The sequence below is a fragment of the Rhamphochromis sp. 'chilingali' genome (assembly GCF_963969265.1).
Source record: "Rhamphochromis sp. 'chilingali' genome assembly, chromosome: 15".
Taxonomy (NCBI): Eukaryota; Metazoa; Chordata; class Actinopteri; order Cichliformes; family Cichlidae; genus Rhamphochromis; species Rhamphochromis sp. 'chilingali'.
In genome coordinates this window covers 34800571-34872659 of record NC_137942.1, presented here as the reverse complement: position 1 = coordinate 34872659, position 72089 = coordinate 34800571, and the positions used below count along the sequence as shown (strand labels likewise).

At 42.1% G+C, this 72089-nt stretch overlaps 3 protein-coding genes, 1 long non-coding RNA gene and 1 pseudogene across 9 annotated transcripts in view; 2 read left to right on the top strand and 3 right to left on the bottom strand.

Moving 5' to 3' along the window:
* Positions 1-7060, top strand: part of LOC308410900 (cadherin-1-like) — a 13106-nt pseudogene extending 6046 nt beyond the window's left edge. The window contains exons 7-14 of the transcript XR_013974706.1: positions 1022-1163; positions 2365-2537; positions 3170-3298; positions 3660-3845; positions 4046-4296; positions 5319-5540; positions 5645-5775; positions 5901-7060. The product of XR_013974706.1 is annotated as a cadherin-1-like (transcript). The remainder of the gene's footprint in view (positions 1-1021; positions 1164-2364; positions 2538-3169; positions 3299-3659; positions 3846-4045; positions 4297-5318; positions 5541-5644; positions 5776-5900) is intronic.
* LOC308410888 (uncharacterized protein) overlaps positions 1-7493 on the bottom strand; it is a 176358-nt gene extending 168865 nt beyond the window's left edge. Inside the window, exon 1 of the mRNA XM_080904549.1 lies at positions 7049-7493. The gene's annotated coding sequence lies outside the window, so the exon portion shown is untranslated. The remainder of the gene's footprint in view (positions 1-7048) is intronic.
* A 14781-nt stretch (positions 7494-22274) lies between these two features.
* LOC308410903 (uncharacterized protein) lies at positions 22275-38546 on the top strand. 4 transcript variants are annotated; one of them, XM_080904574.1, is made up of 5 exons: positions 31699-31907; positions 31999-32064; positions 32346-32451; positions 36071-37087; positions 37413-38546. In XM_080904574.1, the coding sequence occupies exons 3-5, from the start codon at positions 32434-32436 to the stop codon at positions 38103-38105; spliced, it is 1728 nt and encodes a 575-aa protein (XP_080760700.1). In that variant the 5' UTR covers positions 31699-31907; positions 31999-32064; positions 32346-32433; the 3' UTR covers positions 38106-38546. The 4 variants fall into 4 exon arrangements, with proteins under 4 accessions (XP_080760699.1, XP_080760700.1, XP_080760702.1 ...); XM_080904573.1 differs by lacking the exons at positions 31699-31907; positions 31999-32064 and adding an exon at positions 22275-22433; XM_080904575.1 differs by lacking the exons at positions 31699-31907; positions 31999-32064 and adding an exon at positions 32082-32193.
* Positions 33664-36134, bottom strand: LOC308410927. Its single transcript, XR_013974307.1, has 2 exons — positions 36042-36134; positions 33664-34369 (listed from the first exon to the last, which is right to left on the bottom strand). It is a non-coding gene; the product is annotated as an uncharacterized lncRNA (long non-coding RNA).
* Positions 38547-50943: 12397 nt separating the features above from the next.
* On the bottom strand, positions 50944-64543 carry LOC308410901 (uncharacterized protein). Of its 2 annotated transcripts, none has more exons than XM_080904570.1 (4): positions 64339-64543; positions 59420-59525; positions 54612-55796; positions 50944-54283 (listed from the first exon to the last, which is right to left on the bottom strand). In XM_080904570.1, the coding sequence occupies exons 2-4, from the start codon at positions 59435-59437 to the stop codon at positions 53600-53602; spliced, it is 1887 nt and encodes a 628-aa protein (XP_080760696.1). In that variant the 5' UTR covers positions 59438-59525; positions 64339-64543; the 3' UTR covers positions 50944-53599. The 2 variants fall into 2 exon arrangements, with proteins under 2 accessions (XP_080760696.1, XP_080760695.1); XM_080904569.1 differs by having other exon boundaries at positions 50944-54286; positions 64339-64536.
* Positions 64544-72089: the final 7546 nt, after the last annotated feature.

Below are 72089 nucleotides of genomic sequence, written 5' to 3'. Positions count from 1 at the left end.
GACTGGATTGCTGCCATTCAAAGAGCAAATATAACGTCCCAGAACACTCCAGCTCACAGGTTAGTCTGCTCCAAGCATTCCCACAAAGGTCAGTCTGCTGTTGTAGTTAATGCGTCATTTTTCTTAACATAATTGGTGATATAGGTTACAAGCAAGTCTGGCGCTGAACAGAAATTGTCGCGCTATGCTCCTGTGTTTATTGTGCATAAATAGTGAATTGTCCTGACACAATATTGTGTTTCGCTTCTGTTATTATGGTACATTGACAAAAACATGTACTTTTATTCACAGGATAAAACAGTTGTTTTGTATCACTAATTGTCCAGTACGATTACAGCATACAGTATTATTGTCACTGCTACATTTCTGTGATGCTACCAGAAATTATTTCCACTACTAATTAATTACAGTTTAGCTCAAAGGTCCTATTATTAAACGGTTAACGAATGTGTATGTATGACGACGATTTGTGAGACTGGTAAACTTATGATACGTACGATGGTCTTTACTTTCTACACGGTGCATTTCAAGGTCCTGCACCCATCCGTCGGTAAACTGTACCTGGGCTTGTTGCAGTGACCTGAAGTTACTAAACTTCATGAGTGTATGCACTCACTCCAAGAACCGTATAATTATAAATCTGAGCGTGGTGAAAGTTGGGCAGCACGCTGACGTCTTTTGTCCCTCTGTGTGCTCGTAAGGGTCTGACCCTTTCACTGGTTTGATTTTTTTATCTTTTCTTTGACTTTTCATCAAGTCTGTCTTTGTACGGACCGGCGTTGTTCTCCTTCGTTTTGTACATACCTTTTTGGAGGGCAAAGAAAAAGCAAGAATTTATTGGAACCGAAGAATGAACGTTTTGCGGTGCTGCAAATGCTTGCATTTGATGCGGTACTTGGATTGTTTTGCCACGAGTTCCCGGCATGCAATGCGCGAAAGTCACGTGGTCTGTCAATCTCTATTGGAAAAGTGTGTGTCTGTGTGGGGGCGAATCTAAACTTAAAATCTTCTGTCTGTGTAGTTTGAAGCACATGCTGTGGATGACGGAGCAGGACAAGCTGAGGATCCTATGGAGATTAAAGTCAATGTGATCGACCAGAACGACAACAAACCTTATTTTACGACAGACTACAAAGAAAATGTTGCTGAGGCCACGGCCATCGGTATGTATAGAAACCTTATTGCCTCTGGACTTGGGTAGTTTTCTTTGCTTTTGTTCGTGTTTCTAATACTTATCCACTATCCATCCATCCATCCATCTTCATCCGCTTTATCCGGGGCCGGGTCGCGGGGGCAGCAGCCTAAGCAAAGAGGCCCAGACCTCCCTCTCCCCAGCCACCTCCTCTAGCTTATCCGGGGGAATACCAAGGCGTTCCCAGGCCAGCCGAGAGATATAATCTCTCCAGCGTGTCCTGGGTCTGCCCTGGGGCCTCCTCCCGGTGGGACATGCCTGGAACACCTCACCCAGGAGGCGCCCAGGGGGCATCCTTGTCAGATGCCCGAACCACCTCAGCTGGCTCCTTTCGATGTGGAGCAGCAGCTGCTCTACTCTGAGCCCCTCCCGGATGGCCGAACTTCTCACCCTATCTCTAAGGGAGAGGCCAGCCACCCTTTGGAGGAAGCTCATTTCTGCCGCTTGTATCCGCGATCTCGTTCTTTCGGTCACTACCCACAGCTCGTGGCCATAGGTGAGGGTAGGGACGTAGATCGACCGGTAAATTGAGAGCTTCGCTTTTACACTCAGCTCCCTCTTCACCACGACGGACCGGTGCAGCGTCCGCATTACTGCAGCTGCAGCCCCAATCCGTCTGTCGATCTCCGGCTCCCTTCTCCCATCACTCGCGAACAAGACCCCGAGATACTTGAACTCCTCCACTTGGGGCAGGAACTCATCCCCGACCCGGAGTGGGCACTCCACCCTTTTCCGGCTGAGAACCATGGCCTCAGATTTGGAGGTGCTGATCCTCATTCCCGCTGCTTCACACTCGGCTGCGAACCGTTCCAGTGCGAGCTGGAGGCCCTCACCCGATGAAGCCAACAGAACCACATCATCTGCAAAAATCAGAGATGAGATTCTGAGGCCACCAAAGCGAAAGCCCTCCGCCACTTGGCTGCGCCTAGAAATTCTGTCCATAAAAATTATGGACAGAACCGGAGACAAAGGGCTTATCCACTATATTTAATGAATTTCAAGATGCCCAGAGATTTAAAGAAAATCAGAATGACACCTAAAGCACCAGAGAAGGATTTGGGTTGGAAGGAAATTAGCAGACGTTTGCATTAAGTCAATTTTATTTAGTAAATCTTGTAATTGAAGCAGTGTGAAGACCTTCAGGAACTTCTTTTTTATTTCCTCCACTCCAGGGACGGAGGTGGTTAAGGTTGAGGCCAAAGATGACGATGAGCCAGGGACTGACAACTCAGAGCTCCGCTATCGTATTCTGAATCAGGACCCACCGCTGCCCACTGACAACATGTTTGAAATCAACCCAGTTACTGGAAGCATCAGAGTCACTGGTAGCGGATTAGACAGAGAGGTAAGACCTGTTAAACACATTTAAAACACAAGTGTCCTTTTACACCGAAGGGCTGAAAAAAACATTTTATAATGAATCCGGATCAGCAGTCTGCCTGTCACTGCTAGAAATCAATCACAAAGAGGGTGCTGCAAAAAAACATGGTGGGGTTTTTTTTTTTTTGTTTGTTTGTTTTAGTTTTTTTTGACAGTAAAACTAGACACAGCCTCTGAAGTATAGTTAGTTTCTGTCTACATTTCTGGTTTGTGTCATACCTCTGGACAAACTATTTATACTTGGCGAATAGTTTGTCAGACTAGTCTGTGTCTTCCATGCAGACTACAGGAGATCAGAGCTGTTTCTGGTGCAGCATCATGAACTTCTTTGAAACACAAAGAAGTCACAGAGCAACAACAAACAGCCTCGTGCCAAATGGTCAAGAAATACTTTATTCTAACAGTTTGACCAAGGCTCTCAACAGCATCATGTTTGTCATAAGCGAAATATTAAATGAGTTTAGCTTCAGCTTCTCAGCAGAATTGGCCTTCATAGATGAAGAGCTTTAGTCCGTCTGAAGGCTGTGTTACAGTCTGTAAAACCGATGTCATTGTTTCTTCCTTCCTGTTGATGAGCTGATGTCTGTATCTTACCAGAAATATCCACAGTACACTCTGACAGTACAAGCAGCAGATCTGGCGGGAGAAGGGTTAAGTGGACAAACCAAAGTCATCCTCACGGTGACGGACAGCAATGACAACGCTCCAGTCTTCACTCAGAAATCTGTAAGTACGAAGTAACTGGAAACTTCCTGTTTAACTGCTGCTTTTTCACATGGTTAAAGCAGAACATTCATCCTGTATCTAACTGCATTATTAATGTTGCACTCACACATACTGTGACACAGCAAAAACCCAGGCTTTGACAGCACATGGGAAATGTACAAATGCAGTTAAAAACAATATTTTACCACATGCATAGCAAATTAAATTTATGGACTCCACAGTTGTAGACTTGCATTAAGTAATGAACCTAATATAATGACACAGACTACAAACTGAGGCCATTATTCTCCATTCCTAGTTAGGAGTCTTTAGATCTGTTTTCACTGCCATGATTTCTGACCCATCCTTTATTTTCTCACAGTATACTGCAACAGTTGATGAAAACAAAAAGGATGTTGTGGTGGTTAGGATGATAGTAACAGATGAGGATGAACCACAAACTCCAGCCTGGAACGCTAAGTTCAAGATCGTCAGTGGTGATCCTGATGGACTTTTCACAGTAAAAACGGGAACTAACAAACAGGAAGGAATCCTTTCTACTGCAAAGGTAGGAAGAAAATCAGGAATTCATTCATAATATTGGGAGATATTTATCATCTATGAATGTTTGTGTCATTTGATGGCAGCATTTTTGTGATTTCTTGTATCCTCACAAAAATCTGTGCCAACACCCTCATGTTGTGTGTGGGTTTTTTTGTTTGTTTTTTTTTGTTTTGTTTTCCTTCCTCCTCCCTTCCTTCCAACCAGGAGCTGGACTTCGAGAGGGCCAGCAAGCACACTCTGTTGGTTTCAGTGGAGAATGAGATTCCTTTTGCTCCTGGTGTTTCTGTGGTCACTTCTACCGCCACAGTGGTGGTGAATGTGAGAGATGTGAATGAAGCTCCAATATTTGATCCAAAGGAGATTCTTGTGGTAAAACCAGAGGACCTTGCTGTGGATGAAGTCGTGGTGCAGTACACTGCTTCAGACCCAGACACTGCACGCAAGCAGACAGTCTCGTAAGTCGGGGGGTGGGGGAGAGACTTTCTACTGCTAAAGAAAATGTATCATTGACCTCATAAGTGCTGCAAATATTAAATTTCCTTATAGATAAATGTCTTAGATAAATGTTTTAGATTCCTTGTTCTGTTTGATGGTCAAAATTGATTCACTGTCCTCATGTGTGGCAGATATAATTACAGAATACTGTCTATAGCGATAAAACACTGAATAGCTGTATACCATAATAGAATATTAGGCTTATAAAAGACCCAAATACAGTTAATTAGTTAATTTGTATCATTAAGGTCTTAAAGCATTTTTTTAACTCCTTAGTTGTAAAAGGCTCATTGGGTATTGTCACCACCCTGCTGGACAGGCGCTGTGGACACCAAAGTTTGTGAATCCGATAACCCAAGAATGAGGCAACTTAAGACATTCAAATTCCTACCATAGCTGCATCTACTAGGAGGCTGATGGATGGTACTATTGGCCACCAGTATTTTTAAATGATGTGAGAACCCTGTAACAGTTAATGTGTTTAATTCTTGCACCGTGTATTTAGCCTGAGGAGAAAGCGGAGGATGTTCAAAATCAAATACAGTGGAACCCCCGACTTACGAATACCCCGTTTCACGGAAAAATTCAAGTTACGAAGGCACTGAACGGCAATATTTTTGCCCATGTTATGGCAAAATGCCTGAGTAACGAAATCCACTGGCTCTGATTGGCTGAGCCCACACACAATGCCTTCCGATTCATGTGACAACCCCTTGGCTTCCATACTTGCGCTTCGCTGTTCCACTTGAACGACGTATTGTTGCTCTGGTTAGCAATTAGCCTATAGCCTATCGTTCAGCATCGCCTCAGTCAAAACGCGCGATGGGTGCATCGACTTACGAAAATTTTCGACTTTCGAAAGACCCTCGGGAACGAATTGATTTCGTAAGTCGGGGTTCCACTGTATCACATTGTGAAACATGCTAATTCTAATCATTCTGCCTGGATAGTATTACTATCGTTCTGTGACTGTCTTGTACAGGTACAAAATATTGATTGACCCAGCAGGCTGGCTGAACGTGGACAAGGACACAGGTCTTATTAAAGTGTACACGTCCATGGACAGAGAGGGTATCTTCGTCACAAACTACAGATACACTGCAACCATTGGTGCCTATGATAATGGTAGGTCCAGGACGCTATGGTGCAGCTCCCAGCAACCTGCCCCTTATCCTTGGAATACTTGGAGCCATCCTGCTGCTCGGTGAGTCACACATCTGTAGTCTCAGGACGGTGCATCTCTTTCCTTTCCCGGCTAAGTAGGATTTGGTTGGTTACTGTGTGCTAAACGTTGTGCTCGGTGTTCAGCGCTGTTGCTGCTAGTGCTGCTGGTTACAAAACAGAGGAAAAGGGAGAAAAAGGAGCCACTCCTGCTGGATGATGGTGTCAGAGACAACGTCTATTACTATGATGAAGAAGGAGGTGGCGAGGATGATCAGGTAAATGGTCACTCATTACACATTAATCAAAGCTGCGCACACACAAGTCTCAGGAACAGAAAACCTGAGGTTTTCTTTTTGAGATGAAATGTTTACAAAGGCTGATCAAATTTGTTCCATTTCAGTGATTTGACCCAGGAGAAGACAACGGGCCTAATGCAGTGAGTGGATGAAGAGAGTGGATTGCAGAAGGACAGCAAAAAAAAATTTTTAAACATCTGTTTGACCTTCAGCCTGAAGACTAATACCTTGTTACTTATTCTGTTGAATAAGTGCTGGAGCCACAGTGAACACTTCTGTGTAGGTTACTGGGCGACACCTGAGACACTCTGAGAAATGTTGCTTTACTCTATAGCATTTGTACTTATGGTCTCCATTTGTTTAAAAAGTAAAATTTGAAATGATTAGGATGAAATCCAGGTAGCTTGCATGCACCTCATCAGCCTTTGACAGTGTGCTCAATGAGTTATGGATACTTTTAAATTGTTTCCTGTGGATCTGTTCATGTCTTTTATTACAATGATTTGTCAAAAACGAAATCTCTGAGATACTTTGTGAAATTAGCTTTGTTCTTTATAAAATTGTATTAAGCCAACAGTGGATTTGTGTGGTCTCTAATTTCAGTTTAGTACTAACTGCATTAAAACATGCAGTGCAATAAACAGCAGTGACAAAAAGCTCCAAATTCTTTAATTTCATTGTCACTTCACTGCAGGTGATTGCAGAGAAAGACTGACCCACACAAGTTCCTTTCATTTCGTTCCAATCTGAAGTCTGTTCAGCTTCATATGATTTTGGACATGACTTTGCTGTCTTTGGACACATGAGATGTTTGCAATGTAAATAAAATTGTACATGCACAGTAGGCCACTTCCTCTTGTTCAACAATGGAGGCACATTCTAGACAGATGTGTGAAGTGTAGTAAATGTACCGTTGGTAGCTATACTCTGGGTTTTGTCCAACCTAAATGCTTTCACACTTGCTGCAGTAAAGTGAGTGTGTTAAAGGATTCTACACGTTTTTTTTGAACATAAGTTGGAGCTGGACTAATGTCCAAGCACTTTCTCAGGAATCACAGACTTGCAGGTGTGTGGAATTGGGCTTCTGATAATTGCCGACCACAGAAAATGTGATAGTTTTATGGTTATAATAATACTACGTAATTGATTTTGGTTACACTTTATATTGTAACCAAGGCCTAATTACTGCTCCCAAAGTATATTTAGCTTACTTTGTTTTTGTTTTTTATTTTTAACAACAGTAGCACAAGACGAGGGCCCTGTTTCAGGAAGCCGGTTTGGAAAACTCAGAGTGAAAAACGACACTCACGGTTGAGTAACCCCGAACTGTCCAACTCGGAATATTCGGTTTCAGAAAGGCTGATAACAATTAGTTCAGTCAACGTGGAGTTGCTTTAACCCCAAGTGAAGCGCGCGGACGAGGATACATAAAGCCCTGATAAGCGGAGCACAGATTAAGCGAGTCACCATGGAGATGGAGGGAAAGAAGGCGCGGTCAATGTATTTCACAGCGCTTGAGGCCGAAATTCTGATGGCAGCATATGCCGATAACATGCAAATTCCGCGGAAAAAAGTAACACAGCCTCAGCTGCAAAAGCATGCATGGCAAAACATAGCCGACAGAGTCAATGCGTGAGTGTTAATTTAAACATTGATCGAGGGATTTCCACCCATTTAACACGTTATTTTATCATATGTTATTTTATTTGTTATTTCATACATTTTATTTTGTGATGTGATGTGAGCGCAGGTGCAACCCAACAGGCCCCAAACGTTCCTGGCAGCAAGTAAAAATGAAATATAAAAATATAGTCCAAACAGGTAAGGTGTAATTGTATTATGAGCCATAGTGCTTGGTCTGTTTGTCCGATGTAAATCAATTGCAGTTAGAGGCTACATTAATTTTCTTTCTGTGAGCACTTATTGAAATTATCTGAGCACATTACAAGTACATATTTGCTTACTCTGTATGCTCAAATGTGACCCGTTATAGCCAACAGAAAAAAAGCGGAGGCCCGAAAAACAGGTGGGGGTCCTCCACCACCACCACTCACAGAGCCTGAGCAGTTGGCCCTCAGCCAAAACAGTGGGCGCCCTGTGGCCGAAGGCATCTCTGCGGGGACATCCTCTGAGTCAATAACCCCGCAAGACACAAGTGCCTACATAAGGGGTAAATTCAAAATAATACATGATGTGCATACATCCTTTCTTCACAGTCACCTTTGCAGTGCGACACATTCATTTGATAAACTCTTTACCATAATGAATTATTTTGTAGTGAAGTTATTTTCCGACTGATTTTGCCTTCCCTCAGTCTTGGTTGTCTTTGAGAGCATAATGACAATGAAGTGTAAGGTGATTGGTATGTTTGTTAATTGCCATTTGGTCCCTTGTAAGTTATAAGTGACCTGTATAAACCTCATATTCTATCAGTTGATGGTGATGGTGTACTGCATCTGGTGCAGCCTCCTGTTGAGCCAGACCAACATGCAGTTGTGAGTAATACTCCACAGATTATATGAGTTTACAGTAGAACAGCAATGTTGTTTATTTCTTTACTGCAGGAAAATAATGAAGAAACATTGACAGCTGTTACAGAGGAGGAAGCAACAGAGACACTTTATGAGGTTTACATCTTTTAATACTTTGTGTACAGGAAATACAGGCGACCAATAAAGCCAGTTGAACAAAAAATCTGTTTATTCTTCTTTCAACATGTTGAGGTGATGGGTCAAAAGAAATGATTGTGACATATGGTGTCTCTGACTGCGCTTCCATCTTGTATGTCCGTGGGAGGGTCAGGATGTTCATGGTTTGGATCACTGCTGATGTTTGGTTCAGAAGGACAGTGTTCTCCTCTAATTGTGGCAATGTTGTGAAGAATCACACATGCCACAATAATGTCACATGCCCTTTCTGGGGTGACCCTGAGTCTTTGCAGGCACTGGAACCGGGCCTTAAGCATTCCAATAGTCATTTCAATTCTGGCTCTTGTCCTACAATTAGCCAGATTATATCGCTGCTGTGGGCCCGGTTCAGGGTCAGGGTAAGGGGTAAGCAAATAGGGTAAACATGGATACCCCCTATCACCAAGCAAGTAGCCAGTGAACTCTCCTAAGACAGAAGGATACACTTCAGTTCAAATGTCCCTGAAGCAATTGGTCTTTATATATTTTAAAGTATTCTCAACTCACCATGTCCAAATTTTGTGCTCAGTGTACATTCACGGAATATTTGTGAGTCATGGACAGAGCCTGGCCACTTGGCTTCCACATTTGTGATAATGTTGGCAGCATCATATATGATCTTCACAGTGCAGAGAACACAAATTAGCATCCATTACTATAATGAAATAATTTGTTAGTTTGAAATGCTACAGGGAACTATGTACCTGTACATTAATGCTGTGGAAAGACTTCCTGTTCACATAGTCTCCTTCATTTACTGAAGGAGCAATGATTGGAATGTGAGTACCATCTATACAGCCAATCACGCCTGGGAACCCTGAAAATAAATGTGCAATTTAAGTAGTAGTCCAAGTATCACCACATCATACATTAAGTTTTGTTCATCCTGATACCTGCAATTTTGTGGCATCCCTCTTTGATGAATCTTGTGGGTCTATGACCGGGGAACACCACAGACGAGTACAGGAGACGTTTCAGTGCAACTGTAACATTCCTGACTGCCCGACAGACGGTAGCCTTGGAAACGTGCTCAGCGTCACCAATATTATACAGAAAGCTCCCGTTTGCAAGAAACCGAAGTGCAATACAAATAATATGCAATGAACTGAGAGCATGTCCGCGATGTGTCACATGAGCAATATTAGGCCTGAGGATGTTATTCAAATAAATTATAGATTGTGCTGAGAAACGGTAACGTTCGCACAGAAAATCATCAGGAAATGATAAAATGTCCAAACGCGCTCTGATCACACTCTCCCGGCGGAGAGCTCTGCGGAGAATTTGGGCTTCAGCATCTACTGGCTCTTCAAGGAAGTGGCACGCCATGTCTGACACTTCCTACTGTCAGGTTTCCGACAAAGGGGCGGAGACAGTCAGGGTTAGTTGTAGTAAACCTGCTAGGGGGCAGGTTAGCTTCACGGAGTGTGTCGTCATAGTGACTCACTCAGGCTGCAGCTGAACTCGCTTTGTGAAACCGAAAACCCAGAGTTTTCGTTAACTCAGGGTATACTTACTCAGAGTTTGCACTAAACCGGCTTCCTGAAACAGGGCCGAGGACATACAAGGGTAACAGGAAAAGCTATAAACAGCTTGTCCTGGATGGGAGAAAAATAGAATTGAAATCTCAACTGTGATGAGCCTGATATGTTCATCTACACAGATGCAAACGTGGATGCAATTTTGCTCACATACCTATACTAATATATGTATATTCATGCATAGTGTCATCTATATATGCACGTACCCATGCACTCATACAGAAATACTGATACACATAAATAGATCTGTGTGTAATTACAGACTTTAATTAGATGATGTAATTAGGTGCCAGTATTAATAATAGAAGAAGACATTTGCTGGAAGGATCTGAAAAGATAAATAACAACCCCGAGAAGTTGAAAGGGAAGCTTGAGGTGGCAGTGTTCAAATCGACAATATTAGTCTGAGTAAAGTGGTTGGTGATTTCCAAAGTTTGACACCATCTTTATTGTCCTTAGACTGAGGTCTGCCAGCTCTATTTTTACTAGAACTAATGGATGTTTTTATTACTTTACTTGCATTAAAAAAATTTCTATTATTAATAAAACTGTTACCGCAGTTGTACCAAATATATTGACTGCACTGTTTCCTTCTCAAGCACACCATCATACCTACAGTAGAATGGTTGACAAAGAAAAGAATGAAAGAACTGCAGTGGTAACGCCTGGTCAAGGTCCAGACCTCTCATTGAAGGAGTAGTAACAGATCTAACAGTTTATGATAATAATAGTAATAACTGGATGATTGTTTACAAGTGCCGCAGCCTCTGCACTGATAAGGGTAACCCCCCCCAAATGCCAACATTTGCACTATACAACCTTACTGTCACGGTTCTGGGTCCGTTGGACCCAGTATTTTGAGTTTATTATGTTTTGGTTTATTTTTGCATTATGGATTGTTTTCTGATGTTCTGGGCCCTGTTTCAGGAAGCCGGTTTAGTGCAAACTCTGAGTAAGTATACCCTGAGTTAACGAAAACTCTGGGTTTTTGGTTTCACAAAGCGAGTTTAGATTAATTCTGAGTGAGTTACTATGACGACACACTCCGTGAAGCTAACCTGCCCCCTAGCAGGTTTACTTCAACTAACCCTGACGTTCTCCGCCTCTTTGTCGGAAACCTGACTGTAGGAAGTGTCAGACATGGCGTGCCCCTTCCTTGAAGAGCCAGTAGATGTTGAAGCCCAAATTCTCCGCAGAGCTCTCCGCCAGGAGAGAGTGATTAGAGTGCGTTTGGACATTTTATCATTTCTTGATGATTTCCTGTGTGAACGTTACCGTTTTTCAGCACAATCTATAATTTATTTGAAGAACATCCTCAGGCCTAATATTGCTCATGTGACACATCGCGGACATCCTCTCAGTTCTGTGCATATTATTTGTATTGCACTTCGGTTTTTTGCAAACGGGAGCTTTCTGTATAATATTGGTGACGCTGAGCACGTTTCCAAGGCTACCGTCTGTCGGGCAGTCAGGAATGTTACAGTTGCACTGAAACGTCTCCTGCACTCGTTTGTGGTGTTCCCCGGTCATAGACCCACAAGATTTATCAAAGAGGGATGCCACAAAATTGCAGGTATCAGGATGAACAAAACTTAATTCATGATGTGGTGATACTTGGACTACTACTTAAATTTTACATTTATTCTCACGGTTCCCAGGCGTGATTGGCTGTATAGATGGCACTCACATTCCAATCATTGCTCCTTCAGTAAATGAAGGAGACTATGTGAACAGGAAGTCTTTCCACAGCATTAATGTGCAGGTACATAGTTCCCTGTAGCATTTCAAACTAACAGATTATTTCATTATAGTAATGGATGCTAATTTGTGTTCTCTGCACTGTGAAGATCATATATGATGCTGCCAACATTATCACAAATGTGGAAGCCAAGTGGCCAGGCTCTGTGAGTGGTGGTGGTGGAGGACCCCCACCTGTTTTTCGGGCCTCCGCTTTTTTTCTGTTGGCTATAACGGGTCACATTTGAGCATACAGAGTAAGCAAATATGTACTTGTAATGTGCTCAGATAATTTCAATAAGTGCTTACAGAGGGGAAATTAATGTAGCCTCTAACTGCAATTGATTTACATCGGACAAACAGACCAAGCACTATGGCTCATAATACAATTACACCTTACCTGTTTGGACTATATTTTTATATTTCATTTTTACTTGCTGCCAGGAACGTTTGGGGCCTGTTGGGTTGCACTTGTGCTCTGTTGAAATCACCCAATTCTTTGAATCTTTGGGCTGAAGGAAGGACAATACTCGGTGTATAAATGCTCAATCAACAATCATTTATTTCCATACAATTCAACAGTCAGAGCATTACAACGTCCGGACGGGAGAGATGCCTGCAGAGGTTCGACAGCATGTCTCAAAATGGTGACGGGTTGCTCAGCTTTTTATAGTCTCTAGTGGCCCCCAGCTAGTCGTAAAAGCCAAAACATCACATTCTTTCTCTGTTACAGCGCCTAAGTTATGACCTCGGCAGTTGTTTCTCTGCTTTCTGTAAGGTGGGGGTGTGGAATGTGGTCTGTCTATCTCCCCTGTCTTTAGACTAGAGATGGACCGATCCGATATTACGTATCGGTATGGGTCCGATACTGACCTAAATTACTGGATCGGATATCGGAGAAAAATAAAAAATGTAATCCGATCCATTAAATATCACGAAAGCACCTCACAAAACTTGCAACACGCCGTAACTCACCTCAGAACGTTAGCACGTCGGAGCAGTATGCATCACGTGATAGAGCGGCTGTGGCATGCGGGACCTGTCGGTGGTCTGGATAGCATTTGGAGCTTCGCTAGCAACCTGGCATTTCATCTCCGACAAAGTTATCCCGAGAGAAGTAAAGCAAGTGTGTAAGTCCATCTCTGAATGTTTGTAAAGCATTCCTGCGTTAAGCTTAACGAGCGACTGCCTCTCGCTCTCCGGCTGCTACTTCAATCGTGAAACTGCTTAATGATCAGCTGATCAGCTTTTCTGTCGCGAGTCCGTCTCTCTGGTTTGTTTTTGGCCCACTTTGCACCAGAAAGAGGAAACCAGCGGCTGAACAACAGCAGCACGTTTAAGCTTGATCAGCTGTTGTTAGAATTTATTTATTATTAGTTTCTACTCGAGGATCTTTTTCTACGTAGCTGACGCTGGTAACTGTGCAGGGGCGGATCTAGCAAAGTTTAGCCAGGGGGGCCGATACGGCATGAACAGGGAAAAGGGGGCACAAAGACATACTTTTCTTTCTTATTCTCATTTAAAATGTCGAGCTTTTAATAAATAATTATCCGAATCTTACACCCAAAGTTTTAATTTGATGTAAAATGAATAGAAGTCAATTACTGTATATAGTGACTATTAAGTCTAATATATATACCCTAGTAAGCTATAGTACTTTTTCCTTTGGGATGGTACCATCTGTGCAGTCTGCAGTTCTGTTGAAGAAAGATGTTGAATCTATTTAATATTTCTTGAAAAATAATTGATTTCTGTGCATTTTTTTTCACACTGCATCAAATTAAGGTTGATTACGTCGATTAAGCATCATGAGGTGGAGCGTGAGGGGTGGTTCCCTATTTTTTATTTATTTATTTTTGTTGTTGCTGGGAGTTGGAACCCTATTAGTTAGGTTGCTTAATATTTATGCTAAGTACTCTTTAAAATACCAGAATAGGGAGGATGGTGTAGGTTTAAGTTTATTAGATTGATCAGTATTGCTGAACTATGAAATATTTTTTTTGCATACAGGTATAACAGAATAGCTTTAGTGTAGTTGTTGTTTTAAACTTGAGTATGAACTTATACAAAATGCAGCAAGATATTTAAAAAACAGTTTTGTTGATTAAAAAACACTATATCGGATTCATATCGGTATCGGCAGATATCCAAATTTATGATATCGGTATCGGACATAAAAAAGTGGTATCGTGCCATCTCTAGTACAAATAATGCACAGAGTCTCCTGCTTACAACCTTCTCTTCATGATTCAACAATTAAGCATGTCAAGAAAACAGTGTAACACATTCCCAGCAGATCAAGGATACAGAGTGATGCACATTTATCTAATGAACTAATATGTGAATATGTTCTTTTAACTCAAAAGTATAACGAGAACTAAACTACATACAGCTCACACACTCTATATTAAAGGGTATAATGTGATCTACAGCAGTATTCTAATTCAACTACTTTGATTACATATATAAGGTAACATATAATAACAGAATAATCTAACAGCTCACATCATCACAAAATAAAATGTATAAAATAAAAAATAAAATATAATAAAATAACGTGTTAAATGGGTGGAAATCCCTAGATCAATGTTTAAATTAACACTCACGCATTGACTCTGTCGGCTATGTTTTGCCATGCATGCTCCCTTTTTTTTGCAGCTGAGGCTGTGTTACTTTTTTTCTGCAAAATTTGCATGTTATCGGCATATGCTGCCATCAGAATTTCAGCGTCAAGCGCTGTAAGATGCATTGACCGCGCCTTCTTTCCCTCCGTCTCCATGGTGACTCGCTTAATCTGTGCTCCACTAATCAGGGCTTTATGTATCCTCGTGCGCGCGCCTAACTTGGGGTTAAAGCAACTCCGCGTTGATTGAACTAATTGTTATCAGCCTTTCTGAAACCGAATATTCCGAGTTGGACAGTTCGGGGTTACTCAACCGTGAGTATCGTTTTTCACTCTGAGTTTTCTGAACCGGCTTCCTGAAATAGGGCCCAGGGGCCCGTTCTTCGTACGTCGCTTACTACATCCAAGATCAAATGACACATCCAAGATCAAATCATCGCGCTAACCATGAGCTCGCTAATCCGGTTCCCCGAACACACCTGCTGTTGACGATTACTACAGCTGGACGCAGGAATGTGACATCACTGGGTGTCGTAAAAGGGGCTACGCATCGATAGTAGAAACATTGATCGGCAACCCGCTGATTGGTCGGCGAAAATGTCCAAGGGGCGTGCTCGGTATTTTCCGGCAGCAGAGCAAGAACTCATGAGTGAGGGATTTCAGGAGTTTCAGAGTTTAATTAAAACGCAAGAGAACACTGCAAAGGCTGCAGAAGCAAGGAGAGAGGGCTGGCAGAAAGTTGCTGACAAATCAAACTCATAGGTAATTTAATAATAATAATAATAATGGATTGGATTTATATAGCGCTTTCCAAGGCACCCAAAGCGCTTTACGATACCACTATTCATTCACTCCCACATTCACACACTGGTGGAGGCAGCTACGGTTGTAGCCAGGCTGCCATATCGCGCCATCGGCCCCTCTGGCCAACACCAGTAGGCAGTAGGGTAGATCTATCATATGACACTATATTGTCCAATATCATATGGCATTATATTATATTATAATATGTTATATTATATCCCCTTTCACATTAGAGCCACAACAGGACCCACAAGAACATGGGAACAAGTAAAAGTGGAATACAGGAGTATTCTACAGAATGGTAATATTTATCACTTAGATTGCTTTGCGTCTCTTGGCAAGGTAATACTGGCCTGTAATACTCTGTTAGTTTGTTCATAACAGCAACCAAGAAAAGGGCAGAGGAAAAAAAGACAGGTGGTGGTCCTGCACCCCCTCGTCAACAAGTTGGTTAAGTAAATAATACCCTCACGGGAATATCGATATCTCTCTATGAGCACACTGTCGCGCTGAGCTAAAGGATCCTGTCTGTCCCGCAATATACGCTGAATTCTGAGGACTCTCCTTATCAATCTTGCACCTTCCGCAATGGGTTGGTCGCGTATACGGACAGGATATGACTGCGACAGGCTTCCCAAATCCACCTTCGCTTTTATAGCCGTGGTCTCTCATCTTGATTACACGAAGTAATTTACAATTACTACTCTGAAATATGAATTACATCTGTAATAATCACATACATGTAATAGAATGTTAATAGTACATTTCCCTTTTTTAGGAAATGACCTGTATGTATCTGTGTGACATCAATAAAAGGATCAAGTGCTGCATTATCTTTAGTTACATTGATAATATTTATTTATGGTGAAACAGTGGAAAAATATCGCTGTTGCTTTCGTATAAATGAAGCGGACATACCTGCGTGGCCGCGATCTAATCCTGTTTACATAAAGTAAACCTGCTCCCGAGCAGGTTTACGCTTACGGCTCTGTTGCTATGACAGCAAGTCCCGGATGAGCTTCGAGGAACCGACTGATCCAGGATCACGCGAAATCGTCAACAATCTAATCCGGCTAACCTACTTAGCGAGGTACGAAGAACGGGCCCCTGGTGCTTTGTTTATTATTATCATTATGGATCTGTTTCTGTTATTCATGGTGAGGGATCAGTTCTTAGGTTTTGGGTTCTCATGTGTATTGCAGTTTCTGTTCTGTGTCATGTCTGCATCTGGTTTAGTACTTCTTGTTTCCTGTCTTATTGTGAAAGTCTTTGTCTTATGTTAGTGTGTGCAGCTTAGCTCCCCCGTCTCGTTAGCCCTGATCTCTCCCAGCTGTGTCTCCCTCCTGTGGCCCATTCCCTCATTACTACCCTGTGTATTTAAGCCCTGTGTTTTCCCATGCTAGGTGTCACGTCATACCATCAGATTATGCCTGTGTGTTTCGGTTCTCCATATTCCATGTTCACTTCATGTTTTTGTGGCAGGATGAATGTTATCCTTCGGTCCAACCCACTTTCGGCCTGGCCCATTGGGGGGCGCTGGTATAAATAGTGGCCATTTGAGTGTCTCTGCGTCGCTTGCCTGTGGTCTCCTTTTTGGTCACCTGACTTCCCCTCGGTGTGGTGGAGATCATTTGCGGGTTATTCTTCTGAGGCCTCCATCGCGGCTGGTCGTAGCTATAGAGGCCTCCTCTGAGCTATTCTGCTTACGTTCTGTGACCCGGCTTACTTGGTACGTAATCAACTTTTGTTACGCTCTCTGCCTTCTATTGTTCTTTTATAGTAATTATTTATTATGTTTCGCAGGAAGTGTGGGCCTTAGTTTTGCGCCAAGCTACACGAACTGAAGTGCTGCTGTTTTGCCTTGCTGTGCTTTTACCGTCTGTTCCCGTTGTGAGATTTCTTTCCCTGCTGCTGTCAGCTTTTACAGTGGACGTCGGCGTGGACAACGGCCATATGCATGCCGGTTATCGGAGTCAGCTGGCGTGCATATTGATTGACTGTTAACTTGTCGTCGTGTGACGGCAAGTTGGAGCAGTACGGCGATTCCGTTTGCTCCAGATTTGAGTTTTATTCAGATTGTATGTTTTATTGCTTTTTGATTTGTAGTTTGGATTTTCTGTTACACCACTGGTGGGAGGCCCTTTTTCTAGCTGTAGATCACCAGTGTGGTCCTGCAGTTGGGTTATCCCCCGGTGCTACACATTAGTTTGTTGTAATATATTAACATTTTCTTTGTTTCTTTTATTCAGATGCGGAGTGCCGACGTGGAGACTAGGGTGCCTTGGTGGTGGGATCCCTTGAGTGTACACACCTGCCTTGTCTAGTTTATTAGTGTGAGTGTGTGATAGTGTGTTGCACTTGTGTTTTGGTGTGTTTTCTTTCTTTAGTTGTGTGTGGCATCCCTGCCCCTCCACTGGTAAGCCTCAGCTCTGAATACCTTTTTAAGCATATTTGTATTTGAATATTTATGATTATGTTTTTATTCGGTGTTTTAAATAATTACCAATAAATTGTCAATTTGTTTATTATTGAACCTCGTCTCTGGATTGAGTATAGCGACCCTAAGTGCCTTTTTGGTGATTTAGTGTCATTTCCAGTATTCTCTGGGTGAAATTCCCAGGGTGGCGTTGTCGTTCTTTAAAACTGAAGAGTATTTACTTTATATCCCAACCTCGTCTCGCCACATTTTGCTTTCGTACCAGCAATAAAGCTGAGGTCTTTGAGTTTCAAGTTAGTGTCTGAGTCCTGCGTTTGGATCCTCCTCTCCGCCTGCCCGCACACAGAGCCCTGACAGAACGACGCGACCAGTAATGGATCTAGCGGACTCACTGTGGAAGCGCAGCTCCCGTTTTGACGGGACCCGGCTAGCGCTTGGAGGGCCTCCGTGCTGCCGTTCCTCGCTAGCAGCCTACCCTTCGGCCCACTCGTCTGTTTCCTCCCCGCGGACGCCCCGGTCTCGCAGAAAACGCTCCAGCCGGTCCCGGGAGGATTACTACGAGCCTAACAGCAATCAGCTTACACCTGCACAAGCTTTTTACAAGATGTTAGGGATGATTATCGTGCCACCTAACTCACCCAGCATTTCCACATCACAGCAGGAGCAGCCACAGCAGAGTCCTCCCTCGTCACATTCCGCCAGCGCCGCTCCCTCTTCAACAGGGAGGCAGCGAACACGCAGCCAGCACTCACAGCTCCAGCAGGAGCCTGGGATTCAGCTCAAACAACCGCCTAGGGTGAGTGACAGAGTCTCCCTTCATTCACCTTTTTTGTCAAGGGATAGACAGACAGTTTCCCCCAAAGCTGCGAACGCCAGCTTCATGAACACTACAGCTCGTGTTTTTCCGGTTCGGGAAAATAAAAGTTTTCGTTTTAAGAATGACTATTTTCCCATTGGTTCAGAAGACTGTGCGCCTGATGTTCTTTCAGATCCAGGAGTTAAGACTGTTTCGTCTGGAACTGTTGATTCTGGGGCTATGTTTATTCAGTCAGCTGCCCGTCCACTTTCAGCTCAGTTTTCTGATCAGCAGCTGTCTGTAGCTCAGTTTCCAGTGTCCCCTGCTCAGCATCCACCTGTAGCCCTGTCACCTACTCCACCGCTTTCATCTCAAATTCAGTCACCCGTAGCTTAGTCTTCACCCCCGCTACCCATAGCTCAGGCTCTACCACAATCAGACCTTCTCCGAACCTTGTTGCAGTCCATAGCCCAGTCAGTAGCGCAGTTAGTGGAGGAATCATTAGCTTTGTCATCTGCTAAGTCAGCCTCTCATCTTCACCCTCAGTCAGGGGTCCCTATTGCCTCTGGCCCTGCATCTGCTCTAGCTGGAGGGCCCGAGGAGCCCGTCCAGCCTCAAGTTTCGTCAGCTGGAGGTTCGGGAGAACCCAGCCAGCCTCATGTTTCGTCTGCCTCATGTTTCGTCTGCTGGGGGTTCGGGAGAACCCAGCCAGCCTCATGTTTCGTCTGCTGGGGGTTCGGGAGAACCCAGCCAGCCTCATGTTTCGTCTGCCTCATGTTTCGTCCGCTGGGGGTTTGGGAGATTCCAGCCAGCCTCATGTTTCGTCTGCCTCATGTTTCGTCCGCTGGGGGTTTGGGAGATTCCAGCCAGCGTCCTGCCTCGTCTGCTGGAGGGTCCGAGGAGCCCACCACGCCTCGTTAGCTGAGGGTCCTGGAGGACCCAGCCAGCACATCCTCACATCTGCTGACAGTCCGGGGAAGTCTGTTCAGCCGTCACCTGCTGACTCATCCCCCGCGACTTCTACATCACCGCCTGCAGCATTCATATCACCGCCTGCAGCATTCATATCACCGCCTGCAGCATTCATATCACCGCCTGCAGCATTCATATCACCGCCTGCAGCATTCATATCACCGCCTGCAGCCGTCAGGTTCCGCAGCCGTCCCTTCATCCACGCCTGGTCCAGCCTCCGTGTCTTCGTCTGGTCCGGCTTCAGCTCTGCCTTCGTCTTCGTCTGGTCGTGCCCCGCCTGGTCCTGTGGTTGCCACACCGCCGTCAGAGCCAGCTCGACCTGTTCCGCCTCGCCTCTGCCAGCCGTTTTCCAGGCCGCTAAGTTGGCATCATGGCCTTCGGGGACGGCCTCCGGAAGGAGTTCGTTGCCGCCGCTGGCAACGCAGCCGACCTCCGGACCTGCTCAGTGGCCGCCACTGCCTTCCAAGTGGTCGGTCTCCTGATTGGTTTTGCCTGCACCGCCGCCATTGCCGTGTGCACGGTCGGCCCCCAGAACTTTTCATGGACTCTTGTTGAGCTCTGGTTTCATTTTGTTTTTGATGTGCTTTTCTGCGTTTTTGGACTCTGGTGCTCCTTGTTTTTTGTTTGGTCTCTGTCCCTCCGTCCTGGGCCCCCTCCGCCCGCCCTGGCCTGGTGCTTTGTGCTTTTTTGTTTGGGGCTGTCGGGAGCCAGCCCTTAGAGGGGGGGTACTGTCACGGTTCTGGGTCCGTTGGACCCAGTATTTTGAGTTTATGTTTTGGTTTATTTTTGCATTATGGATTGTTTTCTGATGTTCTGGTGCTTTGTTTATTATTATCATTATGGATCTGTTTCTGTTATTCTTGGTGAGGGATCAGTTCTTAGGTTTTGGGTTCTCATGTGTATTGCGGTTTCTGTTCAGTGTCATGTCTGCATCTGGTTTAGTACTTGTTTCCTGTCTTATTGTGAAAGTCTTTGTCTTATGTTAGTGTGTGCAGCTTAGCTCCCCCGTCTCGTTAGCCCTGATCTCTCCCAGCTGTGTCTCCCTCCTGTGGCCCATTCCCTCATTACTACCCTGTGTATTTAAGCCCTGTGTTTTCCCATGCTAGGTGTCACGTCGTACCATCAGATTATGCCTGTGTGTTTCGGTTCTCCATATTCCATGTTCACTTCATGTTTTGCTTTCATACCAGCAATAAAGCTGAGGTCTTTGAGTTTCAAGTTAGTGTCTGAGTCCTGCGTTTGGATCCTCCTCTCCGCCTGCCCGCACACAGAGCCCTGACACTTACAGTCTCATTAAAAATAATCATCACTGGCTCATAGTAAAGCTAGTTTCCAGAAACATTACCAAATGTGGCCACAAGATGGGACTCGTTTACAGGACGGCTGGAGCAATAAAGCACAACAGTATGATTGAGGTTGTCTGCAGCATTTGTTTTGCTGAAAAAAACCCTGCAAGATAAAATTAATAAATGATGACAGTCAGCTGAATTTGCTGCCCCCTTGGTGGAGGACATCAGGATCAGCAGCTGCTGCTCCATCATAAACACCACAGAAGAAGAACAACACTGGATCAGATTATCTGGACGTGTTTGACAGGGACAGTGTTCATGTTCATGGACATCAGGACAAAAACAGACGATGGAAACCTGCCAGATTTGAGCTAAACTGCTCGTTTCCATGTGTAGTCGCTGGGAGGTCACATGACCAACAAAGACACACAAGCTGTGTCCCAAAACGTCGGCTGCATCCTCCGGAGGCCGCATTTGAAGGCCGATGACGTCACAGCCAGGCGACGAAGGCTGTCCCGATTCCTCGACTCCTTCAAATGCGTCCTTCATTCCCCTGAGTTTGAAGGATGGGTCGGGTGTGTCCTTCGTGGCCCACCATATCCCAGAATTCATAGCGCGGCCCAGCCAAATTTCAGCTGCCAACAATGGCGGCCACTACTAAGTTTTAAAATTTAACGAGGGAGTACTACTTACTTACAATGAATTCCTTACACTATATAATTTTCCCGTCAGTGTTGGGGAATTCTCAATGGTGCTTGGTGCCATACCCTCAGGGACTTTAATGTTATATAAAAACACTGACAGCTCAATATCTGCCTCAGTCACTCTCCCTGATCCAGCTGAGTCAGCAGTGGGAAAAATCTGCTTTTCACAGGAACTTGGTAACAGCAATAAGAGAATACGTAGTTTATTCCAAGAAGATATCGTCTCTCTCCCATATATAGAATATCTTACTGGAACCGACATGTTCCAGATATCACCTGGAAGACAGTCTGGATGATCCCATAAATATCTAGTTGTGAACAAGGTGAAGGAAATCTCATATAAAATTCTTCATAAATGTGACCCAGCCAGTCACTATATGGTAACATTTAAAAGAGACATAAATACTAATTGAACTTTCTGTGGGGATCATCCAGAAACTGTGGCACATGTCTTTTGGTTCCTCTACACAGAGATTCTGGAAGAATTTAGCAGTTTTGTTATTGTCCATATTTTAAGGGAGTTTTCTTTACGATGGGAAAATGTTTTATTCTGTTTCTTTAAGTTCCCCAGGAAGAATGATAAATGTTTTTTTATAAAATATTTGTTAATACTTTTAGCTATTTTATATCCATAAATGTAAGTTTATTAATAAAACACCATATTTCTGCCGTTTTATAAGGATATGAATTGTACATACAATCAATTTCAGACTCAACCAACAAAAAGCCTCTCAGAACAATATTTATATGTAGATTTTTTTCGCCTCATATCATAATTTTTTTACTCCTGGTTCTGTATGTTCATGTTCTGTTCTTTTGTAAACTTCATCTGTTTGTATGTTGTATACTCATTGTGTTTCAATAAAGTTCGATTTAAAAAAAGGTACGTTCTAAACGAAGCTTCAGACGTCACTGATCACGTGACTCTGGCCAAACGAATCAAGCCTCGACACGGTGCTTCTGAAGCAGCGCGTTGATCTTTCTGACACACGCACCGGAGCGTCAGCTTCAAGCGGACCATCACTACGTCTCACATCTAAAGGTGTCAAGGTAACTTTGAACTGAGTTCAGTCAATCTGGAGTTTTTCCAAGTTTTCTGTTGCTCTCTGTGAGAGAAGAGCGTTAAAGGCGGGGCTCTCCAGAGTCCAGCAAAACAGGAAACCACAGCTGGGTGTGTGTAAGTGTGCAAACCAATAGAATGCATCGTGGTGGGGGGGCATCACGGGCAAGAAAAAAATAAAAGAATCGGTCGTACCCATGCTTCCCCGACGTCATGCCAGCGCATATTGGGAAATTCGTAGGCACCGATCGGTTTTCTATCAGCCATTTGCTGGGAGTAAGGGCGCCCTCCGTTTGCGAGGTGCGCCTGCTGCTGGCGGCACAGGGAGGAGAGGGCGGGGCGGCGGGGAGTCTCTGGCTGGCTGGAGCGGCATCTAATAACCAACTCGCAAAACAAAATAAAAACAACAAACAGATATTATGATACAGACTTATAATCTGCACCCATGTTTTTTCTACATTCTATAAAGTGAGCGCGAGAGCCCTCGGTGCGCCTGCGCGCTGCTGAAGTCAAAGTAAACTTTATTGTCATCTCCGCTACAGACAGTCCAGCATATAGAGACGAGACGACGAGGCTGCAGTTACAGCGGTGCAAGTAAACAAACAACAAATATAAGAAGAGTAAGAAAATAAATCTACACTTTAGGACTCGGGGTAAAGGATCAATAACAATTTAAATTATAATTTACAGTTTGATGATTTAAAGTCTCACACAACCCGTCAAAAGGGGCGGGGCCGGCTGCTTCCAAGTAGAGCACATTTCATTTATAATGATGTAAATCCAAGCCCATCATGGATTCACGATCTGAATCCTGGGTTGTGTGAAATCCCAGAAATCAACCTTAGACAAAGTGAATCTGTGAACTTAGGTGTAGGTCTGTTAGGCAGGGCTGTGCAGAGAGGTTTAAAGGGGCGGGTGCTCAAAGTTAAAAAGGGGCACATTGAACCAGGCTGAATAACAACAACACACTTTCATCAAGAATCTAATATGGGCAACAAGGCAAAGCAAACGTAGCTGATGCTTTACCTGATGGGTACAATGTTGCTGTTGAGGGGTTGCTGTGGATAGTGCTGGAGGGCCCACCGAAAATGTGACGTCATTCATGGATAAAACCGCAAAGGATTCTGGGAACTTTTGGCAAGCGGTACTAGCGCATGCAGGGTGTCAATTGAACTCAGTTACACAGCGATAAAAAGAAACACAAAAAATGGCAAGAAGCTGCTGTATTATTAATTGCAATAGCCGGTGTTGTGCCAAAAAGTGATTGTCTGCCAAAAACTGATTTCCGGTATTTGCAAAGAAACTGATTGCTCGTATTTAAATTGCTATAAGTAACTTGTTGGGCTATAATATGTGAAACATATGTCAAATGCATCCCTCATGGATGACATAAAGTCATACTGAGCAACAAACAACATTAGTGTAACAAGGTAGAAGCCGCAATCAGTCTTTGGCAGTGACTTTTATATAACCTTTATTTATGCCGTAAAAAAAAATCTAATTAACATTAAAAATGTATTTTGTAAGAAGTAGTTGGACAGCAGAAATGGCTCAAATATTACAATTATTTTTCCACTACTAATTAATTACCGTTGAGCTCAAAGGTTATATTAATACACGGTTAACGAATGTGTATTTATGAAGACGATTTGTGAGACGAACAAAGGTAAACTTACCTTTGTTCGTACGATGGTCTTTCGGTGCATTTCAAGGTCCTGCACCCATCCGTCGGTAAACTGTACCTGGGCTTGTTGCAGTGACCTGAAGTTACTAAACTTCATGAGTGCATGCACTCACTCCAAGAACCGTATAATTATAAATCTGAGCGTGGTGAAAGTTGGGCAGCACGCTAACGTCTTTTGTCCCTCTGTGTGCTCGTAAGGGTCTGACCCTTTCACTCCTTTGATTTTTCCTCGTATCTTTTCTTTGTCTTTTCGTCGAGTCTGTCTTTGTACGGACCGGCATTGTTCTCCGTCGTTTTGTACATACCTTTTTTGTGCGGAAAAGAAAAAACAAGAAGGTATTGGAACCGGAGAATGAACGTTTTGCGGTGCTGCAATTGCAAATGCTTGTATTTGATGCGGTACTTGGATTGTTTTGCCAGGAGTTCCCGGCATGCAATGCGCAAAGTCACGTGGTCTGTCAATCGCTATAGGAAAAACCATAAAGCCTTTGCATGAAAACAACTGCTTTGATGTACACTGCCTTGTTGGGATATATGTATCAATCTGATAAAGTTAAACCTACACCATTCTCCCTATTCGGGATTTTAAACAGTACATAGCGGAAACAAAAAGACTGCTTGGTAGAGTTAACCTCCTGAACTATCTACAACACATGGTAGAAACCTGAAATTAAGACCAAGAACACTAGAGGTGAGACATGATCATTAATTAATATTAAAATTAATAAATGACAGATTTAGGGATATTTTCATAAAGTATTTATTTACCAAAACAATAGAAAACAGCATGGTAGCACAATATATTTTGTTAACACAGCAACCTTTAAATATGAAAGGAGACAGAGAAAGAAAGGTGAGAAAGAAGAATAAGAATAACACTTAATTGAGTTTTTGATGGCATTTTACACACAGTACTAATACAGTATCTAGAAAATATGGGAAAATACTGGCATCATATACAGTACTTACTTCTGAAGAAATTATATGGGACCCTGAAAAACAGGACACAAGTGAAAGGTCAAAGAACTGTGAATGGACTTGCTCAGATGATCACAGTACTGGCATCTTTATTCCAGAAAGGAATTAGAGAAATCATATACACCAGTACTTACGTTGATGAACTTAAAAAGTTGAATGGTCTCGAACCTCTTAAACAAACAATGTATGATCAGACCCTGACAAACAGGACAGAAAGGAATAAAGATTAGATGAATATTAAAATCTATAAAGGACAGATTATGATTGAATTGTATCACCAAAGACTATTCACTCATCAATAAAAGGTCACCTACAACACTTCCACAGCAGCAACACTGAACATATCTTAAGACATGGAAACCTTTATGAAGTGAAAGGACAGACAGTGAAGGTTGAGAAAGAATTGTACTTAATAGATTTTTTCAGACGATGACAGTACTGGTATGCTTACTCTAGAAAAATGGTTGAATCATATTCCATATAGTACTTACTTAAAATGAACACACTTCAGTCCTCCTAAAATGACTGACAGCATCTGAAATGAAACAATGACAGATTAAGACTGTAAGAATATATGTTTATAAATGCCTAATACTCCAATCTCATATTTATTCTATCTATTAAGATGGACAAATTCTAAGCATTTACCAATCACTTGACTTGTTTGAAGTGAAGGTAGATACTAAATGTATTCATTTAGGCAATAACAATAAAGCTGAATTTAATATTAACAATAGATAATTAGGAATGTTTTGCTCATTTTTATTTCACCTCACCAGGTTACAAAAGGAGCTTTCTCAGCAGGTCACTCTTCTCAGCTACCCTGTCAATGACCATGTCAGAGTCCAATGACATGAGAATGTCCTTTTCAGTGGCCATCAGCATAAACATCTCCAGCTTGTTTGCAGACAGGCTGCTTCGGAGTCTGCTTTTAATGAACTTGAGTGTAGAGAACGTTCTTTCACAGGCAACCTGAGTGAGGGAGAGGGTCAGCAGGTACTTGTATGCCAGCCCAAGGAGACGATAGGCATCAGACAGCATGTTGAACCGCCTGAGTATTTGATAGCAGCACAGTGGGCAATTTTTGCAAGAACCACAGCTTTCGGTCACAATTTCAATTTCTTCGTCCCATTCTTCAGATCTGTCCTTTGCTGTTCTGGTCGTGTACTCATCTACATGTGATGTCTTAAGCCTTTCCCACTGTTCAGCAAAACGTTTCAGTTCTGACTGAAGGTTATTAACTGTAGCCCTGCTGTCAAATTTAAGTAGACAGGCGCTGAGGTTCTGAAATGCATTACTTGGAAGAGAAACTGTTCTGACCTGGCTAAACTTCCTGGGGTCCAACCATTGCCAAATCGGCAAGAAGAGGGCCATGCATGACAAATCGTCTGTGGATTGCTTCAATAACTGTGTCCAGGATGGTGTTGTGCACTTTCACCTCATATGATTTCTCAGCATTGATTTGCAACTCATCTTCAGGCATCTCTCCGGCCATGCCTTTTCTCCTTTTGGCTCTCTTTTTAGGTAGTTCAGCCTCCACTTCCATGTCTGTGTTGTTCTCCCTCTCCTCTAGTTTTTGATTTGTCTGTTTCACAAATGTGTCTGCAGCTGTCTTCACAGTTGGAAAGTCCCTGGCAATACTTTTGAGGCCATCTTGTGTGGCAGTCACCATATGATGGGCAGAGAGAATGTCCATCCCCTTTGACTGGAGGTACTTTGACAGAGGAGTTGTTTGCTCAAACACTCTAAGAAATATCTGTGCTGTTAACACAGTTTCATGCTTCAAGAGACACTCTTTAAAGCCTCGTGCTTTGGAACGAACAGCTGGCTTTTCTTTTTCCCTCTTTTCAATGGCTTCCATCGTCAGCACTACATCAACGAAGAGGCCATCATCTGGTTTTCCAAAATGTCCAAAGATTTTCTGGAGGGCATCATGCTTGGCCCACCACCGTGTCTCACCTATTGGACTGAGGCGTCTGTGTCTTGTGTTTTCGGTTTGTTTCTCCCACAGATTAACCCTGTGATAGGACTCCTTGATGAACACAGCTATGTCATTAAGTAAATTAAAGAGTGATCCACTTTCAATGACACTTTGTGTTATGTCAGGAATCACAAGATTAAGTATGTGTGCATAGCACCACACATGCACATGAGTTGGAGACTGGGCAGTCATAAGTGCTGAAAAGCCTTTGTACTGGCCCTGCATATTTGAAGCACCATCTGTTGCATTCCCAGTGCACATGGCCTTGTCTAGATTCAGATGCTCTAAAACTCCAGAAAGCAAGTTTACAAAGTACTGCCCCGTGGATGCTTCGCACCTCACTATGGAGACAAGCCTCTCCTGCACAGACTCAGTAACATACCTGATGATTACTGAACACTGATCATAACCTGTGATGTCTTGGGTTGTGTCTAGCTGAACAGAAAACATCCCAGCTTTCTGGACATCACTGGCGATGCTCTCTTGAAGGAGATGGCCAAGTGCATCAATCACTGAGTTGACAGTTGTTTTGGAGAGTAGGGTGATGAGAGATCCTCTACCTCTTGATCCACTGGTCTGATGCAACTTCTTGCTTTTTTCAATGCAGTCATTCAAATGTTCTCCAAGGCACATATCATACTTGCCTAATAACACAATCAGTTCCAGAAAGTACCATGATCGATGGTGTTATCACCTAAAGTGTATGCAGCCTCATTCTCCACATGCCTATAGCTGAGTCCCCTCTTCCCAAGTACTTTGATCACATCCACTATACGCTCTAAAACTTGCCGTCTCTTTTTCACTTGTGCTCTGTGAGCTGACAACTGACTGCCAGCAAACAAGCTCCTGATGTTGCCTTTTGAGCACCTTAAGAAAAAAGCTTCAGCACAGGTCTGGTGTGTATTGCTCTTTTCATGCTCCTCTGTGCGCAGATGTATATGTCGCCAGTCACTCATGCCTGTTATAAATGTGCTGGTGTCAGTCAGCCTTGCAAATGCCAGACACACAAAGCAGAACAATAAATGGCGTTCTTTGCAATAAGTAAGCCACTTCCTGTTGGTGCCATCTTTACAGCTGAACACCCTCATCACAACTGCACTGCTACTGTTCTGCTGTGGGTGGTAATCTAAGAAGGCCTGTAATATGGCAGGTTCAGGGCGAGCAAAGTCATCGATGCCCTGGCTCTCACTCTCCTGCTCTTCCATCTCTCTCTCCTGCTCTTCCATCTCTCTCTCTTGCTCTTCCATCTCTCTCTCCTGCTCTTCCATCTCTCTCTCCTGCTCTTCCATCTCTCTCTCTTGCTCTTCCATCTCTCTCTCCTGCTCTTCCATCTCTCTCTCCTGCTCTTCCATCTCTCTCTCCTGCTCTTCCATCTCTCTCTCCTACTCTTCCGTCTCTCTCTCTCTTGCTCTTCCATCTCTCTCTGCTGCTCTTCTGTCTCCTCTGTCACAGACTTCTCCACTTTTGATGATAAATCAGCTGGTGCAACATGGATTGGCACAATTTGTTAAGATTTTGAGAAGTTTGAGAAACTAACCTTAAGCATAAAATAAAATTTACTATCAGTAACTTCATAGCACCCGCCCAGCAGTATATAAACTCCGTCATGCTAGTTACGCTGTACGAGTTATTCTAAGCGACTGTATAAAGTCACCACAACGAAAACAAACTACAACTAAAATTAGTTTATATCTGACACAGATAGACAGCAGGTCATAACTTCTTACCTGAAGTTCAGTTCCTCTGCCACTATGACCGGCGGCCACCTCGGGTCTCTCCTCCTCTTGCCTCCCCTTTCCCTTATCCACCTGCTGGCCTCCACCACTTGCTGATCTTGCTAAATCTATGGAAGCTATGCCATAGCTACCACCAAACAATTCAGTAATTTTCACACATTTGGCAGCGTCTGCCTGAAGGGCTTGTTTCTTTTTGGCCCTAATTTTTTCGGCACCTCCTTTCCTTTTTTTGTTCTCCATTTTCTTTAGTTCGTCTATAAGATTGCTAAACAAGGGGGAGGGTGCATCCGACCTCCTCGGCTGTAATTGGTCCAGCCCAGAGTCGATCATGACCAATTGGCCAATCCAACACCTTTCATTGTTTATACCCTTCCCAAAAAAAAAAAAAAAAAAAAAAAAGAAATCGGTCGGCCCATAAAAACAAAAAATCGCCAGCGGCCCACCGGGCAAATGCCCGGTATGCCCGATGGCCAGTCCAGCTATGAGGGCAGGGCTGTGTTGGTCTGACACTGTAGACATTAAAAAGTCCACAGGAGAGGTGGTAGCTGATTAAACAAGTGTCATGAGATAATAACAAAATGCAAAGATTGGTGACAGCGCTTGGAACCATAAGGACACAAAAAACTGTGAGAAATAATTTAGGCTCTGCCTGTGAATCACTCTTTGCTTCTCTTCTTCCTTCCATCCCATCATTTCATATATCACTCTCCACTTGCTGTCTATGTGAGAACAAGGCACAACTTGCTATTGCAATAAACTATAATCTAATTATCCACACCTAACAACTCTTGCACTTAATCTATAATAAAATGATGACAGAAAAATGTTATAGCCCTGCCTTTAGTAGCCTCACACAGCTCCTGCTGTTTCCTCCTCATGTCCTTACCAGCCATGTCTGCACAATGTTATATCATGGGTAATATTTTTTTTAAAATCCATCTAAATAAAACACACACATGCACGCACACACAGTGACATGTTAGACCTTCTTCAGAATACTGTATATACTATGGGCATCACTGTGCTGATCCAGAATCCTTACATTATTATTTATTACTAGAGCTACAATAATAAAGCAAAGAGGAGGGGGAAGTAATAAATATGAATTAATGTATTTATGATGATTCCATTTGTTTCACTATCCACTCTGTGCAGGGCAAAGCTTATTACATGTTTAAACTGTAGAGATACAATCATTTTACTGCTGTAAAATCCAAATTTTGTCATATTTAAAATATAAATCTAATATAAACTGCTTCTTAATGTATGTTCTTTAAAATACAGCGTGTGTTTTTTAATATATTATAATTATAATAATGCATAATTATGTGGACATGCATATTAGATCGTTTTTTAGTGAAATATAATCCCTCCAGAAAGGCAGGAAAAGCCCGGAAACTTACTTTAAAACTAAATATGTTCTAAATACTTTAAAACTAAATATGTTCCCTAAAACGGTGACAGAGCTACAGACCCATGACAGCCTTACACAGGTAGCCAGCAGCTGTGACCAGCACTACTTGTGCAGTTAACTCATTCACTGCCATTGACGGCTATAGACGTCAATTGAAAGCATACGTTTGGAAATGGCTGGCAGTGAATGAGTTAATAAAAGGACAGGTAATGTTTGTCGCGCTGTTGCACACACAGCACGCTCGTTTGTTTCAGTTCGTCAGTTGCAACAAGACAGCTTACCAACGTGTACGTAATAAGCTAATACTCCTGGGTGCTACACACTACAGTGTACGCTGTACACCTACTTACTGGTTTTGTCGCATCAGTCTGTGTCTCTGAGTTAACTTGTGTTTCTCCTACAGCTCCGGACCGCAACAAATGCGCGTGCTCTTTGTGAGCTCGTTCCTGGCTCGTAACCAGCGCGTTCTGCCGTCAAGGGCGACCATTGGTTAAATGTGATCATGTGACTGATGCAAGCCAGATCCTTTTATTTAGCAAAACTGTGATTAATAGTTAAATATTATTGTTGAGGGGCACAGACAGGACTCCGCACGCACACACACACATAAAAAAAAAAAATAATAATTTTAAAAAAAAAAGTTGCCTCAACAAAAGGGCACCTTGGGCACCCATCAGGAAAGGGGCGGGTGCTCAAGCCCCTCTAGCCCCCCCCCCCCTCTGCACGCGCTGTTAGGTTAATTGTGCTGATCCTCGGGTTGGGGGATTTGTGTTTGTACTGGAGCGCAAAATTCAAACCAATGGAAGATGGACAACAAAAGTTCAAAGCCATCAGGTGCTCAGGTTAGAAAAAAGAGAAAAGATGCAGGTAAGCAGACGTGTGATTGGATAATGGCAGCTCATCCTGAACCAATCAGACTAAACTCCAAACAATACATTATGTTACAGATTTTAATATTAATTAGTCATTGTTACTTGTTGATTTGTCCTTTTCTCATTGTGTGACGAATTATGACGACTGTTTGGTAGCTGTTATTGTCTCTCTCTCTCTCTTCATGTGTGTTTCTCTGGTGAAACAATAGTTTTGTGTTAATGTTAGGGCTGCACGATTTTGCATAAAATGAGAATCACGATTTTTTTGGCTTAGAATTGAGATCATGATTCTCTCATAACAATAAATAAACATAAAACAACAAATGTCTCACGTTTTGTTGTTGCAGCAAAATGTTGTCCTGCTTGAAATTCCGTCTCCACCGTTGCTCGACGCTGCGTGTACAGAGCAGGTAGTGCAACAATAGAAAAATAGTTGCGGGACGGCACTGTGTAGCGTTTGTCTAGGGTGTTGATCGTTTTCCTAAATCCCTCGTTTTGCACAGTGTTGATGGAGCCATATCTTTGGTCAGGTGATAAGTGATAGCCTCCGTAATTTCTTTGTGCCTGCGGGAGTTCGACGTGTATAGGGAAGCGCTGTATAAGGTTCCCGTTATTGATGTTTGGGTGGTTGACCGGGACGGATTTTCTCCTGTCACTTTCTCGTCATCCCTGACGTGCTCTCCGTTGTTTTTTCCTGCTAATTTTAGCATCACACGGCACAGCTTCTGTATCACGTGGTATAAGGCTCCGCCCTTGTCATTTGTTGAGCAGGAAGAGTGAGCGCTTGTTTTCATGCAGAGTACGTCCCGGATCAAAATGTGAAGTTTTACAAATCCCCACTTCTTTAGTGAATATCATTTCAGTCTCAGACAACCTCGTTTCTCTTACAGAGGTTGAATGCACCTTCTGCGGATGGCGGTACCACACAGTGTGCGTGGACTTCCCCTGCACAGAAGGCAACTACAAATGCTGTGAATGCTAAATAAACAGAAACAAATGATCCCTGTTGTCTTTGCTTGATGATTGGTTTGAGTCTTGACAATCCACATTGCTGGCGTTGCATCTTTCAATGCCAGCAATGGCAGGTATCAGTGCTCAAAGCTTTTGTGTTTGTTTCCAACAAGTTGCCCACCTCGGGAAACAAAAATGTGTTCTTTTACTTGTCAGATGAACATATGAGACACTTTGACTCTTCAGTGCAGTGTGGAGCCTAACAAAGATCTGTTTTGTGTCCCAGCTGATCAGCAGGAGGAGGAGAGTCTGACGGAGCAGCAGAGGAACATTTTCAGCTACTTGGACTCAGCTCAGCCACTACAGAGGAAACAATGAGCTCAACACAGAAGGTGACAGACAGAGCAGGACCATATGACCAAAGATATTTATCACCATATACATTTGAACATTTGCCATAACGATGTAGCTGACGATAGAATTGACACCAGACAAAATACTTTACAGCTGCACAACTTTATTAAAAAGCCATCAATGTATTTTCACTGAAACAAGCAGCTGTTGTTTATGTGCATTAAAGTTATATAAAAATGTAACAGTGCAAATGCAAATTCCTCGCTGACAGTTTAACCAAAAGGCGTTTCCAGTGGAAACTGGCCGACACATCCTGAGCATAACCATGTATAACATCCACTAAACTTCAGAAGAGGTTATACAGTCGTGGCCAAAAGGTTTGAGAATTGCATAAATATTGGAACCTGGAGAAGTTGCTGCTTAAGTTTTTATAATAGCATTTTGCCTGCACTCCAGAATGTTATGAGGAGTGATCAGATGAACTGCATCGTCCTTCTTTGCCATGAAAACGAACTTAATCCCCAAAAAGCCTTACCACTGCATTTCATTGCTGTCATCAAAGGACCTGCTGAGACCATTTCAGTGATCGTCTTCTTAACTCAGGTGAGAATGTTGGCGAGCACGAGGCTGGAGATCATCATGGCTGTATCCCGATTCAGGTTCTGCAGCTTTAAAGTCCTCAAGGGCCGCGTACTCAAAGGCCGCTAAGGCCGAAGTGCGAGGCTCGTAGGCTCGTGAAATGGGACGTCTAGCCTCCGTCGCGCTGCCCAGGTTGCCTAGCAACCATGATACTAACAGCTGGAAACGTTTCATACAGCTTTGTTTGACAGAAATGAAGGAGAACATATTTAGTTCATTTGTTTCTACATGAGCTCTGTGTGATTTGATGAGTATCTGAGGCTGAGACCACAGGACTGTGAAACATGATTGTTGGGCTTCATTTCTGTGCTGAACAGTCGTTTAAGATTAGCTGTAAATAACAATTAGCTGATGTTGTTCATGAGACTAAAGTCATCTCACTGTGGTAATGTAAATATAATATGGCCAATATTATAGTTATCATATTAATCACTTCACTCACAGACAAGTATCTGTGACAGTGTGTATACAGATGTGTTATATATAAGAGACAAATATTGTTCATTTAATATGTTGTCATTACTAAATTTGGCTCAGTGCTTACATACATGTGTAAAAAGCAAATGTACGAGCTGTGATAACTGTGTCTGATAGAATGAAGAGTAGACTGATATATGAAATATTCCTTTATTGGGTGAGAAAATCAGACCATGTCATAACTGCTGTAAGTCACACAGAATAGACATCAGAGCCTTAAACAGGCTGACGTCTGCTAAATGGGTCAAACTGGGCAGAAAGTCTACAAACACATAACATCCTTATAGAATATGATGTAACACTATAGATCAACTTAGCTCAGAATATATAAAGCATATAAACAGTTACAGCAATATGATGCAACAAACACAGCAGCTACTGATCCAAAATACTCAAAGCTTCATAGAACTGAAACCAACATTTATTTTAGCTCCATTCTGCTGCTGATACAGACTTTAGGTTTCTGAACATTAAACTTGTTGCTGCCTTTCATAGTGTGTAGCTTGAAGGCCCTGAGTACTCTGAGTACTTTCTCCCACACTGGAAACACTGGGAGGATCACATTATTTGAACATTACCTAATAAGACTGATTCAGCACAGACAGTTATGTTAAACTTTCCTAGCAGTCCTTCACAAACAGGGAACAGTCTGTCTATTCTCTCCATCTGTCAGCTGCTGCTGGCTCTTCCTCCTCCTCTTCCTCACACACTGCTGAGTTTGTCCTGGTGGATCATCAGGGCTGCAAAGCCTCACAGATGATGTGCAGCAGTGGGTCCCTCAGTCTGTCCTCACTCTGGACACTTGCAGTCGTCACACATGGAAATCAAATGTGTGATAAGCTGCAGGATTCAAACACAAGTGTAACTTATAAACACATGTTCATACTTTTATTCCACAATCAGAGAGAAAGAAACAGAGAGAGAGTGCAGGACAGACAGACAGGTGACAGTCTCAGGTGTACACACTGCTACACAACAGCACAGAGAAGCAGGATTTAGTGTTTGTGTTATTACGAGTGTAAACAAGAAGAGTTCCAGATGGTGCAGTGGACACATGTGTGACTGCTGTGATTAAAGCATCTTTCTTTCAGCTTAACGAGTGAACCGTCAGCTCGTTCAAACACACGTTAAAGTCCGTTTGGCTCGACACCACCGAACAGAGGCAGCAATATAACACAGCTCACATTAACAGTGCAGTGAATCCTGCTTGTGCCGTGATGTTCAGGACTGCAAACCGAGCAGCATCACTGACTTTCAGCTTGTTGTGTTTGTGGATATATGACTGACTTTAATTATCCACAAAATCATCACATTCTCTGTCAGATTAAGGTCGACTATTGAACGGCGTATATTTTAAAGGCTTTAAAACCAAGTTAACGCTGAAAGTACAAACATCACTAATGTCACATAACTCTGCCAACAAGGCATAGCTATGGCTATGAAATGCTCTTTGTGTATCACTTCTTCATTATGAAAGATGTCATTAATGCACTAGTAATGTCTCATCTGGAGTATTGTTCAATCATTTGGTCAGCAGCTAATAAGACAGATCTTAACAGACTTCAGTTAGTCCAGAATAAGGCGTCCAGATTAGTGTGAAGATGTTCATACTATACTAATATTGATCAAATGCATAATAACCTTTCTTGGCTTCCTGTACAGGCTAAAATATTCTATGGCTTACTTGTAGTTCTAAAGAAAGCAATTCTGTTAAACACACCACATTTATTCTGCTCAGCTGCAGTATCCAGATGAAATACATCATCATATTACACAGTTTTCAACAAGCTGCAATTTAGTAAATGCTCGAGTTAAAAGTAACGTTTTGTAAAACTGTTACATTTAGAGCAACTTTTAAGTGGAATAAGTTGCCTTAAAAAATTAGAGAATTATTCAAAACTTCAATGAGCACTTAAAAGCCGATTTACAGAGCTTTTAGTTGTTGTAAATATTGTAAGACATGATTTGTTTTTGAAATTTGTGTAATGTGCCTCAATGTTATTGATATTATTATTATTGATTGCTTATATTTGAACAATTGTGAAACCTCACTGTGGATGTAAGAGTGCAATTATGTGGATATCTTGAATCCACTTTATTGTGTAATATTTTATGTGAGTATTTGACGGAAGACGAGCAACATCTGTTGTGGAAGCTAACGGGGTTCCTTTAGAATAAACAAACATAGGATTTATTATCACTGAATAATTCTGTATAAATCTATACAAATTATAGAAATATGTAATAGGAAACAACAAAATAATCTAAATTATAAAATAATGTGTGTGTGTGTGTGTGTGTGTGTGTGTGTGTGTGTGTGTGTGCATGATTTTAGTGTTTGAACAGTCATGAATTATCTTTAACAGCAGGTTGGATGTAATGTGTTAGAACTACCAGCAGGTGGGGATAAGAGACCTTTAAGGTGTTTGGTGCCACGCTCCACCTTCAGGTTTAAAACTAGTGTTAATGGAGTTTGAAGGCTGAGTTTGTTCCACGACTGCATTTCACTCACTGCCTCTGTTTGTATCTCTGTCACTGCAGGACCAACATGGAGCCAGAAGTCAGCGCTCTCAGGAGGCCGACAAACCTCACAGAAGAAAGGGAGAGAAAAAACACACCTGTGACGAGTGTGGGAAGGGTTTTACTGTGAGGGCTAAACTAAAACAGCATCAGGTCATCCACACTGGAGAGAGACCGTTCAGCTGTGAACAGTGTGGAAAGTCTTTTTCCTGGATGCGTTCCCTAAAAACACACCAACTCATCCACAGTGGAGTTAAAGCGTACAGCTGTGATCAGTGTGGCAGAGCTTTTACTCACAGTAGCAGCTTACAGAGTCATCTAGTTACCCACTCTGGAATTAAGCCATACAGCTGTGACTTGTGTGGGAAGTCTTTTTCCTGGAAGCTTTCCCTAAAAACACACCAACTCATCCACAGTGGAGTTAAAGCGTACAGCTGTGATCAGTGTGGCAGAGCTTTTACTCGCAGTAGCAACTTACAGAGTCATCTAGTTACCCACTCTGGAATTAAGGCATACAGCTGTGACGAGTGTGGGAAGGGTTTTACTGAGAAGGCTAAACTAAAACAGCATCAGGTCATCCACACTGGAGAGAGACCGTTCAGCTGTAACATGTGTGGAAAGTCTTTTTCCTTGAAGGGTTCCCTAAAAAGACACCAACTCATCCACAGTGGAGTTAAAGCGTACAGCTGTGATCAGTGTGGCAGAGCTTTTACTCGCAGTAGCCACTTACAGAGTCATCTAGTTACCCACTCTGGAATTAAGGCATACAGCTGTGACATCTGTGGAAAAACTTTCAGCCAGAGAGGGAGCCGAAATACACACCTACGCATTCATACCAGACATGATGTGTACTGCTGTGAACAGTGTGGCAAAGAGTTTACAACAGACGCACAGTTACAACGACACACGTTTACCCACACTGAGGAGAGACCTTATCAATGTGACCTGTGTGAGAAGACTTTTAAATCTCCACATGACCTGAGACGACACCAACAGATCCACACCAGAAAGAGACTCTACAAGTGCAGCTACTGTGAGGTATGTATTTATATTGTTATCTTGTCATTTTAGCCTGACTGTTTGGAACAACTCTGCTCATTAAACTGTGTTAGCATGTTAGCAATTCTACTGCATGGAAAAGCAGCTCTGAGTGATTATTCAGATTTTCCTTTCAGTTATGATTTTAGTATTACTGTAGTATTATGGTGGTAGTATTGTAGTTATTGCAGCCCAGTAAACTGAGTGTGTTAACTGAAACAGTCAAATGTAGTTGGACGTCTGCAGAGATGCTCTTTATTTCAGGCGACGTTCAGGATACAAATGTTGAAGGACTGACTTACACTGTCTTTGTGTCTTTGTTTAGAAGCAGAGCGACACAGATGGATCCAGTTCTCAACCCTGTCATCACTGTGGTGGTGGGAAAGACTTTCTTTGTGACCTCTGTGGAAAAACCTTCAGTCAGCAAAATACCCTAAAAGTACATCAACGTAGACACACTGGAGACAAACTGAAATACTGCAAAGAATGTGGGAGAAGCTTCACCACACCAAGTGGTTTAAAACGACATGAACTGATTCACAGTGGGGTTAAAAAGCACCTCTGTGATCAGTGTGGGTCATCCTTCACCACTGAAGGTGAACTTAAAACACACAAACGAGTCCACACAGGAGAGAAACCACACAAGTGCAGACACTGTGAGAGAAGCTTCTCACGGTCAGGTAGTCGTAACATTCATGAACGTGGACACATGGAAGGAAACTACAGCTGTGACCAGTGTGACAAGAGCTTCAGGAATCTCAGTTCATACTCTGCACACAAACGATCCCACGTTACTAATAAACTGTTTCACTGTTACCAATGTGCCCAAACATTCACCTCATTGTCTGCTCTGTGCAAACATCAGCGCGATCACTCAGGGCTGAAATCACTCCCATCACTGGATCACAGTGAATCTGAAGACACAGAAAGATCCTCTGGTTTCTGTGTCAGACTCAAAAAGCTTGAGATCAGGCTCCACAGAGTTCAGATAGAATCATTTAAACTTGTGTTGAACTGAACTGGTTGCTGGGCTGAACTTCTACATAATACAGATCTACATGGGATCTTCTTTTCTGTTTTTTACTGAGTCAGTTTTGTCCTTTTTTCTCTGTCCTGGTTTTGCTCGTCTGTAAATGATTGAAACTCAGTCAAATAGTTCATTGTTCTCCAGCAAAACGTTTTGGAAACTCATGTTTAACCTTTGAAACTCTGACATGTTTTAGCACACAAGGCTTCATCGGGGAGTTCACTCATGATTGGACCATGAGAACAAAGGTTTTTAGTTCTTTCAAAGAGAGTCTTGGAGATGTTTGATGTTTCTGTTTTTCTGAAACCACCTGAAAGAAAAACTATTTTTCTTGCTTTATGTAGTGTGGAAGTTTTTAATGTTTCTTCATCTGTGATGTTCTTGAATGTGTTCACGTGAAGATGGTACAAATAAACTGTCCTTTCAGCTTTAGCTCCTAATTTATTCATTATTTATGGATGTAGCACAGCAGCCGTCTCTTGATTAACACATGGAGGGCTCGGGATCTGATGGTGTCGTCTCCCTAATTTGCCCACTCAGTAAATCTCACTCATGGCCAAGAAATTGAAATAAACCTTGTTTCCCTGCTGGATAGTGATCCACTGTAACTCTGCTCCTCCTTCCTGTTTATGATTTCTGTGGCTGAAGTAAAATTCCCTCCATCCATCACTTATCCCAGCTAACCCAAAGTGAAATAAAGTTTTGCTCGTCTTAAAAAAGCATTACAATAATGGGCATTACCAATGCAAACTGAATGATACAGAAGATGAAAGAAGAGACTTTGATCAGTTAATAAAGCTCATGATCTGGATTCATTGTGGCTGCTACACAGATACTTCTGGGTCACTTCTCTCAGTTAGGAACCTTCCTCACCAAACTGACTGTTGGACCACACCCCTGGTTTCATGAGAAATTGTTTCAGCCATGATTTCTCTTCCTGTATTTCAGAGTAAAGACTGAAGTGACAAATGGAAGCATGTTTAAAAACACAATGTGAGAGAGACGTTGAGGTCCTTAGAAGTTACCCTGGGTTTTTCTGTCACCCTGCTAGATGTTACACACCTTGTTATTGGACTGATTTCTACTGCTGGACTACTCCTGCGGAGAGTAACAATACTCTTACTAATTAGCTCCCTTTCACACCTTTGGGGATATTTATTTCTGTGTTTGCAGCGCTGTGAGCCAGAACAGCGAGAGAAAAATCTGCAGCAGCGACGAGCCGAATGCTTACGTGAATCGCAGCAGCTGCACATGTGCTACGCTGAATTAGAGGATATCTTTGCTCTGGATTTCTATTTCTACTTTTTCATTTCTATATGATTCTTCTTGCATCTAAACAAAGATGATTCAATTTGCTAAATGTTGATGGCTCTTCGTGCTCAGGTGTAAATGAGACGTAATATTTGCTCTTGGTTTGGTTCTCCTGTACAGAACCGATCAGGGCAAGCTAAAGAGTTAACATTTTGTGTCAGCAAGGGGTGGGGGGAAAGCCATTCACCAGAGCATAGCTGCTGATGTGGGCTGGCCTTTTCCACACACTCTTCAAGGCTGGTGTGTTTCCTGAAAACTTCTAACATTTGAATCTCTTCCATTTATAAGCCTGCGATTAACCGCACGGCTCAGGTCCGCGTGAAACCCGCGCGACCGCGCTCGTGTGCACCCGCGCAGCTGTGGAGCCTTCGCTCTCTCTCTTTTTTACATAAATACTTTGTGCTGCCAGGAGCAAAGTCCAGCACAAACGTCTGTCTCCCTCCGACTCACTCTTGGTTGCTTAGAAACCCATGATAACAACAACAGCTGCTGACGTCACACACCACGCGTTCTGCTCCGCACACACTCACACACAACAACAACAACGAGACGACGACGAAAATGACAATAACACAAAATAGGCCTACTGTCCAGCACAATCTGGACCCCGCGGAACTTCTCAACACCCCACAAAGCGGCGGAGAACTCACCTCTCGCTGCACAAAGTAGCGAGGAACCTCTTACCCCACAAAGCGGTAAGGAACCTCTTGCTGCACACAGTAGCAAGGAACCCGGGTTTCGCTCCACAAAGCAGCGAACTTCTCAACGCCTCACAAAATGGCGGAGACTGCACAACGACACGGTTATAGAGTCGGCCTCTTTAAACTTACTTGGCGTTGCTTAGCGTGTAATATCAGCCTCGAGTCCCGCCAATCGTCATTCATCGAGGAGAAAAGACAGACCGCGAATCCACAGGAACTTCCTGGCTGACGTCAGTCTTCCAGCGTGCCTCTCCTCCCCTCGGTGAATGCGACTCCAGGGCTCCGGCATCGAAGGACCAATTAATGATAGGTTTGTAGCTTGTACCTATCCGCTGGAACGTTGAAGACAATATAATTACACTGCAAAGCAAGACACAAATAGGCAAGCTTCTTCATGTTTCTCGTGCACGGGAGAAAACCGGACAAAGCGCCGTCCCTTCGCTTGACCCCAGTTGCTCTCGTCCGTTCTCCCGTACCACTGCCCTTTTATTGAGGTTACATGAATATGCATAGGTTCATTAACATATGACGTCTACATACAAACAAAGAGTACCTTGCCTGTGTATGTGGGTGTGTGTGAGAGATCTGTGTGAGGTCAAGATGTGACCCTGTGAAGACTCTGGCGCTAGCTTGTACCAGGACGTCTGGGTCCATCTAACAAAAGGCTCTTATACTTAAACAGATATACGTGTGCTTGCTATACCATAAATCAAAGATAAACTCTCCTAGGGGGTGTGATCCATGCCAGGACACTGTGCAGAGGAATGTACGCACCCCCCCTCCACACAGAGTTAATACAGACCTCTTTTAGGATGAGACATCCTTTCAATCTACCAATGATTATATACTTCTAAGCATATATGAGTAAATGTTTCTAAGCATAAATGACAATCAACAATACAAACTCTAACATTCCCCCCTTATTGACGTTTATGCTTGAAAAGTCCCCAGTTACGAATACCTCATGTCTGACAGTTTCAATGCAAACATTGTTATATTCAGCATATGTCAAATCACCCTAAATTACTGTAAAAGTACACAGTTTAACAAATGTATTAGCGGTTATCCCAGTCCTCATTGATCTCGTCCAACGGCAAACTGCATCTTACGAGCAACCAAAGAAATTGTTAATTTAATAGTGAAAATAAGAAAGTAACATTTTCAAAAACATCTCAGCTTGGTGATGCTTCCTCCAGGTGTGCAAATCACATGTCTCTCTGCAGAGTGGTTTGAGTTCTGCAGGGCGTCATGAATGTCTCTTCCAGTTGTTTCCTTGTCCATAGGACCAGAGTCCAAATGTACGTAGAATAAACATTCAAACATACCAGTTGGTTTTGTTGTTTGTCAACATGGGTCTCAGCTATTTCCAAAGCTGCAGACCTCTCAGCACTCTAGTTTTATGGCCTCCCATTACCTCACTTCAGGCCTTCGTCCTGCGAGGGGGATATTTATGACTCCTTCATTGTCCATACTCCGCAGAAAACACCTCTGTGGAAAGGGTGCAGGGTTCCATTATCTTACTACTGTTATGATCCCAGCAGCCTTCAGAGTGTCATCGTATGCACAGTATAGTGGCACCGCATTAGGTGATGTTCATAGGAAACTGCTGTCATCACCACCATAGCTTCTGGTTCCTGTGCTTTTCTCAGAATCATGATGTCATCCTCGAACTCCTTCTGCGCTGTCGATGGAGCTTGGCATGCTCCCCTCATCCCTCGAGTTTTCCTGTCCCAACGCTGCTGAAGATGATCTCTGATCCTCCTGAAGCCTCTCTCCTGGCCTCAGCTCCCATCCTGTGGACGATCCTCTCAGGCACTCCTTCTCGTCATGGATAGTCCTGATTTTGGCCCTGCTGGATCTGTCTCAAAACACTCAGCTTCTCTGCCTTCCTCCTGGTTCAGCTGATTCAGCCGTCACGCCTCGCACTTGGTTGCCCTAGAGTTGATCAGAGGCTGGAGGTTGAAGTGCGAGCTTACCCTACGGGGGCTCAATCAGCACTCCCCCCTCACCACTGAAACAACCAAGTGTGAGATTTCTCTATTGTGCTGTCTTGAGGGTTCTGGGGTTTCCTGGGACCTCGACCTCTTTGCAGTGGCTCTGTCAGGGGAAGACATTTGTTCTATCACAAATAAGAGAAATAAGACACTGCAGACCGACTCAGAGTTTTATAAAACATGCGCACGGGTGAATGCCTCTGAGAAGACACACACACCGAATGCAGGCTTGGTTGCTTTATTTATAGGGCAAAGCAGGTTACATAGTACTTCCTCTTTCTGCAAGAAGTCGGGGAGAGTTTAGGCATTAGCTCAGCTTATCTTGACCTTACACACTGGAGTATACAGACGTATATCATGCTTTATCTGACATCACAGCTACTGAAGTAAAGAATGCATCATGTTCTCTTTAATAATAGGCTTTGTTATGTGAAAATATATGAACACTTGAATATAAGGCACACTTGATTATATTGTATTTCATAAAAATCCCCTTACATTTCCCTCCTGATGTTAATATATTTCACATGTTTAAATCAATGCATAGTCACTTGTTAAATCACATTTTCAACTTACATGTCATTCAGTGAAGTATTTAAACAACAGCTCCAGCAAGATTATGGTATGGATTTTCCACTCTTTCCCCCATGTTCAGCATACCATACTCGTGGTGATAGGGATCTTCCATGTTTCTCTGGATCAAGACATAATTTCCTAAAGTACGTCTAAACATGTTTGCCATTATGCTTCTCAGGCATGGGATAATACAAGCAGCAAAAATGCAAAACAGTAACATCACATTGAAAAGGGCCAACAGGCCTTTAATCAGTAAGGATTTCCAGGAGCCACTCAGCAGCCAGTCCCACCAGCCTTGCTTGTCTGTAAGCCCCTCTTGGACTGAGATCTGTCGGCGCTAACCAGGTTTACACACTATTTTGATGGAAAATCTCAATATCAACGTATTTTAGCGCTTGGTGGAATGCAGTGTTTCATATTCACCTTACTGTGGCGCTGCGTTTTGAATCCGGCACATCGAGTCCTGGCGCCGTGTGGCCTGTGTAAAACGCTGACCGGAGATCGAATTCACCTCCCCGGATTTTCTTCTTTACTGTGCACAGGTTTTTTCCAGCGCAGGCGATCACGACGTCAGGATCCGATGAAGACCGTCTGTGGACAACTAGACGTTAAAAATAACAGTCAGTTATCCGGCTCGAAGGACCAATTAAATGTCAGGGGAAGACATTTGTTCTATCACAAATAAGAGAAATAAGACACTGCAGACCGACTCAGAGTTTTATAAAACATGCGCACGGGTGAATGCCTCTGAGAAGACACACACACCGAATGCAGGCTTGGTTGCTTTATTTATAGGGCAAAGCAGGTTACATAGTACTTCCTCTTTCTGCAAGAAGTCGGGGAGAGTTTAGGCATTAGCTCAGCTTATCTTGACCTTACACACTGGAGTAAAGTATACAGACGTATATCATGCTTTATCTGACATCACAGCTACTGAAGTAAAGAATGCATCATGTTCTCTTTAATAATAGGCTTTGTTATGTGAAAATATATGAACACTTGAATATAAGGCACACTTGATTATATTGTATTTCATAAAAATCCCCTTACAGGCTCTGATAAATCCAGGAGGGTCTCTCCGCTATTTTGCAGGCAGTTTCATGGTCCTTGCTGTGGCTCCAAGGTCTGATCTCATGATGGGCCCCAACCAGCTTGACCTTTGACCTCAACCACTGCCTGGGCTATGCCTGGAATGTTTCTCGCTTCTCACTGCTGCACCTGTATTTCAGAAAGACTTCTATGTGGAGAGCATGTCAACAATCATCAAACCACATTCTTTAGTTCAGTGAACTTCACTAATAGGCCATCAAAGCCTCATCTGAACATGGATGCACCACTTGCATAGATTTAATACTTGTAAATAAACGGCTAATCACACAAATCACTGCAACAATAATAGTAAACATTGTTTAATGTTAATCCTTGGACTCCACCTCTTGACGCATGGACACTCCCATGCGTCAACTCACCAAACCTGGATCCCTGTCTTAAAAACTGGCCATCATGGCCTGGAAGACAAGATCTGGAAATAAAATCACACTTCACACGTATAAACAATTATATCAAAAGAGTAATAAGCATTCAGCACGGGCAAGACAAGTGTCATGTGCAGGTTTTCTCAAATCATTAAATCACTATCATTACCATAATTCGCCTCAGACATGGATCATCCCATGTGCTCAGTTAACATTAATGTAATCGGTGACCGCCCTTAAGCAAAGTCACCCCACTCATATATCCCTATGGGCTCAAAGTGGCCAGCTAAGAGCCCATATTCAACTTTCCCAGAAACACCGTAACCTCTTATTTGTTTTACTCATGTCACTTGTCTGTTTCAGCTGAATCTTCTACATGCAGTCTCAGAAAAACAAACATTAGCAATACACATTGACTGTGGTCAGACGGTGGTCAGACACAGGTCAACAGGTTCCAGAGGTGCCATAAAAACACCATAAAGGTAGCCAACCCTAGCTGTGGAAAGAATGACAGTCACATATAAACCCAGAAATCCTGTAGTAGGAAAACATTAACTAATCCTCTTATAAATCACATGATCAAACACATGATTAATCATCTGCTGTAAAAAGAAATGTAAATGTTAGCGCTGCGCAGGTGTGTACACTTTCTCACAGTAATGTCTGTGAGCAACACAAGTTAGTGGATGACACACACATAGTAAATTCACAGACAGAGAAAATGGCATTTAAAAGATTAAATCGTCATGCAACCGCGAATGTTGCTGTCATCTTTCTGCTCCTGTAACAAAAACACATAGATTCATCCACCCTTTTGTCCTGTCTAGGTGGAGGTTAACCTTGAGTCGTGGTCAAGTCCTGTCAGCTTTTACCAGTCAGTCAGTTTGTTCTTTATTTCCATTCATTCATTCATTCATTCATTCATTCTTTGCTGATAGTGGAACCTGTCGTCGCATTTAGTTTCCACTTCCAGCAAAATGACGTCATGTCGAAAAGAAAAAGAACTTTAGATGGGATTACATCGCTGAATCCTTTTTAGGCTGGGACACTCATTTAATAATTGTCCCAAATAAGTGGCTTTCTCCTGAGCCCATTTCAATGTGGAGAAAACTCACTTGTATCAGCGTTCTCGACCGGTCGTATAGCACTTTTAATTCCTGACGTGCAGATCTGCTTAAAGAAAAGAAATAGACAAACAAAATCAGTGCCTGTTCAAAAGATAAAAATGAAAAATAACAGAGATTATCAAACCAAACTTTCAGTGCACTGTGAAAGTATCAAAATAAAAAGGCCTTGTTAAGTCATGACACAAACTCCTCATCAACTTCACAACAGGAGAAGAATCATCAGCTAGATTCACTCCAAACCAACCATCAGCTGCACAAAACACAACATAACCCTAATGTCATATTAGCTATGAGTTTAATCACCAGGTCTGCGCTCTTCACTCATTTAGGCCACAGATCTATTTTATTCAATTTTCCTTTTTCCCTTCATCATAAAACATGTGACATGCTGTCATGCACTTCACAAAAGAAGTTTGTTCTGACGTATTCAGAGTTGTGTATCTAAATACAAGATTCACTCGCACATCAAACAGGAAACTCAGTGTTTTAGAGTTTCCACTTAACACAACAAACTCCAACACATCTCATTCACTCGTGCTAGAATTCAGTCACCTTTCATTAATCTAAAACGATCAACTAATTTGCATACCAGCTATTAACTCACTAAGTTGACAGGACGACAGAAAAGCATGTTCAAAATAGTATCACAAAAGACAATTCCCCTCATACAGTAAATTACTTGTGCTGCTCAATCAAGCAGGAAGCTTCTCCCAATTTACCATTTTAACACTAAATTTATTGTCTGATCACTGGTTGCTCAAACCAGGATCCTTTTTCCCACAAAAGTTAAACTGTTGTCCTGCAACCTAGAGAGTCAATTTTTTTTTTTTTTTTTTTTGGATAAATTCAGTATTTGATAACAAGTGTCTGCTAAATTGACACTATTTTAACACTGATGAAAGATAACAAGCTGATTTTCATTGCATGTGTGTTTGTGTTATTAGGCAGGTCTAATGCATGTCTGTGGAGCTGCATATCCAGCAGAGCATGTTCTTAAAAGCTGCCTTTCCTACACACTTCTCTACTATTGTTTGATCATTTCTTAACTAATGTGCTATGAGTCCACTGGTCTTTGCATCACACTAAGTGATTTGGACAAGATGATAAACAAACTCACACGCTTAAGATGTTGTCTAATCTTCATGAGCTCTCTTTTGTTTGTGTTAGTAGGGTTAATGCATGTTCTGCTTGTGTGTGTGATTTTGTATATGTTTCTATTTTCGCAGTGTTTCAGACTCCGTCTCAATTTTCCAACTTAAGCAGTCAGTTTTCTTTTCCCCAGGTTTGCTAACCCAAATTTTGATTTCCCACATTTAATAACAGCATTCCTCTGTGTTTCCACTTACTCTCACTCTGTTGTCATCTCACTCTTTTGTCCTCTCCCACTTCAACAGTCCAATAGCCGGCAGTTCTCCTTCAGCTTTGTCCTGTGTTCCACTGTCTCTTCTTGCCATTTTACTCCACAGGTGGCAAATGTCAAACTCCAACAGTCTCCTCAGTTCTCCTCAAAAGTTTTATTCACATGCATAGTGAAGTTGCAGCTTATTGTAGACCCAGTGCCATTCATCCGATCAGTCAGGATGATGGGTTTGCTCTTCTCTGATGCTGTTTGTCCACATTGCTGCTGCTTTGCTAGGACTTTTTGTTCAGGACTTGCTGCTGTCTCTTTATCATGTTATTGCTCTTTGGAGCTGCATTCTTCAGGGAGGAGTGAGAGCTTGCTTGCTTGTGAGGTTGAGAGACACATGGCGCTGTAAATAAGTCAGCCAGAAACTTGGCCTGCATGTTTCCAATGATGTTGAAATATAACTTTCTTCCGACTGCTGCATGTGGAAAATTGATTCAGGTCTGCTTTTCACCTGAAAGTGACAAACTAAGACATGTTCATTATCATCATCACTGCTTAATCAACACACATCTCTCTCTCTCTCTCTCTCTCTCTCTGTGTGTTTGTGTGAACAATCCTTTCTTAAAAGCAGAAAATGACATTGTAGTTGTTTTTCGGCTGATCAACATGAAACCTTTTTCCTATAATTATTTTTCTTCTACAATATAAATTCTCTTCTCAATCAGAGGCAATTACTTTTACACAGCGCACAGAAACACTGTGATGTCAGACACATTCACACTCACTTTTTCATCTGCATAAATAAATCACATGGCTGATGATACCATGATGATCCATAAATATGATCACACGTTTATTTAATTATTTTCAACCCAACAAAACAAATAAACAAAAACATGATGCTGATGCTATGAACACTCCACACACATGAGTCAAGATGCAGGAAAACTGCTCATGGAAACGCTGCACACTCTCTGTTTCCCTTTTTTTGAGTAGTTCTCAGACAGCTCTCGATCTGATAATGTGTAGCTTGCTCATCAGCTCAGAAAAAAAACCTGCAACGCAACATCACACAGTAGTTGCATGCTCTGCCCACAGCGGCAAAGTCTTACACTTTCATATTCAATACAGCTTCTCCATCATGTACCTTTAGATGTTTCATACAGGGTTCAGCATATTAGTTGTTTTCACAGGTGTGCTGTATATCTCAACAATGGCTCATAATAAGACGACAGTCTTTCACACAGGTCAAGTGCCTCTATGCACTTCATTAGTTTAAATATTTGCCTATATCACTTCTCCTCATATGTCATTGTACTGAATTTAAGCAACCACAAGCTTAATGCAGATTACTTTTAACAACTATCCACCTCAATTAAATCTATGGTCTGGCACACAGGCTGCTGTCGATCAGGGCAAGTTAAAGAATAAACATTTTGTGTCAGCAAGGGGTGGGGGAAAAGCCATTCACCAGAGCATAGCTGCTGATGTGGGCTGGCCTTTTCCACACACTCTTCAAGGCTGGTGTGTTTCCTGAAAACTTCTAACATAAGCCTGCGATTAACCGCACGGCTCAGGTCCACGTGAAACCCGCGCGACCGCGCTTGCGTGCACCCGCGCAGCTGTGGAGCCTTCGCTCTCTCTCTTTTTTACATAAATACTTTGTGCTGCCAGGAGCAAAGTCCAGCACAAACGTCTGTCTCCCTCCGACTCACTCTTGGTTGCTTAGAAACCCATGATAACAACAACAGCTGCTGACGTCACACACCACGCGTTCTGCTCCGCACACACTCACACACAACAACAACAACGAGACGACGACGAAAATGACAATAACACAAAATAGGCCTACTGTCCAGCACAATCTGGACCCCGCGGAACTTCTCAACACCCCACAAAGCGGCGGAGAACTCACCTCTCGCTGCACAAAGTAGCGAGGAACCTCTTACCCCACAAAGCGGTAAGGAACCTCTTGCTGCACACAGTAGCAAGGAACCCGGGTTTCGCTCCACAAAGCAGCGAACTTCTCAACGCCTCACAAAATGGCGGAGACTGCACAACGACACGGTTATAGAGTCGGCCTCTTTAAACTTACTTGGCGTTGCTTAGCGTGTAATATCAGCCTCGAGTCCCGCCAATCGTCATTCATCGAGGAGAAAAGATAGACCGCGAATCCACAGGAACTTCCTGGCTGACGTCAGTCTTCCAGCGTGCCTCTCCTCCCCTCGGTGAATGCGACTCCAGGGCTCCGGCATCGAAGGACCAATTAATGATAGGTTTGTAGCTTGTACCTATCCGCTGGAACGTTGAAGACAATATAATTACACTGCAAAGCAAGAGACAAATAGGCAAGCTTCTTCATGTTTCTCGTGCACGGGAGAAAACCGGACAAAGCGCCGTCCCTTCGCTTGACCCCAGTTGCTCTCGTCCGTTCTCCCGTACCACTGCCCTTTTATTGTGTTTGGGCCCTGACAGGAAGGGCATGGTTTGGTTTTTGGCTTTGTCATTTCTGCAAATGAAAATGGAACATGTAGGGATTATTTCAGGTCTGTTTTGGTGAAATGATTACAAAAATAATTTATGACCAAAGAAATAACTTATGTTACGAGGAAGTATTACACCATATTTAGAAAAAAAATCAATTACGAGATTAAAGTCGTTAATATTGAGTTAATTACGTGAATAGGGTTAAAAAAAAAACCTGAATTGATTACAGAAAAGATACATTGCTAAAATAGAGCAGTACTAACATTAGCTGGGTTGCCAAGCAAGTGTCTTACACATGAGAATACATCACAAAAAAAATTAAATAAACTTTTGCAGAAGTAGTTCTCTTGGTACACAGACTGCTCTGTGAAAACATTTCAAGTTTAATATCAGTTTAATATCACTGAAATTTATATTTCAGTGAACATGCAAATTACCCACAGTTTATCACAACTTACTTAGCTAGGATCTGCCTCGTGTCCAGTCGAAAACTTCGCTGCAGGACCGTGAGTTGAAAGATACATTTACTGCGACTCCCAAGATGCATTGCAGTAAAAACCATCCAATCGCCTTGCTTAAGATCTGTTGACGTGTCGCTAAAGGCGCGCTGTAGATAAATATTGCAATTTGTAAAAAATAAAATACTAAAATTTGCAATTTTTAATTACATAATTAAACACTGGGCCAGTTTAATTTCGTATTATCGCTGGTTATTATTTTAGAGTAAATAAAGGAATAACGGGTAGCACCAAGCTGTTGTTATCTTCATTCCCATAGCGACGGCGGTCGAGGATTATGGGTAGTGTGCAGTTACGGGATTAGTGCGTCTGCGTAAATTGGTCTGATTGGCTGGAGCCGAGCGCGTCCAAAACTAACAGGAGTGGTGAATGAATCTATAAATGTGTTTTACGTGTGAAATGAAAATAATAAGATAAGATAGAACTTTATTAATCCCTCGGGTGGGTTCCTCTGGGAAATTCGACTTCCAAAAAAAGCACAGCAACGACCGAAGTTACAGTTACAGAACTGTTATATATATATATATATATATATATATATATATATATATATATATATATATATATATATATATACACACACACACACACACACACACACACACACACACACACACACACACACACATATAAATACAGAGACAAATATAAATAAAATATACAAAGGGGATAAATAGAATAAATAGGAATAAAAAATAAAAATACAAGTGAATTGCACATTTCAAGTATTGAGTCTATTGCACTGTTGACTATTTACAAAAAGTATTGCACAAGGTATTGTACAGTGAGGTGCAGAGGCACTACAGCTTAGTTAATAAACCTAACAAAGGATTATGTACGTTAAATCTGAGCACTTTCAGATCGTGAATCAGTTTGGAAAACACTGTGTGATGGCCACAACATGAAGCCATTTTATTGTTGAATTATCAGTGATACTTTCACGTGTTTTTGTTGAGAAATGTTAACGATGTCATTAAAAGAAAGCATTAAATTAGGGAGAAAAACCCGTTCGCGGAGAGGGTCCCCGGGTCTCCAGTTAGATTGTGCTTCACGGCGTCATGTTTCGCCGTGACGGGGTTATTATTGGAGTAAATGGATGGCTGGAGCCTCTGCTCGAAGCGTCTCTGATCGCCGCGAGCGCGTTCATATTGGAATGAATTGACAACCCACAGCGTCACATAAAAACGTGGAAGGGTACCTTAGGCGTCAGCATGAGAAGTTAAGGGACGTGACAAATCGTCATTATTTTACGCGTCGGGAGTGAGAACGGGTTGGTAAAAGTATATCCTTGCTGTACCCTTAATGCTATTTATGCTAAATTAACCGCTGCCTTTGCCCCTTTGGGATTATTCTTATGTCACTGGGATGTTGACCTTTGACCTTCACATTAGAGAGATGGGCAGACATAATTAGTGTATGAATTTTAAAGTAACAGGTAATAAAGAGAGTGTAACAAATGTAGTCAGGTTTATTACTCTGTATCACACATGAGTGCCCGAGGGAGGCGGGGCTGACTGGGGAGACACAGGAAACAGAGAGACAGGGCTGACTCGACATGAAACGATGAAACGTGGGACACGGGAACAGAAACTAAACACAGGCTGAAATGAACACTGAGGGAGGGAGAACTAAGATTACTGAGAGCCTGATAAATAAGAAGAACAAAAAGCAAGAAAAACAAGAGTCAAAGAAAAGCAAAAACACAAAGCATTGGGCCAGGACCCACTGCTGTGACATTTATATGTGATAAAAACATTAAAAACTGCTCAGATGTTGAAATCTTTCTACGTATACTTTAGGTTCAGCTCTCCAGCCTGGCATTTGGTTAAGCATGATTCAAACATTTGATTTTGTTTAACTGGTTTTAATTATAGTTACTTTTTGTGAACATTTGTTGCAGCATTTAAAAATACATCATTTATTTTCAAACTTTTATTTGATTTAGAGCATCATATTTGACCAACGTAAATGTTTTAATTTCATATAAAATAACTGAAGCAGTGAACTAAATATCTGAAATCTTTCCTTCCTTAAAAGTTATAATCCTACTTAAGTTATAGTGCAAACGCTTAAGCAACAAATATACTTGATGCTAATTAATTAATATTTCCCTTTGATGTTGCAACTATGCGGTCACTTCTGTCTTTAAACAAAATAATATTTTCCAGTTACAGAAATCATAAAGTCCAAACTAAAGTGCTACTGTTGCTATATGTATTTTATATAAATCATGGATGATGGTCCTGACATGAAGGAAGAGAAAGTTACAGGTTGCATCCTTTGACTTTGTCTCCGTGCCTTTGGGCGATTTTCAGAAGGACAGATGTTTCTGTTCAATTCTTAAATCAATTTTTTCAAACACAAACACTATTTTAAAGCTTCTAGAGAGTAAAATATTCATGATAATTATAATAACAATAATAAAAACAAAAGCTCTCAGATCCATCAAACCAAGCAGCAGAAAGAACAATAACTGAAGAGAAAACTTTAACCTTGTAGACTTCATTATGTTCCAGCTGCTCTACAGACGCTGTGACCTCGAACTTAAGCAGGTCGTAAAGTATGTGCAGCTCAATAACTTCATAATCAGACCCTGTGGTATTTAGGCAGCAGAACAACTAAGAATAACAACTACAAATAATGTTTTTAGGTTTCTGTTGTACTGCAAGGTTCTGTACAGGAGAACCAAACCAAGAGCAAATATTACGTCTCATTTACACCTGAGCACGAAGAGCCATCAACATTTAGCAAATTGAATCATCTTTGTTTAGATGCAAGAAGAATCATATAGAAATGAAAAAGTAGAAATAGAAATCCAGAGCAAAGATATCCTCTAATTCAGCGTAGCACATGTGCAGCTGCTGCGATTCACGTAAGCATTCGGCTCGTCGCTGCTGCAGATTTTTCTCTCGCTGTTCTGGCTCACAGCGCTGCAAACACAAAAATAAATATCCCCAAAGGTGTGAAAGGGAGCTAATTAGTAAGAGTATTGTTACTCTCCGCAGGAGTCGTCCAGCAGTAGAAACCAGTCCAATAACAAGGTGTGTAACATCTAGCAGGGTGACAGAAAAACCCAGGGTAACTTCTAAGGACCTCAACGTCTCTCTCACATTGTGTTTTTTAAACATGCTTCCATTTGTCACTTCAGTCTTTACTCTGAAATACAGGAAGAGAAATCATGGCTGAAACAATTTCTCATGAAACCAGGGGTGTGGTCCAACAGTCAGTTTGGTGAGGAAGGTTCCTAACTGAGAGAAGTGACCCAGAAGTATCTGTGTAGCAGCCACAATGAATCCAGATCATGAGCTTTATTAACTGATCAAAGTCTCTTCTTTCATCTTCTGTATCATTCAGTTTGCATTGGTAATGCCCATTATTGTAATGCTTTTTTAAGACCAGCAAAACTTTATTTCACTTTGGGTTAGCTGGGATAAGTGATGGATGGAGGGAATTTTACTTCAGCCACAGAAATCCTAAACAGGAAGGAGGAGCAGAGTTACAGTGGATCACTATCCAGCAGGGAAACAAGGTTTATTTCAATTTCTTGGCCATGAGTGAGATTTACTGAGTGGGCAAATTAGGGAGACGACACCATCAGATCCCGAGCCCTCCATGTGTTAATCAAGAGACGGCTGCTGTGCTACATCCATAAATAATGAATAAATTAGGAGCTAAAGCTGAAAGGACAGTTTATTTGTACCATCAGTGAAGATATTTTACATTTGAATTTTTTATTTAACATTTGCAAGATTCAATAACATAAAGAACCTGAACAAGAAAACATTTATGTGGATCAAAATACATTAAAACAAAAACTTTATAATAGGAAACAGAGTTTTCAACCAACTGATGAAAAGAAAGCTAACCACTTGACATGAACACTACAGTAGGACAGTTTTGAAAGCTTAAAATGGAACTAGGGGAAGAGTTTGATTCACAGCTGCCTCATCAGATTTTTACAGGAGATTCTATCTGAACTCTGTGGAGCCTGATCTCAAGCTTTTTGAGTCTGACACAGAAACCAGAGGATCTTTCTGTGTCTTCAGATTCACTGTGATCCAGTGATGGGAGTGATTTCAGCCCTGAGTGATCGCGCTGATGTTTGCACAGAGCAGACAATGAGGTGAATGTTTGGGCACATTGGTAACAGTGAAACAGTTTATTAGTAACGTGGGATCGTTTGTGTGCAGAGTATGAACTGAGATTCCTGAAGCTCTTGTCACACTGGTCACAGCTGTAGTTTCCTTCCATGTGTGCACGTTCATGCCTGTTACGATTATGTGAATGTGAGAAGCTTCTCTCACAGTGTCTGCACTTGTGTGGTTTCTCTCCTGTGTGGACTCGTTCGTGTGATTTAAGATGACCTTCAGTAGTGAAGGATGACCCACACTGATCACAGAGGTGCTTTTCAACCCCACTGTGAATCAGTTTATGTCGTTTTAAACCACTTGATGTGGTGAAGCTTCTCCCACATTCTTTGCAGTATTTCAGTTTGTCTCCAGTGTGTCTACGTTGATGTACTTTTAGGGTAATTTGCTGACTGAAAGTTTTTCCACAGAGGTCACAAAGAAAGTCTTTCCCACCACCACAGTGATGACAGGGTTGAGAACTGGATCCATCTGTGTCGCTCTGCTTCTAAACAAAGACACAAAGACAGTGTAAGTCAGTCCTTCAACATTTGTATCCTGAACGTCGCCTGAAATAAAGAGCATCTCTGCAGACGTCCAACTACATTTGACTGTTTCAGTTAACACACTCAGTTTACTGGGCTGCAATAACTACAATACTACCACCATAATACTACAGTAATACTAAAATCATAACTGAAAGGAAAATCTGAATAATCACTCAGAGCTGCTTTTCCATGCAGTAGAATTGCTAACATGCTAACACAGTTTAATGAGCAGAGTTGTTCCAAACAGTCAGGCTAAAATGACAAGATAACAATATAAATACATACCTCACAGTAGCTGCACTTGTAGAGTCTCTTTCTGGTGTGGATCTGTTGGTGTCGTCTCAGGTCATGTGGAGATTTAAAAGTCTTCTCACACAGGTCACATTGATAAGGTCTCTCCTCAGTGTGGGTAAACATGTGTTGTTGTAACTGTGCGTCTGTTGTAAAGTATTTGCCACACTGTTCACAGCAGTACACATCATGTCTGGTGTGAATGCGTAGGTGTGTATTTCGTCTCCCTCTCTGGCTGAAAGTTTTTCCACAGATGTCACAGCTGTATGCCTTAATTCCAGAGTGGGTAACTAGATGACTCTGTAAGCTGCTACTGTGAGTAAAAGCTCTGCCACACTGATCACAGCTGTATGGCTTAATTCCAGAGTGGGTAACTAGATGACTCTGTAAGGTGCTACTGTCAGTAAAAGCTCTGCCACACTGATCACAGCTGTACGCTTTAACTCCACTGTGGATGAGTTGGTGTCTTTTTAGGGAACGCTTCAAGGAAAAAGACTTTCCACACAAGTCACAGCTGAATGGTCTCTCTCCAGTGTGGATGAGCTGATGCTGTTTTAGTTTAGCCTTCTCAGTAAAACCCTTCCCACACTCGTCACAGCTGTATGCCTTAATTCCAGAGTGGGTAACTAGATGACTCTGTAAGTGGCTACTGCGAGTAAAAGCTCTGCCACACTGATCACAGCTGTACGCTTTAACTCCACTGTGGATGAGTTGGTGTCTTTTTAGGGAACGCTTCAAGGAAAAAGACTTCCCACACAAGTCACAGCTGTATGCCTTAATTCCAGAGTGGGTAACTAGATGACTCTGTAAGCTGCTACTGCGAGTAAAAGCTCTGCCACACTGATCACAGCTGTATGGCTTAATTCCAGAGTGGGTAACTAGATGCCTCTGTAAGCTGCTACTGTGAGTAAAAGCTCTGCCACACTGATCACAGCTGTACGCTTTAACTCCACTGTGGATGAGTTGGTGTGTTTTTAGGGAACGCATCCAGGAAAAAGACTTTCCACACTGTTCACAGCTGAACGGTCTCTCTCCAGTGTGGATGACCTGATGCTGTTTTAGTGAAGCCTTCAGAGTAAACTCCATCCCACACTCGTCACAGGTGTGTTTTTTCTCTCCCTTTCTTCTGTGAGGTTTGTCGGCCTCCTGAGAGCGCTGACTTCTGGCTCCATGTTGGTCCTGCAGTGACAGAGATACAAACAGAGGCAGTGAGTGAAATGCAGTCGTGGAACAAACTCAACCTTCAAACTCCATTAACACTAGTTTTAAACCTGAAGGTGGAGCGTGGCACCAAACACCTTAAAGGTCTCTTATCCCCACCTGCTGGTAGTTCTAACACATTACATCCAACCTGCTGTTAAAGATAATTCATGACTGTTCAAACACTAAAATCATGCACACACACACACACACACACACACACACACACACACACACACACACACATTATTTTATAATTTAGATTATTTTGTTGTTTCCTATTACATATTTCTATAATTTGTATAGATTTATACAGAATTATTCAGTGATAATAAATCCTATGTTTGTTTATTCTAAAGGAACCCCGTTAGCTTCCACAACAGATGTTGCTCGTCTTCCGTCAAATACTCACATAAAATATTACACAATAAAGTGGATTCAAGATATCCACATAATTTCACTCTTACATCCACAGTGAGGTTTCACAATTGTTCAAATATAAGCAATCAATAATAATAATATCAATAACATTGAGGCACATTACACAAATTTCAAAAACAAATCATGTCTTACAATATTTACAACAACTAAAAGCTCTGTAAATCGGCTTTTAAGTGTTCATTGAAGTTTTGAATAATTCTCTAATTTTTTAAGGCAACTTATTCCACTTAAAAGTTGCTCTAAATGCAACAGTTTTACAAAACGTTACTTTTAACTCGAGCATTTACTAAATTGCAGCTTGTTGAAAACTGTGTAATATGATGATGTATTTCATCTGGATACTGCAGCTGAGCAGAATAAATGTGGTGTGTTTAACAGAATTGCTTTCTTTAGAACTACAAGTAAGCCATAGAATATTTTAGCCTGTACAGGAAGCCAAGAAAGGTTATTATGCATTTGATCAATATTAGTATAGTATGAACATCTTCACACTAATCTGGACGCCTTATTCTGGACTAACTGAAGTCTGTTAAGATCTGTCTTATTAGCTGCTGACCAAATGATTGAACAATACTCCAGATGAGACATTACTAGTGCATTAATGACATCTTTCATAATGAAGAAGTGATACACAAAGAGCATTTCATAGCCATAGCTATGCCTTGTCGGCAGAGTTATGTGACATTAGTGATGTTTGTACTTTCAGCGTTAACTTGGTTTTAAAGCCTTTAAAATATACGCCGTTCAATAGTCGACCTTCATCTGACAGAGAATGTGATGATTTTATGGATAATTAAAGTCAGTCATATATCCACAAACACAACAAGCTGAAAGTCAGTGATGCTGCTCGGTTTGCAGTCCTGAATATCACGGCACAAGCAGGATTCACTGCACTGTTAATGTGAGCTGTGTTATATTGCTGCCTCTGTTCGGTGGTGTCGAGCCAAACGGACTTTAACGTGTGTTTGAACGAGCTGACGGTTCACTCGTTAAGCTGAAAGAAAGATGCTTTAATCACAGCAGTCACACATGTGTCCACTGCACCATCTGGAACTCTTCTTGTTTACACTCGTAATAACACAAACACTAAATCCTGCTTCTCTGGTGCTGTTGTGTAGCAGTGTGTACACCTGAGACTGTCACCTGTCTGTCTGTCCTGCACTCTCTCTCTGTTTCTTTCTCTCTGATTGTGGAATAAAAGTATGAACATGTGTTTATAAGTTACACTTGTGTTTGAATCCTGCAGCTTATCACACATTTGATTTCCATGTGTGACGACTGCAAGTGTCCAGAGTGAGGACAGACTGAGGGACCCACTGCTGCACATCATCTGTGAGGCTTTGCACCGCTGATGATCCACCAGGACAAACTCAGCAGTGTGTGAGGAAGAGGAGGAGGAAGAGCCAGCAGCAGCTGACAGATGGAGAGAATAGACAGACTGTTCCCTGTTTGTGAAGGACTGCTAGGAAAGTTTAACATAACTGTCTGTGCTGAATCAGTCTTATTAGGTAATGTTCAAATAATGTGATCATCCCAGTGTTTCCAGTGTGGGAGAAAGTACTCAGAGTACTCAGGGCCTTCAAGTTACACACTATGAAAGGCAGCAACAAGTTTAATATTCAGAAACCTAAAGTCTGTATCAGCAGCAGAATGGAGCTAAAATAAATGTTGGTTTCAGTTCTATGAAGCTTTGAGTATTTTGGATCAGTAGCTGCTGTGTTTGTTGCATCATATTGCTGTAACTGTTTATATGCTTTATATATTCTGAGCTAAGTTGATCTATAGTGTTACATCATATTCTATAAGGATGTTATGTGTTTGTAGACTTTCTGCCCAGTTTGACCCATTTAGCAGACGTCAGCCTGTTTAAGGCTCTGATGTCTATTCTGTGTGACTTACAGCAGTTATGACATGGTCTGATTTTCTCACCCAATAAAGGAATATTTCATATATCAGTCGACTCTTCATTCTATCAGACACAGTTATCACAGCTCCTACATTTGCTTTTTACACATATATGTAAGCACTGAGCCAAATTTAGTACCAACATATTAAATGAACAATATTTGTCTCTTATATATAACACATCTGTATACACACTGTCACAGATACTTGTCTGTGAGTGAAGTGATTAATATAATAACTATAATATTGGCCATATTATATTTACATTACCACAGTGAGATGACTTTAGTCTCATGAACAACATCAGCTAATTGTTATTTACAGCTAATCTTAAACGACTGTTCAGCACAGAAATGAAGCCCAACAATCATGTTTCACAGTCCTGTGGTCTCAGCCTCAGATACTCATCAAATCACACAGAGCTCATGTAGAAACAAATGAACTAAATATGTTCTCCTTCATTTCTGTCAAACACAGCTGTATGAAACGTTTCCAGCTGTTAGTATCATGGTTGCTAGGCAACCTGGGCAGCGCGACAGAGGCTAGACGTCCCATTTCACGAGCCTACGAGCCTCGCACTTCGGCCTTAGCGGCCTTTGAGTACGCGGCCCTTGAGGACTTTAAAGCTGCAGAACCTGAATCGGGATACAGCCATGATGATCTCCAGCCTCGTGCTCGCCAACATTCTCACCTGAGTTAAGAAGACGATCACTGAAATGGTCTCAGCAGGTCCTTTGATGACAGCAATGAAATGCAGTGGTAAGGCTTTTTGGGGATTAAGTTCGTTTTCATGGCAAAGAAGGACGATGCAGTTCATCTGATCACTCCTCATAACATTCTGGAGTGCAGGCAAAATGCTATTATAAAAACTTAAGCAGCAACTTCTCCAGGTTCCAATATTTATGCAATTCTCAAAGCTTTTGGCCACGACTGTATAACCTCTTCTGAAGTTTAGTGGATGTTATACATGGTTATGCTCAGGATGTGTCGGCCAGTTTCCACTGGAAACGCCTTTTGGTTAAACTGTCAGCGAGGAATTTGCATTTGCACTGTTACATTTTTATATAACTTTAATGCACATAAACAACAGCTGCTTGTTTCAGTGAAAATACATTGATGGCTTTTTAATAAAGTTGTGCAGCTGTAAAGTATTTTGTCTGCTGTCAATTCTATCGTCAGCTACATCGTTATGGCAAATGTTCAAATGTATATGGTGATAAATATCTTTGGTCATATGGTCCTGCTCTGTCTGTCACCTTCTGTGTTGAGCTCATTGTTTCCTCTGTAGTGGCTGAGCTGAGTCCAAGTAGCTGAAAATGTTCCTCTGCTGCTCCGTCAGACTCTCCTCCTCCTGCTGATCAGCTGGGACACAAAACAGATCTTTGTTAGGCTCCACACTGCACTGAAGAGTCAAAGTGTCTCATATGTTCATCTGACAAGTAAAAGAACACATTTTTGTTTCCCGAGGTGGGCAACTTGTTGGAAACAAACACAAAAGCTTTGAGCACTGATACCTGCCATTGCTGGCTTTGAAAGATGCAACGCCAGCAATGTGGATTGTCAAGACTCAAACCAATCATCAAGCAAAGACAACAGGGATCATTTGTTTCTGTTTATTTAGCATTCACAGCATTTGTAGTTGCCTTCTGTGCAGGGGAAGTCCACGCACACTGTGTGGTACCATCCGCAGAAGGTGCATTCAACCTCTGTAAGAGAAACGAGGTTGTCTGAGACTGAAATGATATTCACTAAAGAAGTGGTGATTTGTAAAACTTCAAGTGTGTGATAAGGTGAAAACAAATACACAACTGCATGTCATGTAGTTGAAGGTTTTTTTTCTTTTGGAAGACCGGAAAACACTGAAAGTTACAAATTAGTCCTTTATTTATCCAGGTAAAAAAAAATCTCATTGAGATTAAAAATCTCATTTCCAAGAGAGACCTGGCGTCATGGCAACACAAGTCACATACCACACAGGTATATAACATTTAAAACAAACACAATATCCCAACATGTGTAACAAATGTATTGTGCTTGAAACAAATTCAGAATAGGTGATAAAGCAGCTGCACATGTGTGTCACGAGTAAATCTGGCTGTATAACAAACAGAAACAAGTGATCCTGCTGTCTTTGCTCAATGGTTGGTTTGAGTCTTGACAATCCACATTGCTGGCATCTTTCAATATGTTTGAATGCACCAGTGTAAGTGCAGCCACTCAGACTCAATGTGTTCATAGAAACAGGTGCAGATGTGTCACGAGTTCATCCAGCAGTAGCTATGGCACTTGGCCACAGGGGGCAGCAGTGGACTGACCTGCATTTGAGACTGCTCCAGCTGCTGTGACAGTCAGTAGATCTGCTACAAATTGCAGATCATATGCAAGTTTTGAAATGACATTATAAATATTCCTAACTCAGCCACGGCAGCCATGTTGATGTATTACCTATATTGGCTGAAAATGTTCATTTGCAGAGAAAAGACACAGGCAGACTGTGCTTACAGGATGTTACATGTTATTATGTGATGTTACTGAAATCATCATGAATAACAGGAGTGGTGATTCCTGTAACTTTGTGTATATAATTTGGCATTTCTTACTGATGCAGGCCAAAAATAAATACATAAACTGAGCACCTGATGGCTTTGAACTTTTGTTGTCCATCTTCCATTGGTTTGAATTTTGCGCTCCAGTACAAACACAAATCCCCCAACCCGAGGATCAGCACAATTAACCTAACAGACCTACACCTAAGTTCACAGATTCACTTTGTCTAAGGTTGATTTCTGGGATTTCACACAACCCAGGATTCAGATCGTGAATCCATGATGGGCTTGGATTTACATCATTATAAATGAAATGTGCTCTACTTGGAAGCAGCCGGCCCCGCCCCTTTTGACGGCTTGTGTGAGACTTTAAATCATCAAACTGTAAATTATAAATTTAAATTGTTATTGATCCTTTACCCCGAGTCCTAAAGTGTAGATTTATTTTCTTACTCTTCTTATATTTGTTGTTTGTTTACTTGCACCGCTGTAACTGCAGCCTCGTCGTCTCGTCTCTATATGCTGGACTGTCTGTAGCGGAGATGACAATAAAGTTTACTTTGACTTCAGCAGCGCGCAGGCGCACCGAGGGCTCTCGCGCTCACTTTATAGAATGTAGAAAAAACATGGGTGCAGATTATAAGTCTGTATCATAATATCTGTTTGTTGTTTTTATTTTGTTTTGCGAGTTGGTTATTAGATGCCGCTCCAGCCAGCCAGAGACTCCCCGCCGCCCCGCCCTCTCCTCCCTGTGCCGCCAGCAGCAGGCGCACCTCGCAAACTAATTCCTTTCTGGAATAAAGATGCCAGTACTGTGATCATCTGAGCAAGTCCATCAATTGCCATTCACTATTCTTTGTCCTTTCACTTGTGTCCTGTTTTTCAGGGTCCCATATAATTTCTTCAGAAGTAAGTACTGTATATGATGCCAGTATTTTCCCATATTTTCTAGATACTGTATTAGTACTGTGTGTAAAATGCCATCAAAAACTCAATTAAGTGTTATTCTTATTCTTCTTTCTCACCTTTCTTTCGCTGTCTCCTTTCATATTTAAAGGTTGCTGTGTTAACAAAATATATTGTGCTACCATGCTGTTTTCTATTGTTTTGGTAAATAAATACTTTATGAAAATATCCCTAAATCTGTCATTTATTAATTTTAATATTAATTAATGATCATGTCTCACCTCTAGTGTTCTTGGTCTTAATTTCAGGTTTCTACCATGTGTTGTAGATAGTTCAGGAGGTTAACTCTACCAAGCAGTCTTTTTGTTTCCGCTATGTACTGTTTAAAATCCCGAATAGGGAGAATGGTGTAGGTTTAACTTTATCAGATTGATACATATATCCCAACAAGGCAGTGTACATCAAAGCAGTTGTTTTCATGCAAAGGCTTTATGGTTTTTCCTATAGCGATTGACAGACCACGTGACTTTGCGCATTGCATGCCGGGAACTCCTGGCAAAACAATCCAAGTACCGCATCAAATACAAGCATTTGCATTTGCAGCACCGCAAAACGTTCATTCTCCGGTTCCAATACCTTCTTGTTTTTTCTTTTCCGCACAAAAAAGGTATGTACAAAACGACGGAGAACAATGCCGGTCCGTACAAAGACAGACTCGACGAAAAGACAAAGAAAAGATACGAGGAAAAATCAAAGGAGTGAAAGGGTCAGACCCTTACGAGCACACAGAGGGACAAAAGACGTCAGCGTGCTGCCCAACTTTCACCACGCTCAGATTTATAATTATACGGTTCTTGGAGTGAGTGCATACACTCATGAAGTTTAGTAACTTCAGGTCACTGCAACAAGCCCAGGTACAGTTTACCGACGGATGGGTACAGGACCTTGAAATGCACCGAAAGACCATCGTACGAACAAAGGTAAGTTTACCTTTGTTCGTCTCACAAATCGTCGTCATAAATACACATTCGTTAACCGTGTATTAATATAACCTTTGAGCTCAACGGTAATTAATTAGTAGTGGAAAAATAATTGTAATATTTGAGCCATTTCTGCTGTCCAACTACTTCTTACAAAATACATTTTTAATGTTAATTAGATTTTTTTTTACGGCATAAATAAAGGTTATATAAAAGTCACTGCCAAAGACTGATTGCGGCTTCTACCTTGTTACACTAATGTTGTTTGTTGCTCAGTATGACTTTATGTCATCCATGAGGGATGCATTTGACATATGTTTCACATATTATAGCCCAACAAGTTACTTATAGCAATTTAAATACGAGCAATCAGTTTCTTTGCAAATACCGGAAATCAGTTTTTGGCAGACAATCACTTTTTGGCACAACACCGGCTATTGCAGTTAATAATACAGCAGCTTCTTGCCATTTTTTGTGTTTCTTTTTATCGCTGTGTAACTGAGTTCAATTGACACCCTGCATGCGCTAGTACCGCTTGCCAAAAGTTCCCAGAATCCTTTGCGGTTTTATCCATGAATGACATCACATTTTTGGTGGGCCGGTCTCCAGTCAAAATGCCCAGGCCGATTTTTTGTCCCAGTCCAGCCCTGCCTGCCCTCCAGCACTATCCACAGCAACCCCTCAACAGCAACATTGTACCCATCAGGTAAAGCATCAGCTACGTTTGCTTTGCCTTGTTGCCCATATTAGATTCTTGATGAAAGTGTGTTGTTGTTATTCAGCCTGGTTCAATGTGCCCCTTTTTAACTTTGAGCACCCGCCCCTTTAAACCTCTCTGCACAGCCCTGCCTAACAGACCTACACCTTAGTTCACAGATTCACTTTGTCTAAGGTTGATTTCTGGGATTTCACACAACCCAGGATTCAGATCGTGAATCCATGATGGGCTTGGATTTACATCATTATAAATGAAATGTGCTCTACTTGGAAGCAGCCGGCCCCGCCCCTTTTGACGGGTTGTGTGAGACTTTAAATCATCAAACTGTAAATTATAAATTAAATTGTTATTGATCCTTTACCCCGAGTCCTAAAGTTATATTTATTTTCTTACTCTTCTTATATTTGTTGTTTGTTTACTTGCACCGCTGTAACTGCAGCCTCGTCGTCTCGTCTCTCTATATGCTGGACTGTCTGTAGCGGAGATGACAATAAAGTTTACTTTGACTTCAGCAGCGCGCAGGCGCACCGAGGGCTCTCGCGCTCACTTTATAGAATGTAGAAAAAACATGGGTGCAGATTATAAGTCTGTATCATAATATCTGTTTGTTGTTTTTATTTTGTTTTGCGAGTTGGTTATTAGATGCCGCTCCAGCCAGCCAGAGACTCCCCGCCGCCCCGCCCTCTCCTCCCTGTGCCGCCAGCAGCAGGCGCACCTCGCAAACGGAGGGCGCCCTTACTCCCAGCAAATGGCTGATAGAAAACCGATCGGTGCCTACGAATTTCCCAATATGCGCTGGCATGACGTCGGGGAAGCATGGGTACGACCGATTCTTTTATTTTTTTCTTGCCCGTGATGCCCCCCCACCACGATGCATTCTATTGGTTTGCACACTTACACACACCCAGCTGTGGTTTCCTGTTTTGCTGGACTCTGGAGAGCCCCGCCTTTAACGCTCTTCTCTCACAGAGAGCAACAGAAAACTTGGAAAAACTCCAGATTGACTGAACTCAGTTCAAAGTTACCTTGACACCTTTAGATGTGAGACGTAGTGATGGTCCGCTTGAAGCTGACGCTCCGGTGCGTGTGTCAGAAAGATCAACGCGCTGCTTCAGAAGCACCGTGTCGAGGCTTGATTCGTTTGGCCAGAGTCACGTGATCAGTGACGTCTGAAGCTTCGTTTAGAACGTACCTTTTTTTAAATCGAACTTTATTGAAACACAATGAGTATACAACATACAAACAGATGAAGTTTACAAAAGAACAGAACATGAACATACAGAACCAGGAGTAAAAAAATGATGATATGAGGCGAAAAAAATCTACATATAAATATTGTTCTGAGAGGCTTTTTGTTGGTTGAGTCTGAAATTGATTGTATGTACAATTCATATCCTTATAAAACGGCAGAAATATGGTGTTTTATTAATAAACTTACATTCATGGATATAAAATAGCTAAAAGTATTAACAAATATTTTATAAAAAAACATTTATCATTCTTCCTGGGGAACTTAAAGAAACAGAATAAAACATTTTCCCATCGTAAAGAAAACTCCCTTAAAATATGGACAATAACAAAACTGCTAAATTCTTCCAGAATCTCTGTGTAGAGGAACCAAAAGAGATGTGCCACAGTTTCTGGATGATCCCCACAGAAAGTTCAATTAGTATCTATGTCTCTTTTAAATGTTACCATATAGTGACTGGCTGGGTCACATTTATGAAGAATTTTATATGAGATTTCCTTCACCTTGTTCACAACTAGATATTTATGGGATCATCCAGACTGTCTTCCAGGTGATATCTGGAACATGTCGGTTCCAGTAAGATATTCTATATATGGGAGAGAGACGATATCTTCTTGGAATAAACTACGTATTCTCTTATTGCTGTTACCAAGTTCCTGTGAAAAGCAGATTTTTCCCACTGCTGACTCAGCTGGATCAGGGAGAGTGACTGAGGCAGAGATTGAGCTGTCAGTGTTTTTATATAACATTAAAGTCCCTGAGGGTATGGCACCAAGCACCACTGAGAATTCCCCACCACCACTTCCCCTGCCAGTGGCGGACTCCCTCAGGTGTCGGTGCGTTGGTGGTTCTTTGTGTGTGGGGATGGGCGTCCGGGTACACACCGGCTCACTCCTTGGCGGCCGCTTATCGGGGCCTGGAGCCTGGGGCTCGCTCGGGCCACTTCGGAGGTGGGGTGCCCCCGGCCTCTCGGCCTGGGGCTCGGTCACTCAGGCACAGCTGGCTGCCGGCGGAGCTCACGGGCGCGTCACTGCAACCCCCCTGGCTTCTGCTCCGCGGCTGCTGAGTGAGCCCTCATCTGGGACTCTCCTCAGCTCTTTCTGGGACAGTGGCGCGGCTGCCCCTCTGTTGGTCTTCCTTGGTCTCTTGTGTTCTGGGGGCCTCTGGATGTCTGGAGTTTTGATCTCCTCCATACCTGCTTCATACCCTGGAGGACGGGGCTGTGGCCCCCCCACACCCTCTAGCAGATCGTTACATGGAGAAACCTTTGGAATGCAAGCATGCTGATCCACACAGGTATGCACACAGGTGTACACACGGGTATTCACAGACGTGGACTACAGCTTTCTTGGCTGCTGCCTCAAAGCACATTGTGCGCTGTCTATCTTGCGTGCTGCACAATATCGTTTATTATTTAGTATCTACTGATATCTACTGCTAGCTAGTTTATTGTGATGGTGCTGTTTTTTTATTATGTTGCTCTTTGTTGTTTGCTTTCTCTTCTGTTTTTTTTCTCCATACAGGTGACCCAGGTGTTTGTTTTTTCTCTCTTCCCCCCTTCTCACCGTCTCTTCTCCCCTTTGGTTTTCTTTCTCTCCCGCTCTTTCTTTCATTCTTTCTCCCTGTCCTATCCCCCAGTCATGTCTGTCCCGTTTGTAGCAACTGAAAATAAAATAAATTCATAATTATAATAAAGGTCAATCAAATGGACCAATATGGCAAGGCCATGATGATCCACTTGGTAAAATAAATCCGCTTGGCATCTTTCTTGGCCTTAAGACAACAATTCTGATGCTAAAGATCCAAACGGGACACAAAAAAAAAAAAAATCAAGCACATTGTCCTAACCTTAACACCATAATGTTTAACAGTTAATACCCTCAAGTTGAAGGATAACCACCCAACACTAGAAGTACCCACTGATGTTTTCTAGAGACCTTTGAAAGATACACTCTCAGAAAAGATGTGTCTTACCCACTTTTTGTGTTCATGTATTTTAAAACGCACACACACAAATAATTGAGCACATTATTCTCCAATCACGTTGCAATCTGTGTGCACCATTATTCTATTTTTAACTGTCATAAAATGATCATTGGTTTCTTTTGGTGTGAGAGCTGAGGCGAGGAATGAAACGAAAGAAAAAGACAGGAAAGTCAGTCATTCGGTTAAAGACATTCAGCAAAATAATATTCAGGTCACAATTTCTAAAAATGTATTCAGTAGAAAACAGTAACTAGCGCATCCTAATGTGAGACTTTCCCATCCCCTTATTGAAAGATAAAAATGATTTACTGATGTTTTCCTGCTTTATATAGATGTGTGTTAATCTTAGCAGAGTTGTGTTTTTTCTACTGATGATTTTTTTACAGTTAGAACTGCAGTAAATTATTTTAATTTACTCAGTTTTCATGCAACCTTTGGAAGCTTTCCATGCCACATCACCTTGTTTGAGTCTTTCTGTTGGAGCTATTTTATTTTTTTCAAGAGGTGCAGTAGTGAAGGGAGAGGAGTCGGATGCTGGGGGTCTGGGAGGATTTGTGGCTCCCAGAGTGGAGGAAGAGAGGAGGTAGGTCTGTGGGCAGGCTGGGTTCTGGAGCAGGGTAAAGAGCATGGTGGTTTGGGTCCAGAGCATATTGAGTCTCACAGAGGTGGGGAGCAATGTGGAAGGTGCAGGAAGCAGGGCCAGTTGAGAGTGGGAAAGTGAAAAAAAGAGAAACAGGAGAGTTCTTCTGGTGGTTGAGCAGGTGGATCATAAATTCATGAAGGTAGGTATAACAGTTTGCCAGAAAATCACGGCCACAACCGGTCCTTAAATATGGAGGTCTCTAATGAATTATTACTTCCAGATGCAGGGAACAGAAAGCCCAGGAAGGTAGCTCCACCGGAAGGAACCACCCAAAGCTTCCTGGAGAGAAAATGGTACAAACCCCCCAGCCTGCCCTCAATGCTGACATAATAGGTTATATTGTGGTTCTAAACTGATGTGGTGTGAATGTGAGCATGAATGGTTAAACCTGCAACTGCTAAGATTGTATGGTGCTTCTCACCCTGTGATAGCTGGGATAGACTCCAGCAACCATATGTGGGTTAAGTCCCAGTTGGACATGTCTACTATGGCTGATTAAAAAAGAGAAATTACGATGACTGTTTAAAACGTATACATTGAGAAATAAAAGCATTTCTGATCGTTAAAAAAAAAAAAAAAAAAAAGAGAATTCCCCAACACTGTTTGACAAGTTTGACGAGCATCTTGACTTTTGGTCTTTGGATATTAACAGTCCTGGGTATGTGACTTCTTGTTTAACAGAAATGTTACAGAGAGCATTTGCAGTGCAGCCTTTAATTGCTAGTAATTCACATGTTTTTAAGATTTAGACATAAACCAGATGCCTCAGAGAAATCACTAATAACACTAAGGGCTGGACGGATTGTTCTTAGAAAGGTGTCTGTTTCTCATAAAGCCTGATTGTGTCTCATCGATAATTGTGTCCAAGAACTCTTTCATTCTGTTAGCAAGTACTAAAGCCATAATCTCATAGTCATCATTGAGCAGACAGATGGGTCTCCAATTATCAATAAGAAGTAAGTCTTTGTTTGGCTTTGGAATAAGTGTTATGAGACCCTGAGTAAGAGTAGGAGGGAGGATGTTATTCTCTACACTTCCTATGAAAAGCTGCAGTAAGAACGGAGCCAGGAGATTAGAAAATGATTCATAAAACTCTGCAGTCAAACCATCTGTGCCGGGAGATTTGTTGGCCTTAAGTGCAGAAATAGGATTACAAACGTCCTCCACAGTCAGAGGGCCGTCACAGTGACTTCTATCTTCCACAACAATAGTTTTTAGGTTTTTAATATTATTGAGAAACAGCGTTGAGACATATATATTCTACTTTTCTAAATGATTGACTATTTCAATGGAGAACCTAAATGACACGGACCCGTGTTTGTTATTACATATCTCTATTTTGAATGTGACAAGTCTATCATTGCCTGTTATTCATAGGTATTCACAGAGTTTTTGGCCTTTTTTCCCTCTATAAAAGCTAATTGACTCTTTACAGTGGCCTGCTATGGTTAATAATAACATGTTCAGTCATGAGTGAAATCAAAGCTTTTCTTCACTTTAGCATTTAACATTCCCAACAATATAATGTGATACCTTAATTAAAACACAGCTAATAAAACACAATTTTCTTAATGCAAACATCAGTGACTCAACATTAGCAACCAAAGGGTTCAGTCTGCAGCTCACACTCATGTGAAGCTACAGCCTCCCCCTTTAGTCTCTGTCATCCTTCTACTCCTGCAACAACAAAACAAGACAAAACCTCCACCCTTCTTCTACAGGCTGGGTGAATTGTTGTGGACATTCACTAATCCTAAAGTCGGCACCGTTTTTGTCTCAGTATCAAGTCTAGATCCTGGTTACCATAAAAATTGAAGGGGTCTACAACAACTACCATCCTCCTATCTTTATCCTGGTTGCAGCAGGGCTGGGAAATAACACTGAAGTGATAGGTTACCAGGCAGGGTACACCCCGGACAGCTCACCAGTCTATCAGATAGAAACACACAGCCGTTTACATTCATGGATAATTTAGAATCATCAGTTAACCTAGCTCTAATAACTGCCTGACTTTTCCTCTCACACTGGAAACCAGAATACCCAGAGAGAAACCACTGCAAACTAGCCAGACTGTGGCCTTGAGCCCAGGAGCTTCTTACTGTGGAGCAACAGCACTAACCAGCATGCCAACAATGGAGGAAATACAGGAAAGCTATGATTTCCTGTATTTGATGCAATGAAGTTGAATTTCGTACAGATCTTTAAAGCCTGAGGCAATCGTGTTAAACACACGCGAGATGCTCACGTAAATCCAAGAGCTGCCCTTTTTTGTTCCTTTTTTTTCTCAGTGTGTTCCTCCTTCAGTTTGTCAATATAAAATTGTACTTAGCAGTCAGTATAAGCTTTGAGTGATATAAGTTTGCATGTGACAGAATACTGCATGATGACCTTTTGATGACTTAGATTTGATAAATTCTTCCTCACAGCGATAAAAGCTGAACCAGCTGTGATTATTTCACTCCTGCCAGGAAGAGGAGAGCTGGACACTTTATCTGCACTAACAAGAAGAGAACCACACACACACTCCCTACACACTAACATCCCTCTGCCTATGAATAGATGTATTCACTGTTGTATTACGTTTGTATATAAATAAAGACAAGTGCAAGAACAGAGCGCACATCACAGGCCCCACTCTGGTGGGAGCATCTGTGATCATGCCCTTGCAAGTAAAAGCTGCAGCGTCTGTGTGTTTCTACCTTTAGATTCTCAGCTGAAGAAGTGTCTTTAGAATAAATCTCTTGAGGAGTAAACATGACTGGGGATCTGATGATTTTTTTAGATATCTACAGATCAGAAATTATTTTAATCACAACTTAATTTGTAGAAACATTCTTATTACTAACCAAATCTGAAGTGCAAAGTAAAATTATTTCTAAATTATATAACAGCATCCGGCGGTGTAAAAACGACAGCACTCTGTATATTAAAGCGAAGTGGGAAAAGGAGGGTAATTTGACAATTACAGAGAAGAGTTGGGCTCACGCATGCAAGATACAGTGGGCTACCACTGGGTCTAATGTTTGGCATGAATTTAGCTGGAAAAGCATTATGAGTTTCTTCATTACCCCTGCTCAACAAAGATATCGAGGACTTGGTGATAAATGTTGGAGATGTGGGGGAGACGGAGCTAACCATTTCCACATCTTTTGGGACTGTAAAGATATTCGCCAGTATTGGTCTCTAATCCATGATCATTTACAAAATGTTTTTTCATTTGTTTTTCCTTCAACTTTTGAGACCATGTTTTTGTGCAATGCACCAGTGGATAAACTGGATTCCAACGACAGAAGACTCCTGTACATCCTTCTGGCCGTAAGTAAAAAGCCTCTTACGAGAAGATGGCTTAAGCCTGAACCACCAACGATAGAAGACTGGATCCATTCTGTACAAGAGATCTATACGATGGAAAAAGTGTCATTTTCTCTTAAACTTCCAGGGAATATGGTCTAAATGGACAGACTATGTTAAGCATATGAGGTGTGATTTTGTGTACGATGTTACAACCCTGAGTACTACGTAAACCTGGCTGCCCTGCTGCCTCCTAACCCTAGTTTTTTTGTTTGTTTGTTTGTTTGTTTGTTTGTTTGTTTGCTGTTGTTTTTTTGGGGGGGGGGTTGTTTTTGTTTTTGTTTTTTTCTTCTTTTCTTTTCTCTTCTCTTTCTGTTTCTACCTGTGGCTCCCTATGTGTGTTTTGTTAGAGTCTTCCCAGTTTAGGTTTTGTAGAGTTTTGTGTTCAGCAATAAAAGCTGCCATTTTGAGTTCAGTCTTGTCTCCAGTGAGTTTGCGTTTGGGTCAAATTCCTGCCTGCACACAGCCGATCATGACATTATTGACCAAAGATAAGCTCACATGTCACCTCATGACACAGACACTTATTTCCACAGCATGCACGAGGACTGACAATAAGTGTCTATAAAGCCACTTCTATCTGCCACACCTGTGCTTCTGTCATGGTTGCTCTCCTCTCACTCTGTCATTTATCCACAGTCTGCCTCCCTCTGCTCCGTCAGCTGACGTCCTCTCTACACCACCTGCTGTGTTTTATCCTGCAAAAACACATTTAAGAAGCGTTGCACCGAGTAACGGGAGGAACTGCTATAAAATCCATTTAAAGGAGGTGGTGCTGAGTGCTGTGACTGGGGTCCCACCACTGACATCACGGGTGGAGGACATGTTGGAAAACTGCTACAAAGTGCTGTGCAGCCAGCAGAGCTTACAGTCTGTCCTGTGTGTCATACAGGCTCTCACACTTAGTGTTTCTGTGACACATTGAAGAGAAGTTTGTGTTGTTCACAGTTGTGCTTGTACTGAGTGACAGCTGACATGACCTAACAGGAATAATGTGTCTGTGCTGAATGAGAAGTAACACACAATGAAGTCTTGATGCATCTCAATCATCCAGGAAAGTGAGTCTGTTGCTTCTGTTCATCTGGACGCAGCGTTTTGTGGGAGAAACGTGTCGTCATCATCAGGTGACGTCTTCAGTCTCAGCTGCAGGTTTCAGTCTTACAAACAGGACATTTGCATAAAGACTGAAAGCAGCTGCAGGAACGATGGGCTGGGAGCTCCGTTCCTTCATCTTAATTATGCAGATTCTCAGGACCATTGATCAACAACCACTGATCCATGTCCATGAGTCCCATTCACAGAGATGTGGGAATGGCTGCAGTCACAGCATGTAAGATGGAAATAAATGAGAAGTGTTTAGCTGAAGTGGATTTGATTTATGTTACTTCTTTTTTAACTTGTAGTTCTACATTGGAAGATTATTGTGATATTGAAATATAAAAATAAATTTATATTCTATTATTTTCTCAAAATAAGCGTCACACTCGTGGAAGCCGGTGTAGCCGCCGAAACGCCTGCATTTATGGAGACTTTCAGCCGGTAGAATC

Bases quoted from the DNA above. Each gene is read 5' to 3' on its own strand.
- LOC308410901 (XM_080904569.1), bottom strand. The intron at 54,287-54,611 runs GTATGTATTTAT...GTCTTTGTTTAG, and splicing joins ACAAGTGCAGCTACTGTGAG to AAGCAGAGCGACACAGATGG.
- LOC308410903 (XM_080904573.1), top strand. The intron at 37,088-37,412 runs GTATGTATTTAT...GTCTTTGTTTAG, and splicing joins ACAAGTGCAGCTACTGTGAG to AAGCAGAGCGACACAGATGG.